We start from the raw sequence: 72,089 nt of genomic DNA on the forward strand, positions 1-72,089 counted from the left end.
AAAATTGAACAAAATTTTGGGTCTTTCATTTGGTTTCTCAGAAATAAAATGATGTTTTATCGAACCTTCCCAATTTCAGATTTATGCCTTCTTATTTGTCTCTATGATTATCCCATGATGCTCCCTTGTTTTGACCGATTTACATATTTTAACTTTGACAAATAAAATTTCCTAATATGATACCAAACAAACGTAATATAAATATAATGAAATCCCTGTTCCTTTTGACTACTTTCATTATTACATTCCATGTTTTCAATTAGTTTTAATCAACTTTAGTATGTAAGGTGAAGAGCTGATATTCCTATGAAAACTTGTATTCATATTAAATTGCATATCACACCAAGTTAAGGATTTGTTTACCAGTTCCTGCAATTTTCTACAATAATGATTATCATTGCAACACCCAGTTTTTTATTTATTTATTTATTTGAAGATTTGTAAACATAAGTAAGCCTAAACATGACACAAGAAATCTTATACAGCTTGTAAACATAAGTAACAGCATATAGAATTAACACAAAATTTTCCTTCTGTATAAAAATTACAACCTTACTGAGAAGTAAATCATGGAAATCCATCATTCACAATAAACTTAAAATTTAAAAAATATCTTTGTCCTAAATCTAGCCAAGTAAAGAAAGACAAATATAATTAAAAATTATATTAAAGAAATTGATGTGGATATTAGATAACTATAAGAAACTCACATCTATTAATCAGTAAGATCAATATAGGAAAAAAAATTCCTAAATATTATTTTGATTTTCTACTTTTTCAACCGTATTAAATTTAGAAAACTCTTTTGATGCTACTTGCAGTAACGATATTACTGAAGTGAATTTTTATTGCTCAGGCCTTTCTTCTGCCATGTTCCCTTAGATTCTCCCATAAAACATCACTGATATGAAAACCAAAACATTTGTCAAAAGATACAACTCCAATGAACTTGAAAAATTATTTGGCTCCTGACCCCTACAGAAATATATATTGGCTACTGCATCCTTAACAATTTTATACACGTGTATATATAACAAGTGTGTTCCTTAGATTCAGGAGAAAGATGGAGTATATTCTAATAAATTATTATCTGTGTAATTTTATTTCTGTAAGTGAGACAGTTAATGTATAGTATTATATACAATAGCACACACGGGTCTCTGTTATTTGGTTGTTGCCATTTACTTGTCCCAGTCCTATGATGAATGAGTACAGGGTTATTTATCATTTCTATCATCTTGAATATATACTTTATCTTTAGACTACTGTTCCCTGTGTAGAACTAGATTGCTGAAGAGAAATGGGTTAATGGCTGATTATACTGTGTAATGTTTCTCCTCTTTGGTTCATATGAATGAGACGTTTGCCTGATATTTTAGCCTACTCTGGTATCGGGTTTCTATGACAACATAGTCATTTAATACTTATATAAAAGTCTCACACTTATGGAGAAATGAACCATTACTAGAACTTAAAATTAAAGTTTTCAAGACTTGTTCTGAAATCATTTACAAAATTGTACATGCAGCCATTTATGATACTTGTCCATATTCCTCATACAAAATCTTAAATCTAAGGCTCAAATCAAGTATAACCCCTCGTTCACCAAAAAAATCCTCATCAATTCGTTCTGCATAAAGAGGTTATATTTCAATGATTTTCAGAGGACTTACAATAGGATAGTCCCCAGCTCTTCCAGGCACCAAGAAAACAACAGGGACCTAAACAGCACAACACTTCTTCAGGCTGAGTCATCACATGCTATTTGTCTTCCAACTTGCCTCTGGGTCCAAAACCAGGGTTTGGGCAGAGAATAAGGAACAAAGAAATGCATTACATTGTCATGTGAGAAACCTCAGAGGGAAGACCCAGCTGTAGTTTTCCTCCTCACAAGTACAAAATGCTTAAATACTAAACAAAAAAAAAGTTCAGTTTTAATTGAATCATCCTCCTGCCTCCCCAGTGTTCATGGATAGACAATGTAGAGATGATCCTGGCTTTTCTATTGCTTACATGCTTGTTCAACATAAGAAATGGGATGAAGCATGAAGGGAGCAGCTTCCTTTCCATATAGTTCTAGGGCAGTACTGGCAGTCATTCATTTCCACAGCTGCCAGAACCACTAGAATTTATTCAATAAATGTCATTTGCATTGTTTACTCTTAAGCCTGGCTTAAGGCCATGAAGCACCATCTAACTGTGGATTATGTGGCACATATATGTTATTTATATAAATATTCCTCTATGTAAAAAAAAAAAAGTTCGTCTTTGTTCTAATCAGTCAGCCTTTATTTGTGACATTGTCATTTTTCTTTATAGCTTTTTAATTTTGATATCAATGAATATGTAATATTTGAGTATTATGTGTGTACTTAATGCTCTGTTTGCTTTTAGTACATTCACAGATATCTCTTATTTTGGGGAATCTTTTTTCAGACAAATCATAAAAAAACAGTTATTTCATTGTGTCCAATAGCCTCAGTAGACCCTAAGACTAATCTAATGTCCCTCCATTTTATTCCTGAGATTCTCTCCTCTCAGGTCTCTGCTACATTCTAGAGATTCCACTCAACTTCCAACCTCCCTAGTTTGCTTGTTTCCATTCTTTTTGCTGGTCCTCAGCCTCTCCGACCGGTTTCCAACACTGAACATATAATTACGTAGGGAAGAAACTGAAGAGGAGAATAAGCCTATAAGAAAATCTATAATCTCAACTATCATGGATACCAGAGATCTCTGAGAACCTACGTCACCAGTCAGTCAGCATATACCAGGTAATATGAGGCCCCTAGTATTTATACAGAGGAGTATTACCAGGTATGGACTCAATAGGAAAAGATGCACATAAACATTAAAAGACATGAGGCCCAAGGGTTTTGGGAGGTCTTGTGAGGTGGATATTGGGGGCATCTCACAGTTGGAGATGAGGTGCAAGGAGGAGATATTGGGTGCAGAACGTTCACAATATTGACCAGGAGGGGAACACCTGTAGCATATGCTCTAAGATCAAGAATTAATAAATCGAACCACATAAAAGTACAAAATGTATGTAAGACAAAGGACACTGTCAATAGGACAAAATGGCAACCAAATATATGGGAAAAGATCTTCACCAACCCTGCATCCTACAGAGGACTAATATCCAATATATACAAAAACTCAAGAAGTTAGACTCTGGAGAGCCAAATATCCCTACTAAAAACAGGGTACAATGATAGAAAATGAATTCTCATGTGTGGAATATCAATTGGCTGTGAAGCAATTGTAGAAATGTTGAACATCCTTAGTCATCAGGGAATGAAAATCAAAACAACATTGAGATTTCACCTCATATCACTCAGAATGTCTAAGATAAAAACTCAGGAAACAGCAGATGCTGGCAATGATTTGGAGAAAAAGGAACACACCTCCACACTGCTGGTAGAATTGCAAGCTGGTACAACTACTCTGGAACTCTGACTGGTGGGTCCTCAGAACTCTGAGCATCATCCCTCCTCTTCTTGAACAGGTATTATTACTAATATCTATCTGTCATCTGTCTGTCTTCTGTCTGCCTATATATCTTTATCTATCTATCTATCTATCTATCTATCTATCTATCTATCTATCTATCGATCTATCTATCTATCTAACTATGTATCTATCTATCTATCTAACTCTCATCTATCTAACTATCTATCTTTCCTTCCATCCATAAATCCACCCACTCTTTCTTCCTTCCTTCCCTCCCTCCTTCCTTCCTTCCTTCCTTCCTTCCTTCCTTCCTTCCTTCTGTCCTTCCTTCCTTCCTTCTTTTCTTCCTCCATACCTACCTACATATCTATCTACTATATCTCTCTCTCTCTCTCTCTCTCTATCTATCTATCTATCTATCTATCTATCTATCTATCTATCCAACTATCTATCTACCTACCTATCTACCTCCCTATCTACCAATCTATCATGTCACAAATATTTTTATGAAAATGTTTAATTAAATAAAAATACCTACTGATATCGATCTGTCTGTCTGTCTGCCTATATATCTCTCTATATCTATCTATCAATCCATTCATCTATCTATCTATCTATCTATCTATCTATCTATCTATTTATCTATCTATCTATTCATCCATCTTCCTTCCTTTTTCCTTCCCTCCTTCCTACAAACCTACATCTAACTATCTATCTATCTATCTATCTATCTATCTATCTATCTATCTATCTATCTACTATCTATCTATCTACCCACCCATCTACCAATCTAACTGTCTACATGTTTTTGTATATGACATATCTATCATGTCACACATATTTTTATGAAAATATGTAATTAAATAAAAATACCTCTGGTTGCACAATTGTTAAAGAGTACAATATTAAAGCCAAAACACTGAAGGACAAGAAATTCACTTCTCATTTTGTCAATTGCAACATGAGCATTTGAATATTGACATCACAATGACCTGTCACCATGACTGCTAAAGAATACTCAGACTTCAGTGATTGGCTTATCCACTGCAGTCTTCAGTTCAGTATTTAGTGACTAGAAGGAAAGTAATCATTTCACGTCTATTCATTAGTTCCCAATTCCAGCCTCCACTGTAAAGTTATGCATGCAATAACTAATTTGATTCTTATGATGCTCTCATAGAATTAGGAAGTCTTCTATCTTGACTCTCCAGATTTAGAAAGCTAGATTATAACTTGGCAGTGGCTTCATGGAAAGTTACTCAGTAGCAATATTCAGTACCAATTCCCTAAAGAAACAAAGTTATCAAGGAAGAAGAGCTAAGCTTTGAACTTCTAGGAGAATGCTTTCTCTAAGTCTCCCAAAAATACCTATCCTGAACATGAGAGAGGAGTATTTTCTAGACAATCTGATTGTATTGCCCACTATCAACACAAACTTTTCTTGTAAACTGGTTATTCTTCAACACAAAACCTATACATGCTTGGGTTTCAAGAAAACTGTTGCTTTTTTCCAAGTTATGCTGTTTAAAAAGTTTAAATTTTTTAATGTTCATTCAAATACAAAGGAATCACTTTCCACATATATTCCTTCACTTTTAATATTTACTATCTTGAAACTGAATTGGTTTTTTTTGTAAAATTTATTTACATTATTGTTTCAGATATGTGATGATCATCATTGGATGCTGTTTCTCCTGACTCCTCTAATCTCATGGCTCTTAAATATTTTCTACCTAAAAGCTGTCTACAAATTCTTTGTCAGATATATCATATGTATTGGACAGCATGATACTCACTTAATATATGTTTTAATATTCAAATTGCATAAACAATGTAAAGAACCACTGAAAGAGTAACTATGAATCCCTATTGATCATACATCTGTCTCTACATTCTTTATCTCACCTATATGACTTTCATTTTAGTATTCATTTGTAACATCTATACATTAGTGTTTGAAGTCTGTGATGAGAACCATTGGCCATTGTTCCTCCTCACTTTGAATCTTGTGTTCTCATTTGATGTCTACATAAATGCAGATGAGTCTACATATTCTGTGAATGATATGCCATATGCTTTGACTAGAGATATAGTCACTTAATATAATTTTAATAGTTGTATTGTGTGAGCAGTGTAGAATAAAGAAACCAATAAAAAGTAATCACTCCATTATTATACGGAAGAAGGTTATTATAGATTAGACAGAAATATTCTAAGGCATCTTAGAAATGTTTACAGCCAATTGAAGCTTGATTTTAAGAATGTCTAAGAGAGAACAGAAAATATCAAGGCAGAATATAGGAGATGCCTAAAGAACTGATAGATACTTTCCTTTCACAAAGCGAATGGGTCTTCTATTAGATTTTTGAGTTACCTTAGTGCAGAATCAGATGGAGATGTTTGTGAAGGAACAGAAATCAAAGTGAAATATGTAACAATTACTTTTACTTCTTCTTTAGGTAAAATTAACGGTCAGTGTGGCTGTTGGCAATCCTGATAGGAGGCTCAAGTCAATGGATTGTCAGTTTCTTTTTCCAGAGACAAGGGAAATGACTTTTTACTTTGAACAGGGTAATTTTTTATTAATTTTTTATAATACACTAATTTTGGTTTTGAGCTTTTTATTTGTTTGGTTCTAACCACCAGTAATCCATTTGTACTCTATCTTGAGGTGGGGCAATCTTCGCATTTTAGAATATATGAATTCTCAGAGAACTAATTGCATTTAATTTTTTGGAAAACCTGGTTATTTACTTAAACTAAACATATATTAGCTATATAAATTGTATTGAATCATTTTAAGTGACTGTCTTCTTCAATAGGCTTCAAATATTCAGGTGATTTTCCATTCATCAACTCTAAAATTCACAATGTTGATGGTCTACAATCTGTCTTTTTCTTTTTCACTCAGGAAGGTTTAAAAAATAGGAGTTGAGATCATTTGGGAATGTATTTACATCACAATACTTTATACAAATATTTCTCCTATTGTTGCAGAAGTATTATTGTGGTTATCTATCTATCTATCTATCTATCTATCTATCTATCTATCTATCTATCTATCATTCTATCTTTTTGAAAATATGTTTTCCCTTAAAATGTTTCTAACAATTATAAAAAAATATTTTTGAAGCCACTAAATATAAGGAAGTCATGTGAGTATAACTGGGTCAGGTGACTATTAACGTCACAATTGTCTTTGCCCTTACTAATAAAAGCACCTCAGATCTCAGGACTTTGTCTACAAATTGTACTCAGTATTTGGGGTTCAGACAGAGGAAGGCAAAATAAAATTTCCTTTCCATTGTAGGTTATCCCTTCCTGCCTCCACAGAAATGATATTTTCATGTCTAAATCGAATCTCATATTAGACTAATCATATCAGGAATTGATTTCTCTTTATTCTGCCACAAAATTGATTTTTATATTATTTTTATAATATCTTTACATTTTTGTTTGAAGTGGGAGATGACAATTCTAGGTAGCTGTATCTCATGGACACTTTGATTCACAAGGGATCATAAATGTTTTCTAAGTAAAATATATGGTGAGTTTGTTCATTTACTTTGAGAAAACAAATATTTTTTTGGAAAAAAATATTTCCCATTAAGGAAAAATATATCTCAAATATTCCAGTTATATGAGTGTATCACAGTAAGGGAAGTAAAGGAAGTGAAGGAAGTAAAAAGAAGATTTTCCATTTTATTATTACATGGAAGAATTTCATTATGAGTTACAAAAAAACATATTTAGAGGCAGCTGGAAGAATTAAAGGAGAGAAAAACTGATTTGATATTGCCAAGACTGGGCAATAAAGAAGGAAGTATATCCAGGAGAGAAAAATGAGGATAATTTGAGTTGGAGAAACTCTGCATTGATAAAGATGACAAGTGGGTTCTATAATTAGAAGAGTACAGGAAATGGAGAGTTTTGGAAATATGCAGTAATCTAAATGTAGATTTTAAAATGGACATGTATTCTTAATTCCCACAGTCCAAACCATAGAAGAGTCACTGGCAAGCAGCAAGAGAAATGACTCCATTTCTAGACTAGACAAACTTAACAAATATTTTTTTGAAGGCTGCTGTGTTTTTTGATTGTTGGTTTTCTGATTTGACAGTCATCAAGTTAATTATAACACATTTTATAGCTCGACTGAACATCAGAATCACAAAATCTAATTAATCTAAATTCTGTCTTGAGTTTAGATTAATACACTTTATCCTTGAGAATATAAAATACCCCAGCTGCTCATTTCTATGTTTTCACCTGTCAAGGCAGTTTGAGGAAGGGACAATCACATTACAAGGAAAGTTCTGAAGACATACAGGCCAATATAGTAAAGTCCATGGAGTTAACGTGTATAAAATGGCATCTGAAAAATTTAACTCAGGTTAATTTTTTAATTTGTTACTATCTTTCTCACTAGCATATCATTTATGTTCAGAATTATAATTTTCTTTTAAGATCACATATTTATTTGTGAGATGCATTAATTATAAATGTTGCTATAATTTTAATATTCTCTTTAAACTTTATTTATTGTGTTCCCATATAATGAAAATAAAATTCAGTGTGACCATTATTCTAATCAATTGAATACTTGTTCTGTTAGGTGGTGACCTATACCAGGAGTATCATAATTTTTTTCAATATAGAAGCCCTTGTGAAGGAAGAAATGGGAGGGTTAGCTCAAAAATTGCTTGACCAAGGTCCCATGGAACTCACAAGGGGCACAAAAAAGGTGCTGGCAAGGATGTGGAGAAAGAGGAAAACTCCACTGCTGGTGGGGCTGTAAGATGGTACAACCACTTTGGAAATCAGTCTGGCTGTTCCTCTGAAAATTGGACATGAGACTTCCAGAGGACACAGCTATACCTCTCCTGGGCATATACCCAAAGTATTCCCAGGCATGCAATAAAGACACATGCTCCATTATATTCATAGCAGCCTTATTTATAATAGCCAGAAGCTGGAAAGAACCCAGATGCCCCTCAAAGAAGTAATGGATACAGAAAATGTGGTATATTTACACAGCATTATACTACTCAGCAATTAGAAACAAGGAATTCACAAAATTTTTAGGCAAATGGTTTGATCTGTAAATTATCATCTTAAGTGAGGTAACCTAATCACAAAAGAATACACATAGAAATCAATCTTTGATAAGTGGATATTAATAAGCCCAGAAGCCCTGAATACCCAAGACACAAATTTCATAACAAATGACGCCCATGAAGAAGTATGGAGAGGGTCCTGATACTGGATAGGATTGATCTAGCATTGGAAGGGAATATAAGGACAGAGAAAAAGGAGGGAGGTGATTGGAGAAGGGATGGAGAGAAGAAGGTTTATGGGACATATGGGGAGGGGGTATCAGGGAAAGGGTAAATCATTTGGAATGTAAACAAAAAATATAGAAAATAAAAATATTAAAAAAAAAAGAAAAGTTGGAAGATGTGCAAGCACATGACCGGGATTGTAGCATCTTTAAACCTGGTTTATGAATATTGATACTTCATGGGATATGTAGAATATACAGTGAGACCTGGTCTCAAAATAAAATGCTTAAAATATGAGAAGCAGTTGTCCTCCTGCTAGTTTTTTTCCATGTAGAATGTAGAAAACTGAAAGGGGAATCCCTGGTTATCATCCTTATACACAACAGGCAACATAAGTAAGTCTCTTGACTTCATTGTTTCAAAATTAGTATGAAGAATCAAGAAACAGCTATGATCCCTACTAATAGCAGTTACTAATTAGTGAAAACTACATGCACTGATTACTTGCTAGTTGGTGATTCTGCACATACTAGAGAAAAGTGTTGTGATTAAAGGAATGAGTATACAAGGTTGCACTCTATCTTATGACCATAGAGGTGTTTTCTGGGACTACATCACATATAACTTCCATTGCCCATTATCATAGCCTTCATATTATTCTAGAAGGTATGAAGTTGATACTGATATTATCAAGTTGATAATTTAAGAGATGGTCTTATTAGTTCATAAGAGGTCTGGAGAAGAGACATCAATAATACAACTTATTCAGCTTGGGAAGTAAACTTTTCGCCATCATTATATAATATTCCTGTAGATCCATTGCAAAAACTGTGAGAAAATGAGATGTTGAGATGAGAATAATTGGGGTAAATTAGGCTTTCTTTTCTCTCTCTTTGTTTCTTTGTTTCTTTGTTTCTCTGTTTTTTTCTTTCTTTCTTTCTTTCTTTATTTATTTCTTTGTTTCATTGTTCCTTTGTTTCTTTATTTGTTTGTTTCTTTCATTCTTTCTTTTTTGAAAGAAACAGAAATCGGCATTTCTTTTATTTTCTATATTCTTTGTTTACATTTCTGATGATTTTCAACTTCCTGGTTCCCACCTCCTCATAAGTCCCATAAGACCTCTTCTTTCCACCCATTACCCAATCAACCCCCTCCCACTTCGCTGTTCTGGCAATCCCCTAAAATGCTGCATCAAGCCTTTCCAGGACCAGGGCCCTCTCCTTCCTTCCTTTTTAAGAATGATTTGATATGTGAGTCATATCTAGAGTATTCAGAGCTTTGGGGCAAATATCCAATTTTCAGTGACAGCATTCCATGTGTGTTATTTTGTGAAAGAGTTACCTCACTTAGGATAATATTTTCCAGCTCAAACCTCTTGCCTAAGAATTTCATGAATGCATTGTTTTTATTTACTGAGTAGTACTCTATGGTGTAAATATACCACATTTTCTGTATCCATTCATCCGTGGAAGGACATCTTGGTTCTTTCCAGCTTCTGGCTATTATAAATAGGGGGATGGACATAGTGGGGCATGTGACCTTATTGCATGCCAGGGATACCTCTGGATATATGCCCAGAAAGTATATTGCAGGGTTCTCCAGAACTGTCATTTTCAGTTTTCTGAGTAACCACCAGACTGATGTCCAGAGTGGTAGTAACATCTTGCAATCCCACCAGCAATGGAGGAGTGTTCCTTTCTCCACTTCCTTGCCGGCACCTGCTGTCTCCTGAGTTTATGATCTTAGCCATTCTGACTGTTGTGTGGTGAAATCTCAGGATTGTTTTGATTTGCATTTCTATGATGATTATGGATGTTGAACATTTCTTAAGGTGCTTCAAAGCCATTTATTATTCCTCAGGTGAAAACTCTTTATTTGGCTCAGTACCGCATTTTTTTTTATATTTTTATTTTCTATATTCTTTGTTTACATTCCAAATGATATCCCCTTTCCTGGATGCCCCCTCCCCATATGTCCCATAAACCTTCTTCTCTCCATCCATACTCCAATCACCTCCCTCCTTTTTTTTTTTCTCTGTCCTTATAATCCCCTCCAATGCTAGTTCAATTCTTTCCAGGATCAGAACCTTCTCCATATTTCTTCATGGGAGTCATTTGTTTTTTTTTTTTTTTCTTTTTAAATTTATTGATATATTTATTTACATTTCAAATGATTTCCCCTTTTCTGGACCCCCGCTCCTGGAAAGTCCCATCAGTCCCCTTCCTTCCCCCTGTTTTCCCACCCAACCCTTCCCAATTCCCTGTTCTGATTTTGCTCTATACTGCTTCACTGAGTCTTACCAGAACAAGGGGCCACTCCTCCATTCTTCTTGTACCTCATTTGATGTGTGGATTATGTTTTGGGTATTCCATTTTTTTTTAGGTTAATATCCACTTATTAGTGAGTGCATACCATGATTCATCTTTTGAGTCTGGGTTACCTCACTTAGTACGATGTTCTCCAGCTCCATCCATTTGCCTAGGAATATCATGAATTCATTGTCTCTAATGGCTGAATAGTACTCCATTGTGTATAAATACCACATTTTTTTTTTCAGTATCGCATTTTTAAAGGGGATATATGGCTCTCTGGAATCTACCTTCTTGAGTTCTTTTTATATCTTGGATATTAGCCCTCTGTCACATGCTATGTTGGTAAAGATCTTTTTTCAATTTGTTGGTTGCCTTTTGTTCTTTTGACAATATCCTTTGCCTTACAGAAACTCTGTAGTTTTATGAGGTCCCATCTGTCAATTATTGATCTTAGAGAAAAAGTTATTGATGTTCTGTTGAGGAAGCTTTCCCCTATGCCCATCTCCTCAAGGATCTTTCCCAGTATATTTTCTATTAAATTCTGTGTCGGGTTTTATGTGGATGTTCTAGATACACTTGGACTTGAGCTTAGTACAAGGAGATAAGATGCAACGATTTGCATTTTTTTAATGCGGACCTCCAGTTGAACTAGCCCCATTTGTTGAAAAAATTATCTTTTCTACTCTGGATGGTTGTATCTCCTTTATCAAATATCAAGTGACCATAATTCTGTGGGTTCATTTCCAGTTCTTCAGTTCGAGTCAATTGATCTACTTTCCTGACACTGTAATAATACTACGTGTTTTTAACACAATTGCATTGCAGTACATCTTAAAGTCAGGGATACTGAGTCACCCAAAAGGTCTATTACTGTTAGGATAGATTTATATTTCCTGGGATTTTTGTTATTCCAGATGAATTTGGAATTGCTCTTGCTACGTCTATGAAGCATTGAGTTGGGATTTTGATGGGCATTGCATTGAATCTGTAGCTATCTTTTGGAAAGATGGCTATTTTTCTATATTAACACTGTCAATCCAAAACATGAAAGATTTTTTCTACTTCTGAGTTCTTCTTTGATTTCTTTCTTCAAAGACTTGAAGTTGCTGCCATACAGATCTTTCATTGTTTGGTTAAAATCACAACAAGATACCTTATATTGTTTGTGGCTATTGTGAAAGGTGTAATTTCCCCAATTTATTTCCCAGCCTGTATTCCATTGTGTAAATATACCACGTTTTCTGTATTCATTCCTCCACTGAGGGGCATCTGGGTTCTTTCCTGCTTCTGACTATTACAAATAAGGCTGAATATTTCTTAAGGTGCTTCTCAGCCATTCAAATTCTTCAGATGAAAAGTCTTTGTTTAGCTCTGTACTCCATTATTTTAATAGGGTTATTTAGTTCTCTGGAGTAAACTTCGTGAGAACATTGGGTATATTGGAAACTCATACTCTATCGGGTGTAGGGTTGGTGAAGATATTTTTCCAATTGGTTAGTTAACATTTTGTCCTTTTGACAGTGTCCTTTTCCTTATAGAAAATTTGCAGTTTTTTGAGGTTGATTTGACAATTCTTGATCTTAGAACTTAAGCTATTGGAGTTCTGTTCAGGAACTTTACCCATGTGCCCATGTCCTCAAGGGTATTCCCCAGTTTCTTTTCTATTTATTTTATTATGTCTAGTTTTATGTGGACGTCCTTGGACTTGGACTTAGTACAAGGAGATTAGAATGAATCAATTTTCATTCTTCTGCATGCTGACCTCCATTTTCTTTCTTTTGAATTACTTTCTCAGTCTCCTTATACATTGAATATAGAAAGTCTACTGATTTGCTTGAGTTGATTTTATAGCCAGACTTTGATGAAGATGTTTTTCAGCTGTATTAGTTCCCTGGTGGAGCTATATTGGTCACTTAAATATACTATCTTATCATCTGCAAATAGTGATAGTTTGATCTTTTCCTTTCCAATATGTATCCTTTTGACCTGTTTGTGTTGTCTAATTGCATTAGCTAGAAATTCTAGTACTATATTGAATAAATAGGGAGAGAGGTCAGCCTTTTCTAGTCCCTGATCCTCATGCTTCTCTCCAATTAGTTTGATGTTGGGTACTGGTTTCATGTATATTGATTTTATTTGTTTAGATAGGGGACTTGAATTCCTGTTCTTTCCAAGATCTTTAGCATGAAAGGATGTTAAATTTTATCAAATTCTTTTTCAGCATTTAATGAAATGAGCAAGTGTTTTTTTTTTCTTTCAGTTTGTTTATGTAGAAGTTTGCATTGATATAATTCCATATATTGACCCATCTGCGCATTCCTGGCATGAAGCCTTCTTGATCATGGTGAATGATCATTTTGATGTGTTCTTCGATTCAGGTCAGAAAGAATTTTATTGAGTATTATTGCATTGAAGTTCATAAGGAAAATTGGCCTGAAGTTCTCTTTCTTAATTTGATCTTAGTTTGGTATAGGTATTGAATTTTGGCTTCGTAGAATAAGAGAGGTAGTTTTCCTTCTGTTTCTATTTGTGTGGAAAGTTTGAAGAGTATTGGTGTTAGGGTTTCTTTGAAGGACTGAAAGAATTCTGAACGAAAATCATCTGTCCCTGTACTTTTTTGGTTGGAAAATTTTCTTTCTTTTTTTTTTTTAGATAGTTTTTTTTTATTCGATATATTTTTTATATACATTTCAAATGATTTCCCCAGTTGGAAAACTTTCTATGACCACTTCTATTTCTTTGGTGGTTATGGTACTGTTTAGATGGTATATCAGATCTTGATTAAATTTTTGTAGTTGGTAGCTGTTTATGAAACTGTACATTTCAATCAGATTTTCCAATTGTCTTGAGTATAAGCTTTTATAGTAGGATCTGATGCTTTTTTTGAATTCCATCCATTTCTATTGTTATATCCCCCTTGTCATTTCTAATTTTGTTAATTTGGGTTTTGTGTCTGTGCCCTTTGGTTATTCTGGCTATGGGTTTATCTATCTTGTTGATTTTTTCAAAGAACCATCTACAAGCTTTGTTGATTCTTTGTATGGTTCTCTTTACTTCTACTAAATTTATTTCAACACTGAGTTGATGATTTGATGATTTCCTCCCTTCTATTCCTCGTGGGTGAATTAGATTATTTTATTGCCGAGTTTTCAGATGTGCTATTAAACTGCTAGTCTATGCTCTCTCCAGTTTTATTTTGGAGGCCCTGATGTCTATCAGAATTCCTCTTATCACTGCTTATCTTGTGTCCCATAAATTTGGGTATGTTGTGTCTTCATTTTCATTAAATTCTAAAATGTCTTTGATTACTTTTCTATTTATTCCTTGATCAAGATATCATTGAATAGTGTATTGTTCAGCTTTCTTGTGTATGTGGGCTTTCTGTTGTGGTTGTTGCTAATGAAGATCACTCTTTCTCCATAATGATGTGACAGGAGGCATGGGATTAGGTCAATCTTCTTATTATTGTTGAGGACTCTGTCTTTTATTACTATGTTTTGTTTATTTGTTTTATAAAGATTTATTTATTTATTTATTCATTATTTTTATATATAAGTACACTACAACTGTCTTCACATACTTCAGAGAAGGGTGTCAGATCTCATTAGGGATGGTTGTGTACCACCATGTGCTGGCTGGGATTTGAATTCAGTACCTTATGAAGAGCAGTGCTCTTAACTACTAAGCCATCTCTCTAGACCCTGTTTGTTTTGTTTTTTGTCCTCCATACCCACACCTATGTGGCTTATTGTCAGCTTAAATAGGGAAAAACAGATTCAGATTCTTTGACCCCACTTGATTGAAGTACCCACAGATTGCAGTCAAGGCAGCTGTGGATTTTCAGAGTTAAGGACTTTCTAGAGTTCTCTGAAGTGACTGGATCATCCTCTCTATAGAAGTAAAGAGGACCGCTCCTGTACTGTCCACCAAGCTTGAGGGTCTATCTCCTTTCCAAAATGTTGGTATTTTCCTTCCTTTGGTGTTTAAGGATTTAAAAGTTATTGAGTATTTTTGCATCGATATTCATAAGGGCAATTGGCCTGAAATTCTCTGTCTCTGGGGTCATATTCATATTCCTTCTCAACACCACATGTCCTTTCATGTGTTTGCTATAGCAAATCATCCTGTCTCCTGTGTCTGCTTTAACAAAGCATTATTTTATATGTCTGTTTTAGAAAAACATCCTGTCACCTCTGCCCCCTCAAAACATCATTTGACCTTACTGACATTCCATTAGAAACTAGACGCATCCACGTCAATTTACTGGGCATCTAGAAAAGGATTCTGGAGCTCAGTGTTCAGTCTGTGTATACTGAAGTTTGATAATTATGGGAGAATGATTATTAATAAAATAAGAATTATTTTGAGGGTTATGAAAGTATTCTGAAATTTTGATAATGGTTGTAAATCACTCGGAAGGAGTTAAAATGTTTTATTATTGTGATAGTATTTAATAATTTAAAGCCTGCTTTTATTAATATTAATTGTATACAAATAAGCTACATACATATAAAATGGCCTTGAATTTATGATAGTCACATTATGAATATATATTTGTATGTATATATGCACACACATACTTATATATACATACACACACAAATATGTTTATATATATATAACTTTCTTCAATGTGCTTTTATATGAAAATCAATGTGGCCGGGTGAATAATTCCTAATTACAATGGTCTCACCACTGTGAAGCACAAACATCATGTGCTGTAAAGTATGGCTACAATAGAAAGCCAACAAACAAACAACCTAAAACATATTGTTTGACTCTAACCAAAATAATAATAATAATAATAATAATAATAATAATAATAATAATAATATCTGCATGAGAAGAACTTCAGGTTTCTAAAAAAGGAAATTGATGAAGACCTCAGAAAATGGAAAAAAAATTTCCATACTCATAGTTTGGCAGGATTAATATAGTTAAAATGGCCATCCTGACAAAAGCAATCTACAGATTCTACACAGTTCCCATCAAAATCCCAACTCAGTTCTTCATAGAGTTAGAAAAAGAAATTCTCAAATTCATCTGGAATAACAAAAAACCTAGGTTAGCTAAAACTATTCTCAACAGTAAAAGAACTTCTTGGGGCATCAGTATCCCAAACCTCAAGCAATACTACAGAGTACTAGTGTTAAAAACTGCATGGTATGGGCACAGGGACAGGCAAGTGTTCCAATGGATTAGAATTGAAGACCCAGAAATGAATCCACAATCCTATGGTCACTTGATCTTCGACAAAGGTGCAGAAAACATCCAGTGCAAAAAAGATAGCCTTTTCAACAAATGGTGCTGGTTCAATTGGAGATCAGCATGCAGAAGATTGTGAATCGATCCATCCTTATCTCCTTGTACTAAGCTCAACTCCAAGTGGATCAAGGACATACACATAAATCCAGACACACTGAAACTAATAGAAAAAAAAAAAAAAAACTGGCGAAGAACTTTGAGGAGATGGGTACTGGGGAAAAGTTCCTGAACAGAACACTAATAGCTTATGCTCTAAGATGAAGAATTGACAAATGGGATCTCATAAAATTACAAAGCTTCTGTAAGGCAAAGGGAATCATCAAAAGGACAAACAGGCAACCAAAACAATTAAAAAATCCTTCACCAAACCTACATCTGACAGAAGGATAATACCAGTATGTACAAATAACTCAAGAAGTTAGACTCCAGGGAACCAAATAATCCTATTAAAAATGGGGTACAAAGAATTTTCACCTGATGAAATTTGGATGGAAAAGAGGGACCATAAGAAATGCTCAACATCATTTGTCATTAGGGAAATACAAATCAAAACAACCCTGAGATTTCACCTCACACCATTCAGAATGACTAAGGTTAAAAATTTAGTAAACAGCATGAGTTGGCAAGGATACAGAGAAAGAGGAACACTTCTTCACTGCTGTTGGGATTGCAAGATGACAGAACCACTCTGGTAACCAGTCTTTTGGTTCCTCAGAAAACTGGACATGACACTTCCAGAATACCCTGATATACCTCTCCTGGGCATCATTTTTTGATATATTCACAATAACTAGGAAATAGTAATGCACATGCCCTAACTGATGATTGGATATATGGTCCATTTACAGTATGGAAGAGTATTCATCTGTCAAAAGATTCAGTAAGGACTTTTTTAAATACATGAATAATATTTAATAAAATGGTACGGAGTGAGTTTATGTAGACAATAAATCAGAAATGTCGAACTTTCTTTTTCCTCAGTGGCTCCTAGATCGAAATCTTTGATCTGAGTGCATAACAGGAAGAAACTTCAGAAACGATTTAGTACTTGGTACCATTGCAGGCTGTGAAGTCAGACAGCAGTAGATGGGTCAAAAGTAAGTTGCAAGTAAACAGAAGGAGGACATAGAATAGTCAGTCAGGTTCTAATGAGGAAGATGCATACATACAAAGGAGGGAAAAGGGTTAGGTGAACTCAGAGTGTCAAAAAATGTCAAAACAACTCACACTATTAAGTAGCTACATAAATACCTATACATCATGTACGTTGTAAGTAAATGAACATACATAGTACATGTTTTTTTCTTGCTTCTAATTTACATATTAAAAACCATGTATACACTTATTCTTCAAATTACATAAAATTTTCATTCTATTTTGTTTCAAATGATAGAATTATAATCACAACTAAATATTACCCAGATATATATTGTATGTTTTCATGTGTGGGCTGATTGATTCTATATCCGTCTACCTAAAAAGAAACATAGTAGGTTCTCATTTATGACAAATGGCCTCCTGATCTATGGGAATTCATCAGATTTGCACTATGAAACATAAGTACTCATCTTTGTAGTGGGCCTTGATTCCAATCTGAACACTAACTTCTACAGATTAAAGATACCTAGTTTCCTCATTTTCATCTGTTATATGTACTAAAAAGGGAAATAAACTGGAAGTCAAGTCATGTGTAAATTCTCAAAACCTGACTCCTATTAAATACTTCTTCCACTATCTTCATAATCCACTATACCTTCCCAATCATCAGACATGAATACAATAATGTATTCTAATACCTAATCCTAAAGGAGAAATTTCTCACTTAAATCATCATAAGCAGTTACTGTTGTTCCCACGTTCATGGTCCATATCCCTAAAAATATAAATTTCCATTTTCCAATAGTGAACAGAAGGAAGTGGTTAGAGTTCTTAGATCACACTGGGATTTTCTTAAGAACTCTTCCCTATATCCTGGGATTTGTCTACCTTGGTCTTGAACTGGTCTTGTGCACATAGTTATTTCTATTCTCTTTCATATGTAAAACTTCCTTTTGTCTTGAAAGCTGACTTTCTCTGGAGTCATTCACTATCTTGATTCTTAGAATCTTTCCCCTACCTCCTCCAGGATGACCTCTGATCCTTGAGAGGAGGGTGTGCTTTTGTGGTTTAAGTAATTCCACCACTAATATTGAGAATTTGAACTAGTCATCACAATTTGTTAATGCTGCTTGCAAGGCAGGGGTTTGTGTGAGGAAAAATATACCTTCACAGACAGAAACTCACAGCTAGTATCATCTCATTACTTCCAATCAGTTCTCTCTGCTTCCGGCTTACAATTCATGATATGAACACTCAGTATCCTGTACAAACATATGGACCAAAGAAGCTGCTTTATCCATGCTAATATATATATATATATATATATATATATATATATATATATATATATATATATATATATATATATATATATATATATATCAAACAAAAGTGATGTACAAGGGATAAGGAAGGACATTTCAAGAAATGATACAACAATTGGTTTTTTCTTAGAATCATAATTCTGAATGGAAATTTATCCACAACTATCCAGACTAATCAAAGAGCACAGAGACAATATCCAAATTAACAAAATTAGAAATGAAAAGGGATATATAACAACAGTAACTGAAGATATTCACAAAATAAACTCATCAGATCCTACTACAAAATTCTATATGAAACACCACTGGAAAATGTGGAGGAAATGTACAATTTCTTAGACAGATACCAAATATCAAATTTCAATCAGGATCAGTAGATCAACTAAAGAGTCCTGTAACCCTTAAAGAAATAAAAGGAGTCATAGAAAGTCTCTCAACCAAAAAAGAAAAAAGAAAAAAAAAAAAAAAAAAAAAAAAAAAAAGGACAGGACCAGATGGTTTCAGTGCAGAATTCTATCAGAACTTCAAAAAAGAACTAACACCAATACTTCTCAAATTATTCTACAAATAGAAAGAGAAGGAACACTACCCAACTCTTTCTATGAAGTCACAATTACACTGATAACAGAACCACACAAAGATCCAGTAAAGAAAGAGAGCTACACGCCAATATCCCTTATGAATATTGAGCTAAAAATTCTCAATAAATTCTTGTCAATCAAATCCAAGAACGCAGCAAAACAATTATTCACCATAATCAAGTAAGCTTCATCCCAGGGATGCAGGAATGTTTCAATATACAGAAATTTGCCAATGTGATCCACTACATAAACAAACTCAAAGAAAAGACACAAATGATCATTTCATTACATGCTAAAAAAGCCTTTGATAAAATTTAGAATCCTTTCATGCTAAAAGTCTTGAAAAGAAAATGAATTCAAGGCCCGTACCTAAACATAGTAAAAGCAATACACAGTAAACCAGCAGACAACATCAAACTAAATGGAGATAAACTGGAAGCAATCCCACTAAAATCAGGGCCTAAAGAACACAGCCCCCTCTCTTCACATTATTTTACTATAGTACTTGAAGTTCTAACTAGAGCAATTAGACAACCTAAACAGATCAAAGGGATACGAATTGGAAGGGGAAAAGTCAAACTATCACTATATGTAGATGGCAAGATAGTATACTTACACAACCTGAAAAAGTCCCCTAGAGAACTCCTACAGCAGATAAACAACTGCAGCAGAGTGGCTGGTTATAAAATCAACTCAAGCAAATCAGTAGCCTTCCTATACTGAAAGGATAAGTAGGCTGAGAAAGAATTTAGGGAAATGGCACCCTTCACAATAGCCATAAACAACATAAAGTACCTTGGTATGACTCTGACCAAGGAAGTGAAAGATCTGTAGGACAAGAACTTCAGGTCTCTGAAGAAGGAAATTTAAGAAGACCTCAGATAATGGAATAATCTTCAGTGCTCGTGGATTGGCAGGACTAATATAGTAAAAATGGTTACTTTAGCAAAAGCAATCTATAGATTCACTGCAAAACCAATCAAAATCCCAACACAGTTCTTAATAGAGTTAGAAAGAGCAATTATCAAATTGATCTGGAATGACAAAAAACCCATGATGGCTAAACTATTCTCAACAGTAAAAGAACTTCTGGGGGAATCAGTATCACGGACCTCAAGCAGTTCTTCAGAGCAATAGTGTTAAAAACTGCATGGTATTGGTACAGTTTCAGGCAGGTGGATCAATGGAATAGAATTGAAGACCCAGAAATTGCCCCACACACCTATTGTTATTTGACATTTGACAAAGGACACAAAACCATCCAGTGGAAGAAAGATAACCTTTTCAACAAATGGTGCTGGCTCAACTGGAGGTCAGCTTGCAGAAGAATGCAACTTGATCCCTTGTTAACTCCTTGTACTAAACTCAACTCCTAATCGATCAAGGACCTCCACATAAAACCAGACCCAATGAAACTAATATAAAAGAAATGGTGGAAAGCTCTTGAAGACATGGGCACAGGGGAAAAGTTCATGAATTTAACACCAAAATCTTATGTTCTAAAATCAAGAATTGACAAATGAGACCCTTTCATTCTTTCAAAACCATTAAATACTGGCAGATTCTTATATATGCCATGGCTGCCAGGGGGTCTTTCTCTGAAATACAGATGCTTTCTGATATCTGGTAACAATTCCCAGAAGATTTCACCTATGTGATGCTAGCCTTAATCACTGGCATTTCCGAGATCTAGATATGCAGCATATGTTTTACCTGGACCCGGTTCTATCCTTCATTTTAAACCTATAGGAGCATTCCAAAATCTAACAAATCCTATTGGATGCTGGAGCTGGAATTCCCCACCCCTTTGTTCAATTACAGTAATACAAGCTCCCTGTTTTCAGTGGTTTCCTCATTTTGTAAGGTTAGAAGTCATGGAACTAGCTCTGTAGTTATTGAACTTGATAGATCTTGAACACAGATATGTAGGGCTCTCACATCTGAGTGCTGGGATGAAAGTCTTATATCATTATTCCTGGACTTAAGCTTTTGTTTACCTGGAAATTATTCGGAAAAAGGATGGGCTGGAATCAGAAATCAGCATTCTACTTTCTCCTGTGAATAAGTATATGCACTACCATGCTTGTACCTAAGGATTTCATGACTAATATGCTTGTAGGACTGGATCCTAACCTGTGTCCTCCCACTAAAAGTTTTTGAATCAAAATCCTTTGTTTTCCAACCTCAACACCTGGATCCCAGGTGTGTCCTCTATTTCTGGATTGTAGTTCATTTGGGATGTAATATAGTTGAACACTGAGAGTAGCCATCCCAATCCATAGTTTTTCAATATGACACATAATCATGTCTCTTTATTTCTATTTGAAAAAAAAAACCCAGTCATAAGAATGCCTAACATATATTTCATGGTTTACTGCAAAAACATATATAGCAAGCTTATCTAAGTGGAATCTCACCCATTCTATTATCTATTTGATTCCTTCTATTATCGCCTTGTCAGGAAGTGTATAGCACCATGCAGGAAGACATGGTGTTGGAAGAGCCAAGTGTCCTACATCTTGTCTGAAATGCAGACAGGAGACTCCCTCCCACAGGCCACTCGAAGAGTTGTCAGGATCAAGCTGCCTAGACTTGAGAATTTAATGAAATCCCAAAGTCTCATCTTTATTTTGATATAACTTTATTACAATATAGCACGTTATATTTCATGTCCTAACCTTGCTTTTTCAATATTCTGATAAGTCCTGGTAATAATGCATCTTCAAACCACAACACTATGGTTTCCACTTGAAAGCTGACTTCATCTTCTACCTCATGAGTCTCATGCTTTCCCAAATCCCTCTTTCCTTTAACAAATTTCTATTAAATTTTACATCCTTAAGTATTTTCTATTCTTTTTTTTAAGTCGATATATTTTTTATTTACATTTTGAATAATTTCCTCTTTTCTAGCCCCCCACTCCCCGAAAGTCCCATAAGCCCCCTTCTCTCCCCCTGTCCTCCCACGCACCCCTTCCCACTTCCCCGTTCTGGTATACTGGTTCACCGAGTCTTTCCAGAACAAGGGGCCACTCCTCCTTTCTTGTACCTCATTTGATGTGTGGATGATGTTTTGGGTATTCCAGTTTTCTAGGTTAATATCCAATTATTAGTGAGTGCATACCATGATTCATCTTTTGAGTCTGGGTTGCCTCACTTAGTATGATGTTCTCTAGCTCCTTCCATTTGCCTAAGAATTTCATGAATTAATTGTTTCTAATGGCTGAATAGTACTCCATTGTGTAGATATACCAAATATTTTGCTTCCACTCTTCTGTGGATACCTGGGTTCTTTCCGGCATCTGGCAATTATAAATAGGGCTGCTATGAACATAGTAGAGCATGTATCCTTATTACATGGTGGGGAATCATCTGGGTATATGCCCAGGAGTGGTATAGCAGGATCTTCTGGAAGTGAGGAGCCCAGTTTTCGGAGGAACCGCCAGACTGATTTCCAGAGTGGTTGTACCAATTTGCAACCCCACCAGCAGTGAAGGAGTGTTCCTCTTTCTCCACATCCTCTCAAACACCTGCTGTCTCCTGAATTTTTAATCTTAGCCATTCTGACTGGTGTAAGGTGAATTTCAGGGTTGTTTTGATTTGCATTTCCCTAATTACTAATAAAGTGGAGCATTTTTTTAAGATGCTTCTCCGCCATCCGAAGTTCTTCAGGTGAGAATTCTTTGTTTAACTCTGTACCCCATTTTTTTAATAGGGTTGTTTGGTTTTCTGGAGTCTAACTTCTTGAGTTCTTTATATATATTGGATATTAATCCTCTATCTGATGTAGGATTGGTGAAGATCTTTTCCCAATTTGTTGGTTGCCGATTTTTCCTTTTGATGGTGTCCTTTGCCATATAGAAACTTCGTAATTTTATGAGTTCCCATTTGTCAATTCTTGATCTTAGAGCATAAGCTATTGGTGTTCTGTTCAGAAACTTTCTCCCTGTACCGATGTCCTCAAGGTTCTTCCCCAGTTTCTTTTCTATTAGCTTCAGAGTGTCTGGCTTTATGTGGAGGTCCTTGATCCATTTGGATAAGTATTATCTATTCTTGAATTCCACCTTAGGCACCTTTTGTATTCTACCTCTATACTCCACCACCAGACTACATCAATCTAGTATATTATTGTCTAAAAAAGACCCTGGTTTTTTTTTTTTTTTAATTTCTTTTTTTAATTCCATTCACATTTTCTACATTTGGGTTATAGAGCTATTAAGAAACATTTTGACAAAGGCATCAGCATTACAGGACAATAAACTGGGGTTTGCTAATAGAATCAGAAGTTCAGTCCCTTATCATCAAGTGGGACACTTGACACCTTTAAAAAGACATAGTTTAGGAGGAAATGAGAGTTATAAACATTTACCCAACGACAGACAGAAGACTGACTTCCAGGAAGATAGGAGCAAAACATATATGATCCCTGTGAATAAAAGTGTCAAGAGAGAGAACAGCATAGAGTTGTCATCACCCACTTCAAACAGTAATGTAAAGATATAATAAAAATATTACCAATTCAATTTTGTGGAGGAATAAATAGAAAACAATTCCTGAAATGTTTATTCTAATACAAGTTTCAAATTAGATATTAAGTACCTTTTCTTTGGAGCCTAGAGGGGAGAACCTTTCAGTGGAAATGAAATTTTATCTTGTGTTCCTCTGCTTGAACCTCAATCTGGTGACTACACTTGGTAGAAAAACTACTGAGGTCTGAGGCCCTTTTAATAGTGCATGACAACTGACATAAAGGCACATGCATTTCTTTCCCTTACACTTAGGGGATTTTATTTTTCTAACACCTGATAAACCATAAGTCTTTATAGGGATTCACATATTTTCACAACCATATATGAAAGCTATACAGGATTGTTAGCTACACTTTCAATGGTTCTTTACATTGCTCATGCTATTTGAATATTAAAACATACATTCTGAGAATATGATGCTGTCCAATGCATATGATATATCTGTCAAAGAATATGTAGATATACACCAGCTTTTATGTAGAAAGCATTAATAAGCCATGAGAGTAGAAGGAGCCAGGAGCATCAGTAGCCAATGACAATTATTAGAAATATCAAATAAATATTTACAGAAATTCTACAAAAATAATTCCAATTCAGTTTCATGATATTAAATATTAAATGTAAATGGACATATATGGAAAATAATTCCTTTCAATTTAAATTAACATTAACTTTTTTAAATTTTTAAAGATTGCAACATATATAGGAAAAAATGATGCTTTTCTGAAAACCCAGAAATATACAGGATTTGGGTTGAAGATCAACCATTTTACAAGAAAAGTTTGTGTTGATAGTGGGTAAAACAGACTGTCTAGAAATACTCCTCTCCCATTTCAGGATAGATAGTTTTGAAGACTAATAGAACACATTCCCTTGGAAGCTCAAAGCATAGCACTCCTTCCTATATAACTTTTTTTATTTAGGGAATTGGTACTGAATAATGCTACTGAGTAACTTTCAATGAAGCCACTGTCAAGTTAAATTTTACTTTTCGAGATCTGGAGAGTCGAGATAGAACACTTCCTGATACCATTAGAGTATCATAACAATCAAATTAGTTATTAAATACATTCCTTTATTGTGTAGCCTGTAATTGAGAACCAATCAAGGGAAGTGAAATAATCACTTTCCTTCAAGGCACTAAATACCACAGTAAAGACTGTAGTTGATAAGTCAACCACTGAAGCCTTAGTATTCTTTAGTAGCCATGGTGACAGGTCATTGTGATGTCAAGATTCAAATGCTCAACCTCTAACTGGAAAAGTGACAAGTGAAAGTCTTGTCCTTCAGTCCTTTAGCTTTAAAAGTATATGCTTTAAACAACTGTTGAAGATAGGAATTTTTATTTAATGACATATTTTAATAAAAATATGTGTGACATGATACATAGATCATATCATCTGCATATATATATATATATATATATATATATATATATATATATATATATATATATATATATATATATATATATATATAAACAAATGATAGAAAGACGGATAGATAAATAGATCCTGATAGACAGATAACAGTAATAATACATGTACAAGATGAGGAGGGGTGATTCCCAGTTCTCTTAGCAACATCCAAATTGTATTCCAGAGTAGTTGTACCAGCTTGAAATCCCATGAGCAGTGGAGGAGTGTTCCTCTTTCTCTACATCTTATTCAGCATCTGCTGTCTCCTGAGTTTTTTTTTTCCTTAGCCTTTCAGAGTTGTGTGAGGTGAAATCTCAGGGTTGTTTTGATTTGCAATTCCCTGATAACTAAGCATGTTGAACATTTCTATAGGTGCATCTCAGCCATTTGATATTCCTAACATGAGAATTCTTTGTTTATCTTTATACTACATTTCTAATAGGGTTATTAGGTTGTCTGAAGTCTAACTTCATGACTTATTTGTATATTTTTTTATATTTGCCTCTGGTGGATGTATGGTTGGTGAAGATCTTTTCCAAATTTCTAGGTTGCTATTTTGTCCTAATGACAGTGTCCTTTGCCATATAGAACCTTTATGCTTTTATATGCTCCAATTTGTCAATTGTTCATCTTAAAGCATAAGCTATTGTTGTTCTGTTCAGGAAAATTTCCCTGTTGACTATGTGCTCAACGCTCTTCCCCAGTTTATTTTCTCTTAGTTTCATTGAGTCTGGTTTTATGTGGAGTTTTATGTCACATGTAGGATCTCAGACATCAATCTGATCTCCAGTGCCACATAAGAATACTTGCTTCAATGTGATTGTGGGCATGAGAATGGACCATAATATACATTCTCAAGAAGCAACACCAATCACAGACATCATCAGGATTTCCATCAGGAGAGTAATAATGGACTCCACCAGGACTTACTTATTTCATTATATTGTCTTAATGACAATGACCTTTTCAATAGACTCTTCTGTCTGAGGCATTTCAGACATCAAGAACTTCTTCAAAACCACACTGATTCTGGATCTCAATATGTCAGCATAGGAGATTTGTAAATATATTTCCTTTGTCAGTTGGGTTCTCTGATACCATCAACTGTTTCAAAGTGTCAGTAGAGTTTAGTCATAGCATGTTTGTCTGTGGTGGGAATGATCTGTGTTATAAAATGATGTCAATTGGTGGCAATATTTGGGACATGAAGATAGTTTCAGAGCAGTTAAGAATTTGTACAGAAATTGTTGTGTTAGGATTCAGTATGACATCAAAGTGGTTAATGCCTGGTGAACACTTCTCATATATTTCACTGAATCGTGGATAAATAACATCATTAAAGATTGCATAGATATTTGTCCACAGTATCAGCAGGGTGCTGGGATTTCAACATACAGCAAGTTTGAAATTTACACATATATGATTCTTTGTTGCAAAGTAGAACACTTACCTGAATATGGTTTCAGGAGGCAGTACTGACCATGGAATTCAGCAGGGTCTCAGTAGGCAACAGGGATCATGGGTATTATGAGGTCTCCATTGGGACATCAGCATGGTTGTTTGGTGGGTGTGAATAATCATCAGTTATTTTGACATAGTTTGTGTTTGCAATTCAGGTCATAGATTTCCAACTGGAGCACTCTAGAAGTACATAACACTTACTTCAACATTGTCTTCAGCAGCCAGAGAAACCAAGGTTATCAACATGTCTATCTTGTGGCAAGTTCAAGATGTCATGGTACTACATAGATGATGTCTATCAACAAGACGTCTTTAGAAAACATGGAGTATTGTTTGCCAGCATGTTTATTGATGACAGAAAAGATCATTGATATCAACATAGTTGACAGAGGCAGCAGGAATCATGTCCTTATTTCATAAAGTTTAAAACTCATGTTTCTTCAGTTTTAGGTATATTTTATAATTGATACTGACAATCAATACTTTTGAAATGATAAAATATAACAATAAAATATAACATAAACTACTAAATATAACTTTTTATTACCACAAATATAATATTAAACAATTCAATGCTTTGAAAATTTTTTCTGTCACAGAAAATTCTTTGTTTTTAGGTAATCTCCCCCCTTTAAGTGATATATCTAGATATATGTTTTCTACACTATATAGGTCGTCACAATCCACACATGAATACTTTAACTCTCATTCCATATAGGGACTACACCTTGAGGTGAATTTCTGCATTACCCATCATTTTCATTGGCTCCAGAGTGTAAACTTCATGGAGTAAATGCACAGATAACGGTATCAAAATAGAATATCATCAAATTTCAACTTATACTATTTAAACATGGTATTCATTAATGGCAATAATTAGAAAAATATACAAAATCTTTAGGAAGTCCTCTGCATGTATATTATAGCCTCCAGCTTTACATATTCATGAGATTCTTGAGTGTATGAATGAATAGGTTTCTGACTCTTATGCCTGCTCTTGGGACTCTTTGTCTTCCTCTGGCCTTCCTGGTCCAGAATTAATGTGATGATATTTCTATTTTTTATTTTATTTTGTCATATTTAGTTGATGCCTGCTAGATGTCTGTGTTTTTCTAAGGAGTGCCAGAAAAGGAGTGAATCTGTAGGGGGCTGGAGAGGTTGGAAAAGAATTGTGAAGAGTAAAGTTGTGGGACCAGTAAGCAGGATATATTATATTAGAAATTAATTTACTCATTAATTTCTTGAAAGAAAAATAATTTAAACAACGTAGATGGGCTCCAAAGACTATACATTTTCCTCTCTAATATTAGGCCATGATGGGATTTTGGTGAGTGAAGCACATAAAAATTGAGTTGTGCACATTCCATGGGTATCTGCGGAAATAGTGGTGAGGCTATTAAAATTTCTTGCTAATAAAATTTACATAATCATTTAAGTCAGAATTACTATTGGGAGCAGTCAGATTCTAAGTAATAATTCAGCTATGACAGCTCATCTGAGTTTGATCCATTATATGTACATGGTGGAAGTCAAGACAAAATATTGTGGCATGTACTTCTGACTTCCATATATATGCTATACACTCTGCACAATCTAATATTAGACAAATGATGGATACTGTGCAAGAGGAACAGTAAAACAATTAGAACTTATGAAATGTGGCAAAGCACTTAGACTGAGCAAAGTGGGTGTGTCTGAGAGAGGCAGAGACCAGAGCGCTAAATGTCCGGAGGACTTTATGCTGTTGTGGAGGTTTCTCTGCTGGAAACCCTCAGATCATGTCCTTCATAATCTATCAGTTGTATAAAAACTATTTGGGAGTTTCTAAACACTTCCTCAGCAATGTGATTTTGGCTCACACTGTTAGTAAAAATGAACTTATTCAAGCATTGCTCCTGGGGCAGATGAATGAATAAAATACCACCCTTGGAAAGAACTACCAACAAACATGCCTGTCTTAGTTAGGGTTTCACTGCTGTGAAAAGACACCTTGACCAATACAAGGTTTTGAAAAGACAACATTTAATTGGGGCTGGCTTACAGTCTCAGAGGTTCAGTCCATTGACATCGATGCAAAAACATGGCAGCATCCAGGCAGATATGGTACAGGAAGAGCTGAGAATTCTACATTTTTATATGAAGGCTGCTAGTAGAAGACTGACTTCCAGGCAACTAGAGTGAGGTTATGATGCCCATACCCTCAGTGACACACCTACTCTAACAAGGCCATACCTCCTAATAATAGGGTCACTTTCTGGGCCAATCATGTATAAACCATCACATTATAAGGCCAGGCACCTTTAGAATTGTTCAAACATGAGCCTATGGGTGCCATACTTATACATAGTATAATGCGAAATGCATTTAATCCAACGTAAAAAGTGCCTGTAGTCTATAGCAGTCTCAACAAGTCCAAAGTTCAAGGTCTTTTTTGAGATTATTCCAATCACTTTACTATAATCCCCCAAGCAAGACACAAAACTAGCTGGGCAAAGGTGAAACTCTACATCTCCATGTCTGATACCAAAGCAGTCTTCCGATATCCAACTCTTTTTTCATCTTTGTTAACTTCAACAAGATTCTCTCTTCCCAGGCACAGTCTACTCCCTGTTAGCAAATTTCTCTGGCAGGTGTCCTGTATCTCTGGCATCTTTAGCATCTTGGGGTCCCCAAGTCAATTCAGCTTGTTGTTTCTTGTTCCAATGTCTGAGATACACATATGATCTTCTATGCATCTCCAAAGTACTGGTGTCACTTCTCCTGCTCTGCCTTCAGTAGCACTCTAAGTCCTTCTTGATCTACTCTGCTCCCACTGCTCTTCTTGGTGGTCATCTCATGGTACTGGCATCTCCGAAATGCTAGGGTCTTCCACTGCAACTATGCTTTACAAAAGCCTCTCATAGGCTCTCTTCATGGTACCAAGCCTCAAGTCCTTTGTATGACCCCTTCAGTCCTAGGCTGACTCTTACAACAGAGCATGCACTTTCACCAGTGGCCTTCCATGGCCTCTCACAGTGCCAAACCTCAGCTGTTCTTCATGATGCCTTCATGCCTTCAAAACTAGTACAACCTGGATGATTCTTACACAATACCAAGTATAACTGTTGCATGAGGGACAATCTTAGCTATCTCTGAAACACAGTTTCGTTGTGCTCTCAGAAAACACTTCCTGGAAGAATTCACTGTGGGAGTCCAAACTGTTGGAAACCAGACTGTCAAGAGCTCTCACCTAGAGAATCCACTGACCTTTCATTTATAAGCCGAACCATGCTCTCCTTCACACAAGGATGATCATGAAAATCAACTGATCCTTATCTTGGCTGAACACCTGGGGTTGTGTAGGCAGAACCAGCATTCCAGGAAAAAAAAAAAAAAAACAAATACTGATAGATGTTTCAAGCCGAAGTCAGCATTCATCTCAGATGCCCTTTCCTCTTTCTGTTCCTTTAGCATTCCCCCTCAACCCCTTCCTATTTCCTCCCTCTGTGTTCATAACCAGATATTCAATCTTTCATTAAACAGACTGCATGTAGAAGATTGACTTCCAGGCAACTAGGGTGAGGGTTCTAAGCCCAGACACACAGTGACACACCTACTCCAACAAGGACACACCTCCTAATAGGGTCACTTTCTGGGCCTATCATAATCAATCCATCACAATGCCTTTCTTGTAAAAGCAGGGCTAGTGATCATGTGATGATTAATTCCTTGTACACACATTCCCCCTCAATTTTATGATATGATTTATTTAAAACATGGTTAATAAATAGAAGTGCTCCCCGGTTATTTGAGATACAAAGAGCTGATTGTTTAGATATATAAATGGTTAGGTCTGTGAATTTTAAAGATTATTATGAGATTACTTTTTGAGACAAATAATAAATTGATCCTTATTTATAACTGCAAAGTGTGCCATGCCAGTAATAAAAACTGCAGACAAAACTAAATTCCTTGCTTACCTCTTGCTAGACTATATTTATTTGTCTAGTTGGGAATATGTGTGGGTTCTCCAGAAATTTTTGGGATTGTTTTTTCATCAGTAATTCATAAGTGATCTTGGGAAAATATTGGGAGAAATGCTTTTTCTACAAATACTCATAATTCTTTACAAGAACAAAAAATGTATAAAAATGCATTGTAAGCTTTGTACAGAAGGCTCGGAGTCCCAATTATATATACTTAGTAAATCCATTCACAGGGCCATATTTAAAGCTCTGAGATCCTTTTGCATATGGGTGTACTGCAGCTCTCTATTAGAACAAACAGGTATGAGATTATATTGGTAAGAAGAGAAATCATTGTGGTATAAAATTACATTTATGGAGAGGGAATAGTCCAAAATCCAACTCAGTAAAAGAGGATATACAGATTTTTTAGGGAGGTGTAGACATATCCAATATCCCAGTTGGCAGAAGAGGAATTTTTTCTGTGACTCTGGCAGACGTGATAGATAAAAGAGGCTCTAAAAAAGAAGGACAAGACACGAGCGCACCATGATTGTATGGAATCGATGTTACCTTTCTTCATCATACGTCTGCAGCTCTATTGAGTAAATGTTGAAGATTTATTGATACCTTGAGAATTATAAGACCTTCCAGGCGCTCACTCCTGTATCAGTTCCAAACATAAAATAAAAATTTAGAATACACATCATTTGCTTGTCCAATGTACACATGACAGAAATTTAATAAACTCTTTCATGAGGTTGCAAAGAAGTAGTCTCGAGTTAATGTCTTCCTCAAATATATGTCCATCCACACATTCCTCTGCATGGAGGACATGTTGTCTCTGTCTATGAAATCACAAGGATAGTATTCTGGTTTACCTTTGCCTTGATACTCTTCAGTTTGGGTCCTCAGAGTACTTAGAGTTCTTTTAATCAGAACAGTGCTTTCAAGGCCACAAAAATTAGAAGTTATAGGTAGCAGATGCACTGGGAAATGGGGAATTGTGGGATTTTCTCAATCTCCCAGGCCAGATCTGGAGCACACTCTGTTAAGAATATCTAAATCATGTAAGATGGGGGGGGGGGGAGCTTAGGCCGCTTTGCACAGAAGTACTTTCATTCCGTTCATCAGTAACGTAATGAACCAGACTTCAAGGGAATAAGGAAGTTGAAGAACACTTGTCATTAGCAGGATATCTAAGAAAGTCTATGAAAAGGTGAATTTCTATACCTATTTGTCAGAGGAATAAAATCTCTGCCTATTTTCAATAAAATGGGAAAGACAATTTCACATTGGAGAAACTGTAACTACCTTGTGGAGCAGAGGAATTCTAGTATTTCATGATCAGTTTCCATTTTTTTTTCTGTATTAAGAATGTCCAAATTTAGTGTGCTGTGTGAAAATCCAGGCAGCAATGGTTTCAGTTTTTGGATGGTTATCACTAGGCAATAAAGCCTTTGGTTAGATGAGATAAGGCCAAGGCCCCTTTCTTCAGTGGAGGAATGTCTCAGAATATTTGTAGCAGGGATAAGTTTGGAAGTAATCCTCGAAATTCAGGATACAGCAGAAAAAAAAGGCAATAGAAAAAGATCAGTTGACACCTTACAGGTGCGCTTAGGCATGAGCACCCCTTGGCCAACAGGAAAGATTTCAGGTCAATATAAGCATTAGTAGAGGGCTTTCTTTTCCACTAGACAGAGGGGAAAGAGGAAATATTTAAGTATAGGTATGGCGTGTCTGAGCCTCCCATAGGCAGAGAGAGAGACAGTGAAGCCCTCCTATGAAAGAAACACATTTACAAATCTCTTGGACAGAGGGTATGAATTTGAGGACCATCGCAATGCATAAACCATTCTGATGTCCCTTCCCAATGAGGAGTTGAATGTGAGACACAGTTAAGAGGAATATGTTGTCATGACATGCAGGAGAGTCAATCATATCACTGAACCACAGAGGAGAGGATGTTACAAGAGAGAAGCACCATAGAGTCAACAAGACCGTATTCTGATCAAGCTGTTAATTTTTATTACTTACATAATGCAATACAATGGGAAGCAACCAAGGTGTAAGGAGTAAATGGGGTAATCATTGTTTCTGGTGATCAATATTACGGTGCTACTATAGTTTCTCTTAAAGTTTCTGAGAATTGTCTCTCTCAGGGAAAGTTTTACGGAAAATCTGGCTATTACTGCAGGACATTGTAACAATAAATTTATCACAAGGAGGTGAAGCAGAAAGGAGTTGCTATGGTAACCTAAGAACAGTTGAGCTCTATTTTTTCTAGCCCACTCAGGTGAGCTCTGCATGTTCTATCCATCTGGATACGTGGCTAATCTTGAAAGCTAGTATTTTCCCTTCAAAAAGAAGGCTTGAAATGGCTGAAAAGAGTGGGTTTTGAGATCTATGTGAGAATGGCTCCTGGCAATATTTGTGCTATCCTTTATCAAGAAGAGAAGAGAGTGATTTTGAATCCGTGGTCAGAGAGGATATCTTTTAATGGAAGTGGTGTTTTTGTGTGGAGTCAGGTAGAGAAGATCTCAGAATATGTCAGTCTTCCAAGATAGATATTGGATCCTCTGAGATACAGAGGGAGCATTTGATATATAATGAACAAAAAGTGGTAGTCTATGTATTGATATTTATGAGTAGACAATTAAAGCAGTATTAAATTTGGCTTAAAATTCCAAATCTCTTTAAGGACAATAGAGTGTACTAGCCTACTTGAACAGGGAATAGTACTGGGTCACAATTTAGAAGATTCCCATCTTCAGTTACTCCCTGGTAGACCTGGCAGCACTCTATAAATTATTCATCAGTCAAGATTGTTAGTCTATAAGCCTTCTTGAAGCTTACCACCAGTTATATGGGTGTGTACAGAAAGAATGGTATGAAAACAGATCATCTAGTTTCCTGGATCTGTTGACCCAGAGTAGAATTAAGTAAAGTCCCTTTTCTCACACTTGTATTTTCTTAGTAGTCATGGTTAGAGAAAATGATCTAAAGCTCTCTATTAGATGGCTACATTTGAGGCTCATTTATAGTTAGGGAATACCCTTAGGACTCTTAATACTTGGTCCACTTGGGCAAAGCGAAAATTCAGAAATCTGAATAGGAAACTCCATACATTCTTATAGTATAATATGAAAGGAAGAGGAAGGTTTGGGATATTATTTTTAAGAGCAGAAAGGACTGATGATCCTTCATTCAAATGGTATGAGATTACAGTAAAGGTATGAGAGGACAGTAAATTATGACCAGTTTGAGAAACCTGTTTTCAGAAGTGCAACTTCTGGGGCCTTCCTGAATTGCTTTGCTTAGAAAGAAAGAGCCCGGCCATGTTTATCCAAATAGCAAGATTCAGTCTCCACACAATGTAAAAGTTAATTAAAAACCTACGAAATCTTTGGTAGTGGGAGAAGATAATGGTACTTGATCATTTGTTTACAACTGGTATTCACACTTCCACTATCTATCCATTGTATATACTATAGGGAAGAGTACAAGAAACAACCAGCATGCTCTTCCAACTGGAAGAGTTGTTGTCTGATCACTGAGTCTCCCTGAAGTTTGTCTTGGTCTGTACCCATCCATAACTGAGAGATGGGAACACTGCATTTCGGACAACCACGTCTTGGAAGATTGCAGTTTTACCTTTCTATTCTCTGTCTTCTGTCCCACACTCAGACATTTGTGAGGTCCACCTTTGAGCTAGCAAGTGTGTCTGTCTGAAAATCATGATCACAGTGATTGTCACAAAGGGAATATGAGTTTAAAGTCAACTGTAGCTTGTTGTTTGAATGAAACAACATTCTAGAACATTCTTTAGCAAGGAGGTACATCTGAAGTTCCAATGACTATAGATTCAAAGATGAGCCATAGGTGGCCATAGGAGTCAGAGGTCGCTGGAATCATTGTTCCAGGGGACGTATACTCTTGACCAGTAACTGGATGTTTATAGCCTTTGTGTTTGAAGGAGGAAATCATAGCCTCTTTTCTACTACAGTTAATGCCATTTAACTGGATTTTCTTCTATAGAGGGAATGACATAAGCCTTACATTTAGCCTCTAAAGACAGAAGATGAATGACTTAGTCCCACTTCCCCAAAACCAAAAGTTTGTGGGTCTTTCCACTAAAAGTGTGATTTAATCCACCTTGGGCAAATGGGAATGGTCGGCAGTTGGCTTAGTTTTAGGATGGACATCTGACATTCTCTTTAGTGAAGTAAAAGGACTGAGGTAACTTAGAGGAATAGGAACTACTGGCCCACATGAAAAAGACAAAACGCTGGATCTGGTTGTGCAAAGATATGGGTTAGTAAAAGCTTGGAGTGGGGATGAGTGGGGATGCAACATTCTGGTAAACATGAATGTCCCTGTTACCTTGTTCAGTCAAGGAAGGACCCATCACTGCTCTTCGGCTTCCAACTCTTTCTTAGTTGTAAGCAGTTTCACATCTTGTATTCAGCCTGAGAGAATTCAGGCAACAACCTGAGCATGTTTCAAACATCCTGAATGGCTATCCCTGGCTAGGTTGCCTCCTTAATTTGTCTTAATATATCTATATATGGTCAAGAACAATGTGATTAGATTGAAGAGCATAACCAAGGATCCAGTCAATAATTCTTTACATAGAAATTAGGACCTCAAACCAGAGTGGAATAATATATTTCCCTTGTCACCGTGATAAAATATTTGATTCTTCCTTATTTAGAGAATATACATTGAAGGTAGTTCAAAAGCATAAAAGAATGTTTGATTATACATCGACAATACACTATTATTTAGAAGAGCATATCTAATGCCACCTTTGTAGTAAAGGAATGTGAGATCTTCCTTTCTCAAAAACAGGAGCTCACATTCCCCCTTGAACTTAGGGACAAAATCCAAGGCCACATTGATGGAAAAGGGAAGGAGTAATATTCAGCTTCACCCAGGATATGTCTCTTGGGCTCTTCAAAAATCAAGGAGTGTATGAAGAAATATCATGGGAACAGGGAGTGCTCAGATTGGGAAATTGTAAGTCCAACTTCAATGCAGGAGAAATCCTGAATGTCTTGGATCATATGGTAGAAGTCCCTGGTCTTATTTTGCACAAAATATATATCCAGGTCACCCATAGTCTGCAGGGGAAGTTTCTAAGCTACAATGTATAGTGGAGGGAAGGTGAGACTCTTCTCAATACCTTCCAAGTATTTTAGCCATCTGCATACCATGTGTGTAATCTTTGAGAGTACAGGCAATGTCACTATAAACTTCAAAGAAGATAATTAGTTATGCAAGCATTGATATTTCTTCAAGGATGTGTTAAGCTGCACACATATTGGAATAAAAAATAGTAATGGTGCATTTTGAAGACCAACTTTGAGGTTCAGAGAATTAGAGCCAATTTGAGGTTTCTATATTCTGTTCTATGGTTTAAAAGGGGAGATATGTGAGATACCATTGGTTGCAAATGATATCTTAATCAGAGAGATGTCTTTAAATCAAAGTTAGTTAATAGGGGTATTTGTGAGGCACAGCATGAAGCAAAGCTTTGGTGGGTCATTAGTTGAACAGGTAAACCTGAAGACAATAGTGTAGACCGTGGAGGTCTCAAATACCTCCATTTGTGCAGGAATTAGTTTTGAAAGTCCTTTCAATACACTTTAAATTCCCAGAGCACCTTGAGCAGAAAATGAATGTCCAAAACCCACTTTGTGAATCAAAGCAGAAAATAGTTCCACAATATTATTGGGAAGGTAGGAAATATTAGATGATATTTGTGTAGAATTCGTGGTATAAATCTTTGTAATAGACGTAAATCACGTGTTAAAATAGGAACATATAAGGCAAAATACAAGTTTTAGGTCCCTTTTGCAAATGAGCGCTAGGGCTATGTTAGTCCTAGGAGAGTTGTGACATTGTGCTCAATATAGTATGAAGGAGTAAGTTAACACTGGGAAATGTGAGTCCTATGTAATATGAAAACTCTGAGGTCCTATTTGAAAATTAGGCTAGAATTAACTTCAGGCAGAGAGAGGGAGCCATGTAAACATCTGTCAAAGTTAAAGGTCCCTTGTAACTTATATAGTGAAGAAAGAATTCAACAATGACTATAAGCCTTCAATTCCTATGCAGAGTTTTGTATATTTGCAGTTTGTGTTCATTCTTGGGGATTTGAGGCACTAACTTATTTTCCTAGATGTTTGCCTGATTGTCGCTGGCTATATTTCTTTTTATAGTTTGTTCAGCTGTTCAGATCTAAGCAGAAATGTTGAAGTTTGTACATTTCTATTCACTTTCTAGAAAGCAGATGCACTGTTTCTATGCTCTGATTCTAAACTTGTACAAGGGGATCTCAAGAAATTGAGGCATATTACAATATCCCTTGGGTAGAATTGATAAGTCTAGAGTGTTCGTGGGAAAATTGAAGTGTCTTGTGCATTTTTCATAAGAAGTATGGGATGTTACCAGGTGCACAAAGGGACAGTCCTGAAAACTCAGTTGAAAAGGAAGTAACCTCAGTGTCTTGGATAGAGTTATAGGTTTAGAGGGCCTGGGCTACTTGAGAAAGTTCTTGAGATTCCTGGGGAGATAATGGTGTTCTCTGGATCACTTGTTCAGATACTAAACAATCCAATGAACATTAATTACGTTTCAAAAGTCCCAGAGCTCCTGGTACAGATGGGAAAGTTTCTAAAATCTCAGTCTCAGAATCTGAAATTTTAAAAATGGTTTATTTACATGGCAGATGTTCTTCTGCCTCTGGATTAATTGATGAAAATGTGAAGTTTGAGAGAACATTTGGTTTTCTAGAAAGTCAATGTCTGGTGATGACTTTGGTAGAGGCGGCATGTCTAGTATTTCCTGCCAGATAAGGCATGGATCTAGCTTGTGTTGGTATTGGGGAGATCAAGCCAGTCCTCTAGGGGTGCTTCTTGACTTGACTATGGTTTTATTTGTGTTTGGGGGTACTTGTGTCCTGTAGAATGCCTCTCTGCAATGTACAGGAGATTAGACAGAAGTTATAAAGGAGAAGGCCTTAAATAACTTTAACAGAAGGGGACTCTCAGAAGGAAAACCTATATCTTCCCCTTTGTCAATATGCTATACATATTAATGATGTTCAAAAAGAAAGGAGAGGAAGAAGAGGACCCTTGTATTCATGCATTAAGAAAAGTGAATTCATGATATTTTCATGCAAATTACCTGCACTAGGAAAAACATAAACTATTTCCTATCATGGTGGATCCCAATGAGTCAGTCCGTAGTTTTAAAACATTTATCGTCATGGCAGAAACTGGATGAGTAAAACAATGCTTCCCTTTTAAGTGTGAACATGAGCCCTTAAGGTCTTTAGCTAACTCATTAAAATGGAGATTTGACTTTAGCCTATGAGACAATAATTAACATTTTTTTCATATGGATGTATTTTGGGCATTGCCCTTACATGTAGATGGCCACAAATCTAAGGTAGGCTGTGGCTAATGACAGGGGCTTTGTGCATTTACATTTATTTTCCATAATATGACAGTGGTCACTTTTGGTGGTATAAAATCAATAATAAATTCAAACAATGGTAGGTTGGTATTCTATGTGGGTATATTTTGTTGTATTTTAGGACACATTGATGTAGTAATATGAGTAGTCAGAATGTGAGACTTATGATTATACCCTGGGGAAGCACTTTGAAAGACAAATGTCAGTGCCTGATTATTAAGAATAAATAGGTGTGCTTCAAAAGCACACCTTTATCATTGGCATGTAGAGGAATATGATCCTGCAGATCACCAACAATTATATGGTACCTTTGAGTTACTGTGGCAGGACAGAAATCACATTCTGAAGAAAGTTGGGATGAGCATTGAAAGAGGGAAGGATATATACACCATTTACAAGAATCTCAGTAATACAGGAGATAGGAGTATTTCAGGCACTGAAGCATAGCTCTATAATACCTTTCTGAAGTTGTTGTCATAGCTTATGAGAAAGCTTAAGTCGGCCCCATTAATTGGTCATTAGTGGGCAGAAAATAGGACTCATCCCACCCAACATCACCAGGAAGTAAGATTTGGATTTAAAATCACAGGTCATGATGCTATTTGAGGGTATCATTGAGGGCTTCAAGAAGGACATAAATAACTCCCTTAAAGAAATACAAGAGAACACACATAATCAGGAAGATGCTCTTGAAGAACTAATGGATAATACAACAAAACAAGTGAATGATATAAACAAAGTCATCAGGAGCTAAAGGAGATAGAAACAATATTGAAAATTACAAAGGGAGACATCTTGGGACATAGAAAACTTAGGAAAGAAGTCAGGAATCATGGATCCAAGCATCAACAACAGAACAAAAGAGATGGAAGATAAAGAGAGAATCTCAGATATAGAAGACACCATAGAAAGAATTAATGCAAAAGTCAAAAAAAGGAAAAATATAAACCTATATCTTCCCCTTTGTCAATATGCTATACATATTAATGATGTTCAAGAAGAAAGGAGAGGAAGAGGAGGACCCTTGTATTCATGCATTAAGAAAAGTGAATTCATGATATTTTCATGCAAATGACCTGCACTAGGAAAAACATAAACTATTTCCTATCATGGTGGATCCCAATGAGTCAGTCCGTGGTTTTAAAGCATTTATTGTCATGGCAGAAACTGGATGAGTAAAACAATACATCCCTTTTTTCCATTAATACTAGATGGCTAGATGTGTGGAGAGAAGCCTGCAAGACACATCCCGTACTTTACCCTCTGACAATGGACCATCCCTTTCCCAGTCTCCAGTGGCCGGGACTCCCTTCAGTGTCCCCCAAAAGAATACTGGCACCCGACCCCAATTGAGGAAGGACTTGCTGGGTTCCCAGCCTCCCTGGCCTTGGACTCCCTGCAGTATTCCCCAACCAGATTATAAGACCCTTCTTCAATGGCAGAAGCATATGACCAGCAGAGACCCATGGGACTTTGTATCTCTAGGGCTTCTTAGACAAAATAATCACAAGTTCAGGAGCTCAAAGCCCTATGAGGACCACGGACTCAAAAAACGTGATGCTCATGTTACAGAAGAGCTACAGAAACTCAAAGTTCTTATACAAGGTTCAGCCGATCAGAGGACTCTGGACCCTCTGTGGGATTGGAAACAGAACAAAAAATGGTCAGTTTCACTTCCTTTGATGGTTCCTGTGGGAATAGCAACCTACTGTCCAGGGACACAAGATCATCTACTTTACAGCCAGCCACAAGCAAAAGAGAGACCTCATCTTCTCTGCACATTCCTGGGAAGGTGAAAAGAGGCAAGTCGATATCTACTAGGTTTGAAGTGTCTATGGGTTTTCGCCAGATGAATGCCATAGTGCCTCCAACATATACAAAGAACAGTATTAGAGATGCCATTGGAAAATTCAAACAAAATCATACAGTACCTGGGCCATCTTTTGCTGATTCTTCTGCTGGCCAACATGGACAGTTAATTCCCCCACATTTTCAAGATTCTTTACTCCCTTCCCTATCTAACCAAGGGGATCTGGGATGTTCCACTTCTATGCAAGATTCTCAGGAACTGCCCCTAACCACCCATGTTATTCTTGACCTCACCAAAACATTTCAAGGGTTGGTGGAACATTCTATATCTGCCGAGGCATTGCAAAGACCTCCCACTACTGCTGAAAAGAAAATCCTTCATGTTTCCTCTTCTGGAAGGTGTTTCAAAATTTTATCCCCTACCCTACATGTCTCAAATCTTTCCTATTCTTCTCCAAAGCATATTGGACAAGTACCCTCCATTCAGGGGGACCTACAACAGGCCCCATTAGACAAAGAGGAATCCAAACCTTCTTCTCCCAAACGTTAGTTCAGTGATTTCTCATTTTCCCAAAATTTATCAAGTCCTACCCTTACTCGCAATGTGAGTTTAAATGGTTTGAGAGCTGTCAAAGTACAGAAGAGATCCAAGTCCACTCACAAACACAGCCAAACTTGTTCCCTCTCTCTCCCAAAATGCACTATGCAATCTATTTCCAGTAAAGTGAGTTTGAGACCTGACCCTGCTGACCATGGGGATTTCAGAATTTCGCCAATCAACAAGAATGCTTTCCAAGTACTCTACCTTTAAAAAATGTTCACAGATCCTTTCCTTCAGTCCAAAGAGTAGTAAATGAAACCACAAACCCTCAAGTGAGCCTCACAGTGCTCATACCTGACCTAGCAGAAAGAAAAATTTCCACCTCCACACCAGAAGTTCAAGGAACTAAATGGACTCTTGAGAGTTCCACTCATATGCAAGATGTAGTAGAGACTCATGAGTCGATGCATGGGTCTCTCGTGCCTTCTACACATACACAAATTGAACTAGCACTCTCATCTTGCACCACTGGGCCTCTAATATGTTCGCAATCTGTCATAGAGGCACTAGGATTGTCCCACCCTACAGAAGAGACTCAAAGACAAGTTCTCAAAAGTGATATCCCACAGAAAGTGAGATTAAGCCATTCTCTTGCAATGAAAAATGAATCTGAAGATGTCCATTCAAACAGAAGAAGAATGAAATGTACTCTCTCTAAACGAGTCTTCAAAAAGTTCAAAAAGGACCAAGATTTATTCAAATATCCCCTATGAGCCAAAAGGGCCCTCTTGACTTGTCACCAGACCCAAAATAGCCGAGGTTGTGCCCAATCATTCCCAGTGAGCTATGCAAGCTCTGTACAGTACTCTGAAATGATACACCATTCCTTGCATCCCAAAGGGACGCTAGGACATTTTGAAACCCTGGGAGAGCATGTAAAAATTCCGACATGTACATCACAGATGATAGAATTTCCAAAATCTTCATCTGTTTCCCTATTTCATAAAGAGACTGTAGAACAGTATTCTTCTACAAAAGTAATTGTAGCCACATCTTTAGAAAAGACTCATAGATCTGAAACATCTTCAGTACGTGATCTAGGACATATTCCAACGCTTCCAATGATTCTAGCTCCAAAAGTATATGAGCAAAAGGCTAAGACACTTGACATATACACACAAGAGTCTGTAGCATCCTGTACAGCTAATAAGGGGGATTTCTTGCATTCTCCCTGTACACAAGAATACTTAATACCTCCTCAAACTTCACAGGAGGCTATGGGAACTTCCCTATTTCCTAAAGGGAATCAACTGCCTACACTATCTACAGAAGATGCTACAAACCCTTTTGGATCTATGCGTAGGGCTGTTGGTCATTCCCAAGACTCACAAATATCTCCAGGACATCTTCCAAATACACCAAAGGCTCTGAATTCTACCTCATATTCTGAAGGGGCCCTGGAAAATGTTTTACCCATCAAGCTGGCTATGAAACCTGATACTTCTGTACAAAAGGTGTTATCACCTTCTCCTAGAGAAAGTTTTCCTGGAACATCCACAAGTAAATAAGGAGGCCTAGAAACTTCCCTAAATTCTCATGAGGCTGTTAGACCTCTCACTTATGCCCGTAGTTCTCAAGGAGTGACCACAACAACACAGGTAGGTTTACTACCTCCCTTCCAAATGAAAAAAAGTACAACATTTGTACAGGTACATTAAACACATTAAGATCTTCCCCTTCAGACCAAGAGGCCATAGGATATACCATATTTGAACATGGTACTTTACAGTTATCTTCATCTACCCAACGGATTTGTTTACATGCTTACTCCTGGGGGAAAAAGTAGACATTTCACATCTACCAAAGACATCCCCAGGCATTCAGTTTCTAGAAAACACAAGTTAAGTGTTTATCCTTCTGATAAAGAAGACTTTGGAACTTCTGCAAAAGTGGGGCTTGTATCATCTCCTGCTGCCAAGGAACCATCAAAAGTTACATCTACTCCTCAGGTGAGTCCTACACCTTCTATATCTGTACAAAATACCTTGGAATATTTTACAAATGACCAAAGTACTATGGAAAGTTGTCAAACTACCAAAGGACATGCTAGACATTCCATTACTTTCCAAAAGTCTCAAGGGCTTTTTGTCTCTACTGATAAATCACTAGAATGTTCACCATCTCCCCCAGAAGTTGTGGGACTTTCTTCATGTCTCTCAAGTGCTCCAGAATATTTTACCTGAGCTCAAGGAGAATTGATACTTTGCAAATCAAACCTCAGGACTACACAACCTCTTCTATATTACAAAGGGACTAAGGGAAAGTCCACATCTAAAAAATATCATCTAGAAGTATTCCTATTATCCCAAACACATATGAAAACTTTCATTTCATTTAAAGAATCTAAAAGTCTTTCTACCTCCAGCACTCTTGCTGGAGAACATTTCCTATTTACACTAAGATCTCTTTCACCATCAAAATGTAGGCAGTGATACCTAGAAACTTTACCAACTCCCCAAATGTCTTTAGGAGATTCTGTGTCTTCCCTGGAGTTCTGTGTGCCCAGGGACAAAAGAAACTTTGCTGTATGGTAAAGATGTTCAGAAATATTTTCCATCGCATTAAGTTTTAAAGGATATTTTCCCCACATCGCAGGAGATCTGAAATATTCCTCACCAGCACAAAGGGTTTTAGGACATGTCACTCTAGCTCAGATGCCTATGGAAACTTCTTTATCCTCACCTTGGTTTACAAGAAATTTGATGTCTTTGCCAAGGACTCTGGATCTTTCCCCCAAAACCCAGAGTAATACTGCTGCTTCACCAATGACCCAAGGAACTCTTGCACCCCTGTTTTCTCTCCCAACTAAATTGGGAACCTACCAATCTACACAAAAGTTCCTCAAACCTATTACACCTAGTCCAGAACATATGTTAATTTCCATTTCTGCCACCATGATTCCTGGATTCACACCAGTGGCCCCAAGGCCTCTAAGCCTTTTTCCATCTTCTCATGAGACACTATCAAATGTGACACCTACTCCAGGAGGTCTAGATTTATCTGAGTACGGTTCGGGGGACCCCCTAAATGAAATGCCATGTACCCAGTGGCAACTGGGAACTCACTCATCCTCAGAAGGAAGTGTAGCAGTTTTGTCCTATTACCAAGTGGTTCTGAGACATTCCCTATCTGCACAACAACCTCTTGAAAAATCCACATCTGCACAGGGAACTATAAGATACACTCTGCCTTGTCTAGGTCATATGGCACATCCCCTGGCTTCTCAGGGAACTAAAGGACCATTGAAATCTGAGGGTGAGTATATGGGGACATATTCACATGCTCAGGGATCTCTAGAACATTCGAAAATTGTCTCAATTTTCCAAGACATAAGCACTCTGGTCCTGATCCTGTGAGAATTTCTATACCTGATCTTGCTTCAGAGGCATTTGTATCTTCATCTTCTTCTTGCCAAGGATCTCAAGAGTCTTTTTTATGCAAAAAGGAGGATGTAAAAGACTCACTCTCTGCACCAAATGCAGAGAGACATCCTTTTACTACTAAGGTCTTAGAAACTTTGGTAAATACCCAAGGGCCACTAAACCTTTAGACACCTTCTATTCCGAATGTGCATATTTTGCAATCTACACTTGGGGATTTTTCTTTGCAAATGACGCTTGATATATCACCACAGCTACAAGGGAATCTAGAGCCTTTGGTATCTGCCCAAGGGAAAGGTACAAAAAATAAATCTGAAAAAGAAAAATTTATCAGCTGTAGGAGCTCTCTAGTGGAGTTTTTTGGGTCACTTATATAGACTATCATGTCGTCTGCAAATAAAGATAGTTTAACTTCCTCCTTTCCAATTTGTATCCCTTTGACCTCCTTATGTTGTCGAATTGCCCGAGCTAGTACCTCAAGTACAATATTGAAAAGATAAGGAGAAAGGGGGCAGCCTTGTCTGGTCCCTGATTTCAGTGGGATTGCTTCAAGTTTCTCTCCATTTAGTTTGATGCTGGCTACCGGTTTGCTGTATATTGCTTTTACTATGTTTAGGTATGGGCCTTGAATTCCTGTTCTCTACAAGACTTTAAGGATGAAAGGATGCTGAATTTTGTCAAATGCCTTTTCAGCATCCAATGAAATGACCATGTGGTTTTGTTCTTTGAGTTTGTTTATGTAGTGGATTGTATTGATGGATTTCCGTATATTGAACCAACCCTGCATTCCTGGGATAAAGCCTACTTGATCATGGTGGATGATCGTTTTGATGTGTTCTTGGATTCGGTTGGCAAGAATTTTATTGAGTATTTTTGCATCGATGTTCATAAGGGAAATTGGTCTGAAGTTCTCTTTCTTTGTTGGATCTTTGTGTGGCTTTGGTATCAGCGTAATTGTGGCTTCGTAGAAGGAATTGGGTAGTGTTCCTTATGTTTCTATTTTTTGGAATAGTTTGAAGAGTATTGGTGTTAACTCTTCTTTGAAGGTCTGATAGAATTCTGCACTGAAACCATCTTGTTCTGTGCTTTTTTTGGTTGGAAGACTTTCTATGACTCCTTCTATTTCTTTAGGCTTTATGGGACTGTTTAGATGGTCTAGTTGGTCCTGATTTAATTTTGGTATTTGGTATCTGTCAAGGAAATTGTCCATTTCCTCCAGATTCTCCAGTTGTGTTGAGTACAGGCTCTTGTAGTAGGATCTGATGATTTTTTGGATTTCCTCAGTTTCCGTTGTTATATCTTCCTTTTCATTTCTAAGTTTGTTAATTTGGATACTTTCTCTGTGCCCTTTGGTCAGTCTGGCTAAGGGTTTATCTATCTTGTTGATTTTCTCAAAGAACCAGCTCCTGGTTTTGTTGATTTTTTGTATGGTTCTCTTTGTTTCTACTTGATTGATTTTGGCCCTGAGTTTGATGATTTCCTGACTTCTACTCCTCCTGGGTGAAATAGCTTCTTTTAGTTCTAGGGCTTTCAGGTGTGTCATTAAGCTGGTAATGTATGCTTTCTCCATTTTCTTTTTGGAGGCACCCAGGGCTATGAGTTTTCCTCTTAGCACTGCTTTCATTGTGTCCCATAGATTTGGGTAAGTTGTGTTTTCCTTTTCATTGTGTTCTAAAAAGTCTTTAATTTCTTTATTTCTTCCTTGACCAAGGTATCATTGAGTAGTGTATTGTTCAAATTCCACGTGTATGTGGGTTTTCTATTGTTTCTGTTGCTATTGAAGACCACTTTTACTCCATAGTGATCAGATAGGAGGCATGGGATTAGTGTGGCAGGTTATAAAATCAACTCAACCAATTCAGTGGCCTTTCTATACTCAAAGGATAAGCAGGCTGAGAAAGAAATTAGGGAAATGACCCCCTTCACAATAGCCACAAACAGTATAAAGTATCTTGGGGTGACTCTTACCAAACATGTGAAAGATCTGTATGACAAGAACTTCAAGACTCTGAAGAAGGAAATGGAAGAAGACCTCAAAAAATGGGAAAACCTCCCATGCTCATGGATCGGTAGAATCAATATAGTTAAAATGGCCATTTTGCCAAAAGCAATATACAGATTCAATGAAATACCCATCAAAATCCCAACTCAATTCTTCACAGAGTTTGAAAGAACAATTATCAAATTCATCTGGAACAACAAAAAACCCAGGATAGCTAAAACTATTCTCAGCAACAAAAGAAAATCTGGGGGAATCAATATGCCTGATCTCAAGCAATACTACAGAGCAATAGTGTTAAAAACTGCATGGTATTGGTACAGTGACAGGCAGGAGGATCAATGAAACAGGATTGAAGATCCAGAAATGAACCCACACACCTATGGCCACTTGATCCTCGACAAAGTGGCTGAAAACATCCAATGGAAAAAAGATAGCCTTTAAAACAAATGGTGCTGGTTCAACTGGAGGTCAGCATGGAGAAGAATGCGAATTGATTCATCCTTGTCTCCTTGTACTAAGCTCAAATCCAAATGGATCAAGGACCTCCGCATAAAGCCAGACATGGCTTTCTCCCTGTACCGATGTACTCAAGGGTCTTCCCCAGCTTTCTGAAGATAATAGAAAAGAAACTGGGGAAGACCCTTGAAGACATCGGTACAGGGAGATAGATTCTGAACAGAACACCAATAGCGTATGCTCTAAGAGCAAGACTTGACAAATGGGACCTCATAAGGTTACAGAGTTTCTGTAAGGCAAAGGACACCATCAAGAGGACAGATCGGCAACCAACAAATTGGGAAAAGAGCTTCACCAATCCTACATCAGATGGAGGGCTAATATCCAATATATATAAAGAACTCAAGAAGTTTGACTCGAGAAAACCAAACAACCCTATTTAAAAATGGGGTACAGAGTTAAACAAAGAATTCTCACCTGAAGAACTTCGGATGGCGGAGAAGCATCTTAAAAAATGCTCAACTTCATTAGTCATTAGGGAAATGCAAATCAAAACAACCCTAAGATTTCATCTTACACCAGTCAGAATGGCTAAGATTAAAAATTCAGGAGACATCAGGTGTTGGAGAGGGTGTGGAGAAAGTGGAACACTCCTCCACTGCTGGTGAGGTTGCAAATTGGTACAACCACTCTGGAAATCAGTCTGGCGGTTCCTCCGAAAACTGGGCACCTCACTTCCTGAAGATCCTGCTGTACCACTCCTGGGCATATACCTAGAGGATTCCCCACCATGTAATAGGATACATGTTCTACTATGTTCATAGCAGCGCTATTTATAATTGCCTGATGCTGGAAAGAACCCAGGTATCCCTCAACAGAAGAGTGGATGCAAAAAATGTGGTATATCTACACAATGGAGTACTATTCAGCCATTAGAAACAATGAATTCATGAAATTCTTAGGCAAATGGATGGAGCTAGAGAACATCATACTAAGTGAGGTAACCCAGACTCAAAAGGTGAATCATGGTATGCACTCACTAATAAGTGGTTATTAACCTAGAAAACTGGAATACCCAAAACATAATCCACACATCAAATGAGATTCAAGAAGAAAGGATGAGTGGTCCCTGGTTCTGGAAAGACTCAGTGAAACAGTATTCGGCAAAACCAGAAAGGGGACCTTGGAAGGGGTGGGAGGGAGGACAGGGGAAGAGAAGGGGGCTTTCGGGACTTTCGGGGAGTGGGGAGGGTAGAAAAGGGGAAATCATTTGAAATGTAAATAAATTATATCGAATAAAAAAATTTAAAAAAAGAAAGAAAAAGAAAATTTGATACAGTCTCTATCAATACAAGACCTGTTGAATCATCTCTACATAATACAGGTGTTTTAGGTTCTTCCCAACATGTTCATAGAAAGGCCCAAATATTTCCATCTGAACAAGAGGCTGAGAAACGTGCTCTATCTCATCAAGCTTCTACGAGCCTTCACAAATATGAAACTTGGACTCCAGAAAATTTACTACTTGAACAAGGATCTTCTTCATCTATGCAGGAAACTGAACAAACCTTATCTCCCCGAGTGTCAAACCTTCATCTGTACCACATGCTAATAAAATTCCCCAAATTACATTAGGGAATCTAACAACTGTAAGGTGTAAGAAAAGGCCTTTTGAATACTCTATGTCTGTCGCGGATACTGTGGATTCTTTGGCATCTACCACACGGTTTCGAGGGCATTCAACATATTTCCAAAGTAAATTAGGGAAATCTTCATACATGATAGAATCTCAGGATACCTTCTCCTTCTCTCCAAGGGACTAAAGGTCATTTGTCTTCTAAAGGGAGTATGATAATGCATAAATCTAAAACTAAGACTTTAGAAAATTTGTCATTTGAACCTGCTATTTCTTCATCTACCAAAGAAAGTAAAAAAAAAAAAAAAATGTGTCAACTTGTCAAGGGAGTATGAAACCTACATCATCTGTACCACATGACCATAAAACTCTACAAACTACTTCAGGGACACTGAAAACTGTGAGATGTAATCAAAGGCCTATAAATCATTCCAGGTCTATCCAGAATACTGTGGGTACTTCACCATCTACAACATGGTTTCAAGAGCATTCAGCATCTTTCCAAAATAAAGTAGGGCACTCATCACAGAGGGCAGAATCTCAGGATACTTCTCTGTCAGTCCAAGAGACTGCAGACACTTTTCCAACTCCCACCGGGCATACAGGATATTCACACTATTACAGTGGATCTCAGGAAACTTCTTGTGAAATCGCAAAGGATTTAGCATATTTGCTATCTACCAAACTTTGCATATCTGCCAGAACAACTCTAAGTCTTTCACCATGCACACAAGAGTCTCTCCAGCCATAATCTGCACTGAAGAATCAGAGTACCTCTGAGTCTGCGCAGTGTAGTCATATGCATTCATCATCTTTTTCAGGTTCTTTGGTAATACCTCCATGTGTGTCGAGGACTACATTGTCACTTGACCCTAAGATGCATTGCCTAACCTCACCAACGTACCCAAAACCTCCACCTACTTTGCAGAAAGCTGTGACAAGTATGCCCTATTCACAAGCAACCATTGAACGGAATGCGTCAGCAAAAATTTCTGCATTGCCCTCACCATGTATTCAGGTTCGGGGACAAGCTACCCTTTGTGCACAAACCAATATGGGGCAGCTTACAGCTGCACATGGAGTTGAAGAATGTTTGCTTCCTAGCTCAGAGACTCTAGGTAATGAAGAAAGTGAGAAGCAGGAACTAGAACTTTTTACATCTCCCCATGTTTTTCTGGGACTCTCTTTGGCTGCAGAACTTACTTTAGAATCTTTGACATCTGCACAAGGTGTTCTGGGACCTTCCCTATCTGTCCAAGGGTCACAGAATCCAATCAGGGACCATCAGGATCTGTGTCTCTTATTTCAAAGACTGTTAAACATCCAACTCATTCCCAGAGGTTTCTCAATTTTTCTCCATCTGCTCAGCAAACTGTACCATGCTCGTCATTTTCACCAGAGACTACTAGACATTTCCTATATAGCCAGGAAAATCTGGGACAAAATGTTTCTTCACCAAGGTATCCAGAATACTCCCCAGCAACACAACGTGGTCAGGCACAACCATTATCTACTCCAGCGGCTGAAGGACCTTTGCTGCTTTCAAAAGTGCACAAGAAAAACTTCACAGCTCAAAAAAAAAAAAAAAAAAAAAAAAAAAAAAAAAAAAAAAAAAAAAAAAAAAACATTGTCTTTTCAAAGTTCTTTGTCATTCATCCAAAGAAATGAAGAACTTTTACTACATTCCACTGGGGATTCGGGACTAAATACACACACCCAGAGTTCCTGGGAACATTTGCCATTTGTGGGGGAAGATGTGCAGTCTTCTCAATCTGATTTAAGATCTCCAGAAGCTTTAATATCATCACATCCAAATGAATGTCTGTGTATTTCTTCACAACAAGAGATCACATCCTCTGAACACAGTAGTGTGGCACCTTGCATATCAGCAAAAGGATCTCTGAATGAGACTAAATGTAAGCATCTAACTCTAGGATTGTCACCATCTGGGCTGGGAACTGGGCAGCATTCATTATTTGAACAAGTCACAGTAGATCCATCCAAATATTCAAAGCAGACTTTGGGTATTTTTCCAACAATTACAGGATCTCTGGGTTCTACCCAAAATTATCAGGTGCTCCCAGAATCTTTGCCATTTGATCAAGGGCCTCTGGAAATTTCTTTATCTGCACAAGGGACTCAAGGCTATTCTTCATCTTCCCAAGAGGTTTTTGGACATTCCCATTCTGCCCAAGGGTCTCTAAAACTGTCCAATTCTAAACAAGGGGCTGTACATACTGTGACATCTGCTCAAAAGAGATTTAAACCTTCAACTTCTTGCCAGGAAACTAGGAGATACTTTTTTACATCTTCTCAGCATGCTTCACAAAGATCCCTATCTTCCTTAAGGGACACTGGGCCCTTCGTACATTGCCAGAAATCTGCAAAACCCATTTCTTATTCATCAGAAGACCTAACTAACTCACCAAGTGTAGCAGGTGATGACCAGCAATTTGTACCTACTTCATGGGTTCTAGGAGCTTTGCTACCATCTTCTCAAAAGCCCAAAGAAATTTACAGGGCCAAAGAGGGAACTTTGCCTGTGCAAACTTCTTTTTTCCACAACCAATCAATTGTATAAAATTTAGCAAATGCCACGTGAATATCAGGACAATACAAAGAATCACAGAGTACTTTACACAATTTGACAGAAGTGAGGGAGGATGTAGCATCTTCTCAATATGATTCAGTGACTCTAGAATCTTTGCCACCATCACCTCCAAAACCTACTAGAAAGCCATCTTCTATCCCAGGAGATGCAGAAGCTTTTAAATCTAGCAAAGGGTATCTAGCACCTTTGCAGTCAGACCAGGAGATTATGAAACATTTTACCTCATCTCAGGCAACAATGAAAACATCACAGTGTTCCGAATGTTCTCATAGTCATCTGTGTCATTCCTCCTCAGAACAATGGTCTCAAGAATCTTCTGATTCTGCTCATGGATCTGTGAATGTCTATCTGCACAGGAAACTTTAGGTTTGTCTTCATGTACACAATGGTCAAATAGACATTGTACACCTGCCCAAAGGCCATCAAGTCCTTCCTTACATTCACAAGGTATAGGAACACAATCCACCTCTAAACACTGCATAGTACCAGACTCACCATCTACTGTGTGTCAGGGATTTACTCACAGTGCTCAAAACATGGAAAGAATTTTGAAATCTGACCAAAGATATCTGAGAATTGTAGCAACTGCACAAGGCTCCATAGAACCTCTGTCATCTCCCCAGGGGACCCTAGGATATCTATCCTCTGCACCCAGATATTTCCTTGCCATATCAAGAGAATCCAGGTCTCTGGAAAAAGAGGCTTTAGAAAATACAACCTCTCATCCAGAATATCACGGACTTTCTGAATATGTCCAGGGCATATTAGAAACCTTGCCATATATGCAAAAGAGTGCAAAAGTGCCACCAGTCACCCAAGACTTTCAGTTGTAAAGGATTCTCTCAGACTTCCACCACTTTCATCACTTAATCCAGAGGCAGAAGAACATCAGCCATGTACCCAGACCATTTTTAAAATTTCACATTCTAGTCTTGGACCTCCCAATCTTTGCTATATAGTCCAGTGCCACACCAACTCCAGTGTCGTCTGTGTGACATGACAGTACATCATTAAGGCAGACGGGAGAAAAGTGCCCCTCGGGGCTAGGCTCCCTGGAGGTCCCTGGCAGTGTGCCCACCTTTGGCCTAAAAAAATACCTTGATGATCTCTAAGGATATTGCGCTTCCTGGGTTATGGGTTTTGCACTTTGTCTTTCTTCTTCCTACTCTTAATTATTTATATAGTTCGATCCCAGCCTACAAGCTGGTTAATTGATAAAGGAGAACTTGGTATTCCAGTGGAAGGAAAAAGAGGATGTGTCGATTACGCCTACCGCTTCCTGTCCTAAACTCAATGAACTCATGTTGAACCTTAGTGAAAGAAAGTCTTGGAATGCTCTTTTAACAGGGTCCGTCTTTATTATTAGCCTTAGTAAAGGTAATGATAAATAGTTTGTAACAAGAAGAAAAACAATATGAAATAGGAATACTGATGAGTTATTCCTTTATGCAGGTAGTTATGATAAGAAGGTAATAGATGGATAAAAACTTTGATTGTTAGAAGGTCCTATAATTTTCTTGAGATTATGTATATAGATTAGCTTGAGCCAGACCACCGTGGTGTTTGCTGTCCAAGGCATTAGAGAAGGCTCTTGTAATGTATGTGTGTTCTTTTTTAAAGCATTTGACTTTTGATGACAGAAGAAGGCTTTCAGCATACAAATTGGTCTGAAGGCCCAAGTTCTCTTGTTGATTATTAACACAACTTTAATAAGTAACCACAAGTTAGAATCGAACACTATATGTCTGAGGTTCATGATCATAGTTTGCTTTTGATTACAGTTCACAGAGTAAGAGTTCTTGTGGGCATCATGTCATGTCTACATGCTGTTCTAATTAAGATGGAAATGTACCTTGTTTAGTAATTGTTTGAGTGTTTCTGGAGGTGTGCCAACCTCGATCTGTTCCTCAATGTATTATAAATATGCCTGAATAAAAAAGTAAAGTTGCAGCAGATTCAAACTGCTCTCTGTTGTGTCTGTCTGTCATCTCGCCAAACCTGTGCCTTCCTGAATCCAAAGACCTGATTTTCCCTTAGTCGTGACTCCACCGGCTGGGTCAGTCCGTGGCATTCAAGGAGCTCTGGTGCTTTTGAAACATAATGAAGGAGTGCTGGGATATTTAGTATGTGAAGAAGAGTCAGGCAACACCAACATCTCACCAGGAATCTCTAGAACATTCCCAAGCAGCCCAGTGCCTCCTATCCAACACACTCTGGGTAGATCTTTTTCAACTGAGTTTTTGGGACTGTCCCTATGTGCACAAGGTGACATTATCCCCATGCCTTCTCATTACGAATACCCAAAACACTCCGCTTTTCCCAACAAAAGCTCTAGGCATTTCAATTCTACCCAAGGGATTTTAAAATATGCCCCATTTTCTGAAGGGGATATCATGTTTTCCCTTCAGAACATGAGACCTCATAATCTATCTCTTCTGCCTTAAGTAGCATCACTTCTTCAAATACACTGAAAAGGACTCAGTCACCATTCCTGATTCTGACAAAGGAGCCTATGGATCCTCAGAATTTCCCCAACTTATTATGTCATCCACAGACTGTCCGAATCCACTGACCCCTCATCAGAAAATGCCCTTTCAAACCTAAGGGATACTCAGGATTTCCATTCAGAACATGACAGTGACAAAACATTCTCTTTATCAAAAAAGTGGCACAGATATTCATCCCATAGAACTGGCATTTCAAATACAGTGGCATGTTCTTCTGTAACTAGGCAGCATTTTTACCAAGAGTCTCTTGTAAGCTATCATCAAGGTCCCAAGCATCAGCTTCATTTAAAAAAAAACCCTTCAGTCTGGAATCTTCACTTGCCCTTGAGGCTGTGCTTTCTTCACTAATACTTACTGGTCTCCCACACTGGCAAGACTCAATGGCTATTCATTATCCTTTTAGTCTTTCAAATCCATAACCACCTGGCAGGTTCTTACCTATTACCTGGTACCCTGCAGGAGGTCTTACTCTGGAATTCAGCTTCTTTGTGATTTCTGGTAACACTTCCCAGAAAATTTCTCCACAGTGATGCTATGAATCATTATCTGAACTCTTGCTAAGCAGCATATGTTGTACCAGTACCCTGTTCAATTCTTCATTCTAAACCCATAGGTACATTCTAAAATTTAACAAATTTTTCTGGATGCTGGATCTGTAAATTTTCTCCCATGATCAATTACATTTACACAAGGTTTCTGTTTTCAGTGATTTCATGTTCTAAGGTTAGATGTCATGAACCTAGCTCTGTAATTCTAGAACGTGATAGTTCTTGAACTCAGATCTGTATGGCTCTCACATCTGAGTAATGAGATGAAAGTCTTATATCACTATGATTGGACCTAAGCTTTTGTATACCTGGAAATTATTCTGTAACAGGATGGACTGGAACTCAGAAATCTGCATTCAATGCTCTCATGTGATTAAGGATATGCACCTTACCTGTCCCCCAAGCTTTTCAGGGCTAATATGCTACTAGGGCTGGATCTATACCTGTGTCCTCCCGCTTCTTGATTTTATATCAAAATCCTTGGTTTCCAGCCTCAAGGCCTGGATCATAGGTATGCCCTCCATTTCTGGATTGTAGTTAATTTAGGTGTAATGAAGGTAAACACTGAGAGTAACCATCCCAATCCATAGTTTTTCAATTTGACACACAATTTTATATCTCTTTATATTCACATGAAAAAAGTAACCCAGTCATAATAATGTCTAACATGATATATCTCAGGATTCACTGCTAAAATATAAATAACACGCTTATCCATGTGGGATCTTACCCCTTCTTTTATCTATTTGATTCCTTCTGTTACCACCTGCTCAGGAAGTGTATAGCTCCTTGCAGGATGTCATGATGCTGGAAGAGCGAACCTACATCATGAGTCATGTGCAGACAGGAGATACATTCCCTCAAATCACGGGAAATATCATCAGTATCACCCTGCCTAGAATTGAGAATTTCATGAAATCTCAAAGCCTAACCTTTACTGTGATTCACCATGATATATTTCATCTCCTAATCCTAATTTGTCAAAGTTCTGATAAGTCCTGATAATTATGCATCTTCAAACCACTACACTATGGTTTCTACTTGAAAGTTGACTTCACCTATCAGATCACTATGGAGAAACGATGGTTTTCAATACCACAAAAACAACAGAATGCCCACATACACATGGAGGCTGAGGAATACTCTACTAATTGACACCTTGGCCAACGAACAAATAAAGAAAGAAATCAGAGACATTTTAGAATTTAATGAAAATGAAGGCATAACATAAGCAAATCTTTGGGACACAATGAAAGCAGTGCTAAGAGGAAAACTCATAGCCCTGTGTTCCTCCAAAAATAAAACTGAGAGAGCATACACTAACACCTTAAGGACAACCTGAAAGCACTGAAAGAAAAAGAAGCCAATTCACCCAGGAGGAGTAGAAGACAGGAAATCATCAAATTCAGGGCTGAAACCAATCAAATTGAAACAAAGAGAACCATACAAAGAATAAACGAATTCAGGAGCAGATTATTTGAGAAAATCAACAAGATAGATAAGCCCTTAGCCAGACTTATGAAAGGGCACAGAGAAAGTATCCAAAATTAGATATGAAATAGAAAAAAATTAGAAATGAAAACGGAATATAACCACAGAAACTGAGGAAATCCAAAAAAATCATCATATCCTACTTCAAAAGTCTATACTCAACACAACTGGAGAATCTGGAGGAAATGCACAATTTCCTAGACAGATACCAAATATCAAAATGAATCAGGACCAAATAGGTCATCTAAACAGTTCCATAACCCCTAAAGAAATAGAAAGTGTCGTGGAAAGCCTTCCAAACAAACAAAAAAAAAAAAAAATCACAGCAGCAGATGGTTTCAGTGCAGAATTCTATCAGGCTTTCAAAGAAGACATAACACCAATACTCTTTAAACTATGCCACAAAATAGAAACAGAAGCCTTCTGCGAAATCACAATTATGCTTATACCAAAACCACACAAACATCCAACAAAGAAAGAAAACTTCAGAACAATTTCCCTTATGTATATTGATGCAAAAATTCTTACCAACCGAATCCAAGAATACGTAAAAATGATCATCAATGCAATCCACTACATAAACAAGCTCAATGAAAAAAACCACATGGTAATTTTATTGCATTCAGAAAAAAGCATTTGACAATATTCAGCATCCTTTCATAATTAAAGTCTTGGAAAGAACAGGAAATCAAGGCCCATACCTTAACATAGTAAAAGCAATATACAGCAAACCGGTAGACCCCATCAAAGTAAATGGATAGCAACTTGAAGCAATCCCACTAAAATCAAGGACTAGACACTCCCTGTGAAAGGGCTGCACTTTTTCTCCTTATCTTTTCAATATTGTACTTGAATTACTAGCTAAGGTAATTTGAAAACATAAGTTCAAAGATATACTAATTGCAATGAAAGAAGTCAAACTATCATTATTTGCAGATGATATGATAGTCTACATAAGTGACCCAAAAACTCCACGAGAGAACTCCTGCTGCTGAAACCAACTTCGGCAAGGGGCAGTTTATAAAATCAACTCAATCAAATCAGTAGCCTTGCTATACTCAAAGAATAAGCAGGCTGAGAAAGAAATTAGGGAAATGATCCCCTTCACAATAGCCACAAACAGTATAAAATATCTTGGGGTGACTCTTACCAAACATGTTAAAGATCTGTATGACAAGAATTTCAAGACTCTGAAGAAGGAAATGGAATAAGACCTCAAAAAATGGAAAAAAAAAACTACAATGCTCATGGATCAGCAGGATTAATATAGTTAAAATGGCCATTTTGCCAAAAGCAATATACAGACTCAACGCAATACCCTTCAAAATCCCAACTCAATTCTTTATAGAGTTAGAAAGAGTAATTCTCAAATACATCTAGAATAACAAAAAAAAAAAAAAAAAAAAAAAAAAAAAAAAAAAAAAAAAACTAGGCCTAAAACTATTCTCAACAACAAAAGAAATTCTGGGGGAATAAGTATCCCTAACCTCAAGCAATACTACAGAGCAATAGTGTTAAAAACTGCATGATATTGGAACAGTGACAGGCAGATGGATCAATGGAACAGGATTGAAGATCCAGAAATGAACCCTCACACATATGGCCAGTTGATCATTGACAAGGGGGCTTAAAACATCTAAAGGAAAAAAGGATAGCCTTTTCAGCAAATGGTGCTGATTTACCTGGAGGTCAGCATGCAGAAGAATGCAAATTGATCCATTCTCGTCTCCTTGTACTAAGCTCAACTACAAATGGATCAAGAGCTTCCACATAAAGCCAGACACTCTGAAGCTAATAGAGAAGAGACTGGAGGAAACCCTTGAGGACATCGGTATAGGGAGAAAGTTTCTGAACAGATTACCAATTGTTTATACTATAAATTCAAGAATTGACAAATGGGACCTCATAAAATTACAAAGTTTTAGTAAGGCAAAGGACACCATCAATAGAACAAATTGGCAACCAACAAATAGGGAAAAGATCTTCACCAACTCCACATCAGATAGAAGGCTAATATCCAATATATACAAAGAAATCAAAAAGTTAGATCCCAGAAAACCAAATAACCCTATTATAAAATGGGGTAAAGAGTTATACAAAGAATTTTTACCTGAGGAACTTCAGATGGCAGAGAAGCATATTACAATATACTCAACTTCATGAGTCATCAGGGAAATGCAAATCAAAAGATCCCTGAGATTTCACCTTACACCAGTAAGAATAGCTAAGATTAAAAACTCAGGAGACAGCAGGTATTGGCTAGGATGTGGAGAAAGAGGAACACTCCTCCACTGCTGGTAGGGATGCAAATTGGTACAACCAGTCTGAAATCAGTCTGGCAGTTCCTCAGAAACCTGAGTACTTCATTTCCAAAAGATCCTGCTATACCACTCCTGGGCATATACCCAGAGGATTTCCGCAGCAGGGTAACCCAGATATCCCTCAACTAAAGAATAGACGTAAAAAATGCGATATATATATACACAATGGAGTACTATTCAGCCATTAGAAACAATGAATTCATGAAATTCTTAGGCAAATGGATTGAGCTTTAGAATATCATACTATGTGAGGTAACCCAGTCCTAAAACATCAATCATGGCATGCACTCACCAATAAATGGATATTAGCCTAGAAAACTGGAATACCCAAAACATAATCCACACATAAAATCAGGTACAAGAAGAACAGAGGAATAACCCCTTGTTCTGGAAAGACTCAGTGTAGCGTATAGGGCAAAAGCAGAACAGGGAAGTCGGAAAGGGTGGGTGGTAGAACAGGGGGAGAAGAAGGGAGTTATGAGCCTTTTAGGGAATTGGCAGCCAGAAAAGGAGAAATCATTTGAAATGTAAATAAAAAATATATCGAATAAAAAAAGAAAAATGCAAATTTTATCAAAAAAAAAGAAAAGAAAAGAAAAGGAAGTTGACTTCATCTTTTATCCCGTGATTCTCTTCCTTAACTAAATCCCTCTTTCCTTTTACAAATTTCTAATAATTAAATATCATTAAGTATTTTCTATTCATGAATCCCACCTTAGGAACCTTTTGTATTTAGTGATAAAGTCCACCAGACTACAACAATCTAGCATATCATTGTCTCAAAAGTGCCCATTTTTTCTAACATCTTTTGTTAATTCCATCCACAGTGTCTTCATTTTGGTTTTAGAGCTATGAAGAGACATCTTGACAAAGGCAACACAAATACAGGACAGTTAACTGGCCTGGTTTACAGAGTCAGAAGTACAGTCCCTTATTATCAACCTGTGCACTTGACACCTTTCAGGAAGTCATAGTTCAGGAGGAGCTGAGAATTCTATATATATACTGAAAGGCAGATAGAAGACTGACTTGCAGGAAGCTAAGAGGAATGTCTCAAACCCACTTACACAGTAACACACTCCATCCAACAAGACCATATATATTCAAACAAGGGCACACCTCCTAATAATGCAAGTCTCTAGACCAAGCACATTCTATCCATGTGTTACCCAAGCATACACACACACACACACACACACACACACGTGTATATATATAAACAATGCTTTACCCCAGAGTTTTGTCTGATTTAAAATATATAACATGAATGAATATTCGACATCATTAGCATTTCCTGGTCAAATTTATTTTATGGATATATTCGTATTAAGCTTATATTTTTCCTTTGTTTTCAGTGTTTTTAATGTATTTCATTATACATTCAGGCTATCCTTCATCTTGTTGAAAAACAGTATTTTGTCACAAATTCATTGATGATGATTCCAATTTTTCTACTTGCATATGATCAATATTCAAACATTACTCGATCCTCAACTGGAAACAACTAGATGAATGATCATGGCATCATAAGATATTTCAGATTTTAGCACATGATGCAAATCCTAATGATTTTCAATTGATTGATATAATTAAACTCATAAAAATATGAAATAATATCCTTTATCCAGCATAATTGGCAGCACTTAGTGTTAGAATAACTTCTATATCAGAAAATTTCCAATTTTCAGAAATTGATACTATATTTGAAAGTCTAAATTCCAATTTCTTTTGTTAATAATGAGCTCTTGATAACTCTTCTCTTATTAGTGTCACTCACATTTCTCAGTTTCTTTCTACCTTTGAAATATTTATATTTCAGTACATCTCATGTTCTATCATTGATATATTCTTTACAGATACATAGTTATGTTTCTGCTCTGTAGAAGTCAAGAAGGAGCTTTGAGAAGGATACATTTAAGTCAATAGGTATAGAGAATTCTAGGAAAAATGTGAATATTGAGGTTTGGAAATTTAAAATGCTTATGCAGTTAGGAACAAGGGCATGTGAACTACACTGGATGTTAGGGGGAGTAAATTGGAGAAAGTATCATTGAAAATGATATCAAAGCCTTCAATCCCATGAAACAACTAAAATATAATTGAATGAAGAGTAAAATTCATGCAATATGAAAGTAAAGAGATGATAACAGCCAAAAACCCTTTAACTGAATTCCATCTCAAAATGACTAGAAAACTATCTCCTTTCTGGCTAGCTTTTATACTGTCTGAATATGCTATTAAGGGTGCTTGGGGAGATAAAAGTGAGCCATGGTCTTACCCACTAATGGAAACAGAATTCTATAACACTGTAATATTCTTCACACTGTTGCTATGTTTGCACAACTATTATGAGGTAATCATGTATGTTTACAGGTTTTGAGACATGATCCACATTAGGGACTGCAATGCTTAATAATGAAATTGTAGTTAAAGGCTCATAGGTCATAGGATAGTACCTAATATAATTTTGCTCATGGTGATTTGTAAAATTGCCTTCCATGTTTATGTTTACACATATAGACTGGTAGCAATCTTAGTCAAAAAATTTCTTTTGAATTGGACAACAGTCATTGGAAAGACCAACATCATTCCAGTGCTCAGGGAATAAGTGACAGTGGAAACAAAACCCTAAATGATACCACCATGCCACATTTTTTTTGATTATTTTTTGTTTTGTTTTTTGTTTAAAATGTCTTTTTTTTTAATTGATGTATTTTTTATTTACATTTCAAATGATTTCCCCTTTCTGGGTCTCCACTCCCTGCAAGTCCCATAAGCCGTCTTCCCTCCCCCTGTTCCTCCATTTACCCCTTCCCACTTCCCTGTTCTGGAATTCCTCTATACTCCTGCACTGAGTATTTCCAGAACCAGGGGCCACTCCTTCATTCTTTTTGGACATCATTTAATTTATGGAATATGTCTTGGGTATTCAAAGTTTTTTTTTTTAATTGATATATTTTTATTTACATTTCAAATGGTTTCCACTTTTCTAGACCCCCACTTCCCCAAGTCCTATCAGCCCCCTTCCCTCCTCCTGTTTTGCCACCCAACCCTTCCCACTTCCATGTTCTGGTTTTGTCCTATACTGATTCACTGAGTCTTTGTCATACCCTTAATGTAAGGTGCAATTACAATTTCAGTAAATAAGCCCAAGGCCCACTTCAAAAGATAATCCAACTGTTTGACAGCCCCATTGAAGTTATGGATTTGTTTAATTCTGACTTGATTTCATTATTAACTTGACTCATAAGTTGTTCAGGTTCTTGAAGGATGCATCTGAGTTCCCACTGTGACGTCATCAATGCTCTTGCATGCTGATAGTAAAAGGGCTATATTTGTGGCCTTCTTAAAATATTGAGATCTGAAGTCCTTTGTTTATTATGATATATGTGTCAGGGCCTCTTCAGATTTGATGACCTATGTAACACATATGTTCTGAAGTGGTAACTCTGAGAGCTCTTTAAAAAAATAAAAAATATCTGAGGGTTCAAGTTCTCAATGCAATTATATGTTAATGCTGCCTTCTACACTGGGGATTTCCTGATATATTTGATGTTGAAGGCATACATCTGAAATAACCATGAGTTTTTGATAAAAGTAATGAGACATATTGTTTCTATTTCATGTATGTGTGTATTCTGCCCAAGTCTTTGGACACACAAGAAGTTGGCATTAGTTGACCATTAATGATAGTCTTGCTGGGAATTGATGTTAGCACTCCATGCTATTAACTGCTGAAACATATTTCCAGCCTTGGTACATTGGTGGCACATTGGGCAGAAGAAAAGTTCACTATAGTTCCTTCTGAGAAAGAGGGAGTTCTCTGCTGCCATTGGGTAAGTGGAATTGCATTAGGGGGAGGTGGAGCCATACTGAGAAAAATCTAGTCTTCTAGGAAAGTGCAGAATACTTGATGTGGTCTCCTGAAAGTCACTGGTAAGTGTCTGAGAGCCACAGTGGCTGAATGATACATTACCAGAGCTTCTGGTCTAAGTGACAAAGGTGCTAGTATCTTTTGTGCAGAATGGTAGTTTCCCATTTTAGATGGGATAGATAGCAAGTGTGCAACATTTTCTAGGGTAGTTGAAGTAGCAGCAGTACTCTGGATGTTTGTTGAAAGATCCATTGCCCTTTTAAAAGACATGAAAAGTCCTCTAAACCCAGGAGAGGATGAAGAAATCCCCATAGGATTCTGAGCTGAGGGGACATGTTCTCAAATCCCTTGTGCTGGTAGGACTAAATTACATCTCCTGGGAGGTAGGACAAATGTTGTGTAAATTTTAATAAAGATGAAAAACTTATCTGAACACCCTGAGGAGATGACAAAATTTCTTTTCCTTGGGCACACAGAACTCCAGGAGAAAATGCGACATTACCTAAAGACATTTGGAAAGTTCATAGAGTCTAAATATCCCTGCTTAGACTTTGATGATACTAGTAATTCTATGCTAGATGGTAAATGATCTTCTGTAAGAGTGCTGGAGGAAGAAGGACTTTTAGATGATTTAGAAGAAATGGAATTTTTCAGATGAGGTTGGGCTAATTGTAATATGTCTAGAATATGTATTTTTAGGCTTGGACTTTTTCTTAGATACTTTGTAATATGAAAAAGTTGGGCGACAGTGCAGCAGTGGCTGGTCCAGCTGAAGGGCAATCAGCAGTGGAACCAAGGTGACACAGGGTCCAGTTTGGCCCTGCGTCCATGACCACTGACCTTCGCTGACCAGCCGGGCTATAAGCAGCTGCGGTTTTGCAGCGCCTCTTGCTGCACAGAAGCCACTTCAGATTGGCCTCCCGCCAGTCAGGAGAGGCTCACCTCCATCTTGGTTTCTGACTCCAGACAGATCGGTCACACTGAGGTACACAAACATAATCCGAGGCCAAGACCATGGGTGTCTGAGTCCGACTGGCGTTGGCCTGCACCCAGGCCCTGGGCTGTTCGGGGGGACATCGGGGTGCCAACCCAGCCAGGAGGTTTTTTTGCCCTGGCCGGTGCGCATGCTGCCATTTTGCCTACAGGACCCAGAGTGCTCGGGAGGGCAGAGATGGCTAACAAGCATAACCTGAGGCTAACAAAGTGGTGGTCTGGACCCCAATAGGCCCTGGACTGACCACAAGAACTGGGCGGCTTGGTGGGCCATCTGTGTGTCAACGCGCCCAGGAGGTTGTTAGCACAGCAGACTCTCCAGGTGCTTTCGGGGAGCACGCACATGCACGCCCGCCATCCTGGTCACCTGGCAGACCCAATTAACAGTCATAGCCCTAGGGGAACTTTGCTCAGACCTAGGCCTCCCAGGCTTTTGCCTGGACTCAGGGCCTGGGCGGCTAGGCTAACCTTGTGTGCGCCAGCCCGGTTGGGGGATCGGCTGCCCAGTGGAGTGATCAGAACACAGGGGAGGTCCCAGCAGCATGCACCATCTGCACTCCCTAGGGGTGCACACAGGCTCCATCTGGTCCACAGACACAATCTGGGGCAAGGCCTCAGGCAGGAGCCCTCAGCTCAACTCTCTCCTCTTCCAGATACAGATCAGCCTGGGCAGCGGCACCACATTCCCAGGTCCTGCAAGAGGCTAGAGAGGCTTCCGCGCGGCCAGGTAGGAGAAGTCGGTGTGCTCCAGTGAATCCAGTGGGCCCCAGCTGGAGCCTTCGGGTGCCTGCTTCGGGATCTGAACAGCATGGGCAGCAGCACCCTGTCTACAGGCCGTACAGGAGGTAAGCTGTGCACCAGAGGCCAACTGGGAAGAGTCAGCATTCACTGGTGAGTCCAGCACTGACAAGACAAACTACCACCAGTGAGAACTAGAAGGCAAAAGGCAAACGCAGGAACGTCACTAACAGAAATCAAGGCAATATGGCAACATCTGAACCCAATTCTCCTCTACCAACATGTCCTGGATACCACATCACACCAGTAAAACAAGATTTGGATTTAAAATCACTGATCATGATGCTGGTACAGGAACACATGAAGGACATACTTAAAGAAATTCAGGAGAAAATGGATCAAAAGTTAGAAGCCCTGGAAAGGGAAACACAAAAATCACTGAAAGAAATCCAGGAGAATACAAAAGCCAACAATGAGGAAATGCAAAAAACAGTTAAAGAAATACAGGAGAACTTTGGTCAACAGGCTGAGGTCATGAAAGAGGAAAACAAAAAGCTCTTAAAGAATTACAGGAAAGCACAAACAAGCAAGTGAAGGAGCTAATCAAAACCATCCAGGATCTAAAATCAGAAGTAGAAACAACTAAGAAAACACAAAGTGAGACAACATTGGAGATAGAAAGCCTTGGGAAGAAATCAGGGGACAGAGATGCAAATATCAACAACAGAATACAAGAGATAGAAGAAAGAATCTCAGATGCTGAAGATTCCATAGAAACCATGGACTCAACAGTTAAAGAAAATACAAAATGCAAAAAGCTTGTAACCCAAAATATCCAGGAAATCCAGGACACAAAGAAAAGACCAAACCTAAGGATTATAGGCATAGATGAGAGTAAAGATTTACAACTTTAAGGGCCAGCAAATATCTTCAATAAAATTATGGAAGAATACTTCCCTAACCTAAAGAGAGAGATGCCCATGAATATACAAGAAGCCTACAGAACTCCAAACAGATTGGACCAGAACAGAAATACCTCCCTTCACATAATAATCAAAACACCAAATGTTCTAAAAAAAGAAAGAATATTAAAGGCAGTAAGAGAAAATGGCCAAGTAACATATAAAGGAAGATCTATCAGAATCACAGGAGGCTTTTCACCTGAGACTATGAAGGCTAGAAGGTCCTAGGCAGATCTCATGCAGACTCTAAGAGAACACAAATTCCAACCAAAACTACTATATCCAGCAAAACTCTCAATCACCGTAGATGGAGAAACTAAGATATTTCATGACAAATCCAAGTTTACCCAATATCTATCCACAAACCCAGCCCTACAAAGGATAGTAGGAGGAAAAAACCAATACAAGGAGGGAAACTTCACCCTGGAAAAAGCAAAATATTAAACTTTCATCAAACCCAAAATTAGTTAAGCAATCAAATTTAAAAAATAACGCCAAAAATGATAGGAAGTAACAATCACTATTCCTTAATATATCTTAACATCAATGGAATTAATGCCCCAATAAAAAGACACAGACTAACTGACTGAATACATAAACAGGACCTTACATATTGCTGCTTACAGGAAACACACCTCAGGGTCAATGACAAACACTACCTTAGAATAAAAGGCTGGAAGACAATTTTACAAGCAAATGGTCTCAGGAAACAAGCTGGAGTAGCCATTTTAATATCAGATAAAATTGACTTTCAACCCAAAGTCATCAAAAGAGACTCTGAGGGACACTTCTTGCAGGTCAAAGGAAAAATACAACAAGAAGAACTCCCAATCCTGAACATCTATGCTCCAAATGCTAGGGCACCCTCTTTCGTAAAAGAAACTTTATTAAAACTCAAAGCACACATTGCACCTAACACAATAATTGTGGGTGACTTCAACACTGCAGTTTCCTCAATGGACCGATCAGGAAAACAGAAACTAAACAAGGACACAATGAAACTAATTGAAGCTTTGGACCATTTAGATTTAATATATATATATATATATATTAAATCTATACATATACATATATAGAACATTCTGTTCTAAAACAAAAGAATATATGTTTTTCTCAGCACCTCATGGCACCTTCTCCAAAATCGACCATATAATTGGTCACAAGACAGACCTCAACAAATATAAGAAGTTTGAACTAGTCCCATGCCTCCTTTCAGATCACTATGGAGTAAAAGTGGTCTTAAATAGCAACAAAAACAACACAAAACCCACATACACATGGAAACTGAACAATATTCTACTCACTGATACATTGGTCAAGGACGAAATAAAGAAAGAAATTAAAGACTTTTTAGAACACAATGAAAATGAAAACACAGCATACCCAAATCTATGGGACACAATGAAAGCAGTGCTAAGAGGAAAACACATAGCCCTGAGTGCCTCCAAAAAGAAAATGGAGAGAGCATACACTAACAGCTTAATGGCACACCTGAAAGCCCTGGAACAAAAAGAAGGTATTTCACCCAGGAGGAGTAGAAGGCAGGAAGTCATCAAACTCAGGGCAGAAATCAATCAAGTAGAGACAAAGAGAACCATACAAAGAATCAACAAAACCAGGAGCTGGTTCTTTGAGAAAATCAACAAGATAGATAAACTTTTAGCCAGACTGACCAAAGGGCACAGAGAAAGTATCCAAATTAACAAACTTAGAAATGAAAAGGGAGATATGACAACGGAAACTGAGGAAATCAAAAAAATCATCAGATCCTTCTACAAGAGACTGTACTCAACACAACTGTAGAATCTGGAGGAAATGGACAATTTCCTTGACAGATACCAAATACCAAAATTAAATCAGGACCAACTAGACCATCTAAACAGTCCCATAATGCCTAAAGAAATGGAAAGAGTCATAGAAAGTCTTCCAACCAAAAAAAGCACAGGACCAGATGGTTTCAGTGCAGAATTCTATCAGACCTTCAAAGAAGAGTTAACTGTCTCCTCCCCCCCCCACCCCCCCCAACCCCCCCCCCCCCCCCCGCAACTAAGCTGGCTGGCGAGTCACTCAACTCTTCCGATAGCTACCTCCGGCCTTTGTTCTGTGAACAATAGGCTCCGCACCTCGGCTATTGACACCGCCCCCAAGCCGGTGTTTACCTGAGTCGCCAGCCGACCTGCTGAGACACCGCCCCCAATCCCGTGTTTACCTGAGTCGCCGGCCCGAAGGCAGACGACCCCCTGAGAACTGGAGCCAGAGAATTCACAAGACCGCCTCTGAAGCCACAGACTTGTGGGGGGTTGGTCGATCCCCCAAAAGACTATTTAACCTGTCTTAAAATTATTAAAACCAGTCTTGACCGGAATCCTCGCCTTGACTCAAATCTCTTTTCGTCTCCTCTGTCCCTGTTACCCCAAAATTCTCTCAACAGGTAACCCGGTTTACATGTGGCTGCTGGCAGCTACATAATTGGTGCCTGAACGTGGGAAAACCTGGTACGGGAGAATTTCCTGAGGTAACCCTATCCAGCAAAGCTTCGCAAGAAAGGTGATAAGAAATGGTATCCACACGGTAAGCAACATAGAGGTCAAATCTAGCGCTAGTGAAAGTTGTGTCTATCGTTGTGAGTGCAGAAGGGATACGGTTTTTCAAGCAAACTGTGTAGGCCCGGCACAGTGGCCGCTTGGGTTGAAAAGATAGAGAAAATGGGACAGGAAAGTTCGCGCGAGAATTGCGCACGCAACATTCAAGAGTTGCTTCAGGCGAAAGGGATAGGGTTTGAAGAAGAAAGATTGGAGGATTTCTTGGACCAGATATATTCCTGTTGTCCTTGGTTCCAAGAAAAACGAACGTTAAATGAGAAAACTTGGCTGAGAATTGGTAATTCGCTAAAGGCAGCCAAGGCAGACAATATCACTCTCTGCCTCTGGACTCTGATTAAGGACATCATAGATGAAGGAGGTTTGGAAGAATTAGGTGTTATTCAAGAAAGTGAGGATTTTCAAGTAAAAGGCCTTGTAGAGAGGATCCCTGTAATAGAAGATTCTCCACAATCTAAGTATCGTAAACACAGAGACAGTTCTGATGAGCATATTGTAAGAAAATAAATAGCTCATCCCGAGAAAGGAGCGACCGAAGTTCATGGAGAAACTTGGCCCCCCGAGTAGCGCCATCTGCTCTGCCTGTGACTTTGATGGCAGAGGCCGAGATCCAGAAGGACATGCAATTACAAAAGTTAGAGTTTGAAATTAAATTGCAGAAATTGACTAATGAATTACAGGAGCTAAAAAGGGTCTCTAATACTAGAGAGAACAATAACTCGGAGACCAGCCAGTCGCCATTAGAAAGAGTTATAAACCAGGCCCGCGGGGAGGGGCAGGATACGTCAGAAATCTTAACTTTTCCAGTCCTTGAGATAGAAGACCAGGACAATGTGATTAGACAATATCAGACCTTAGAATTTAAGGTGATAAAAGAATTAAAGCTAGCCGTAGCCCAGTACGGCCCAACAGCTCCCTTTACACAGGCGTTATTGGATACTGTGATAGAGTCGAATCTAACTCCACAGGATTGGAAAACGCTGTGTAAAGCTACGTTGTCGGGGGGAGATTTCTTGCTTTGGAGTTCTGAATGGCGTGAGGCTAGCAAAAGAACCGCCGCCACTAACACTCAAGCAGGCCATCCAGAATGGAGTGCGGAGATGTTACTGGGGGAAGGCCTATATGAAGGAAATAATAACCAGATTGGGTTTCCCATCGCAGTGTATGCACAGATTGTGATGGCCGCCCGCCGTGCTTGGAATCTGTTACCAGCTAAGGGAGATCTTAGTGGAAATCTAACAGCTGTGAAACAGGATTTCGTAGACAGATTGCTAAAAACGGCTAATAGAATGTTTGGAAACTCTCAGGCAGAGAATCCGCTGGTTACTCAACTAGCCTATGAGAATGCTAATGCGGCCTGCCGGGAAGCCATTAGACCCCAGAGGGGAAAGACGGACCTAGCTGGTTACATCCGTCTTTGTTCTGAAATTGGCCCTTCCTATAATCAGGGTTTAGTTATGGCGGCAGCGCTGCAGGGAACTACAATCCAGGGAATTCTTTCGCAGAGACGAGGGAACAGAAGATGTTTTAAATGTGGTAGTCTGGGTCATTTTAAAAGTGATTGTCCTGATAATAAGCCCAGTATAAACGGGCAATAAGGTGGTCCACCAGGAACATGCCATAAGTGTAGAAAAGGAAATCATTGTGTTAAGGGATGCAAGTCAAAAAATAACTTTCAAAGTAGACCCATGTCGGGAAACGGGGGGAGGGGCCAGAACCAGGCCCGATGCATCAGACTGTCTGTGGGGCACAGCTGCTGCCGAGCCAAGGAAATCCATCTTTGACCTCGCCAGAGCTACACCAGGAAGTGCAGGACTGGACCTCTATTGCGTGTGCCATGCCGAAGGCACTTGGGGATTGCTGTTAGGACGAAGCAGCTCTACTGTAAAGGGACTGCAGATTTATCCAGGAGTCATAGACAGTGACTATGAGGGAGAAATTAAAATTATGGCTGCTTCCCCTCATGGTGTCATAACTATACCGGCTAATTAAAGAATTGCTCAGCTAGTTTTGGTTCCTTTACATCCACTGCCTTCCAAATTCATTAAAGATAAAAGAGGGGAGGAGGGCTTTGGCTCCTCCGGAGTGTTTTGGGTTCAGTCTATTACAAATAAAAGACCTAACCTTAAATTGAGTATTGAAGGAAAGAGTTTTGAAGGATTAATAGATACGGGAGCTGATGTTACAATTATTAAGGGACAGGACTGGCCGTGTAACTGGCCATTGACAGAGACCCTAACGCATCTGCAGGGTATCAGTTACGCAAACAACCCCAAACAGAGCGCAAGACTTTTAACTTGGAAAGATGCAGAGGGAAATTCAGGACAAATTCGGCCTTTTGTGATGCAGAACTTGCCGACTACTCTCTGGGGTAGAGACCTTCTATCTCAGATGAATTTAATTCTGTGTAATCCTAATGAAATCGCCTCTAAGCAAAAGACAGTGTCGGAGGAAACCGTACCTGCTCAGGGGCTTGGAAATGAAGGACAGGGCACTAGAAAGTTTAAAAACCCCCAGGCAAACCCTAACTCTAGAAGTCTGGGGCATTTTCGGTAATGGCCACTATCCTGCCTGCACCCCACGCCGATAAAATTCAATGGCTTAGTGACAATCCTGTGTGGGTCGATCAGTGGCCTTTATCTAAGGAGAAATTGGAGGCCGCCTCTCTGCTGGTGCAGGAACAGTTAGAGGCGGGACATTTAATAGACTCATTATCTCCATGGAACATGCCAATATTTGTAATTAAAAAGAAGTCCGGCAAATGGAGATTGTTACAGGATTTAAGAAAGGTAAATGAAACAATGTTGCCTATGGGAACCTTACAAGCGGGTCTTCCATCCCCCGTGGCTATCCCAAAAGGGTTTCATAAAATAGTCATAGATTTAAAAGATTGTTTCTTTACCATTCCTTTGCACCCTGAAGATTGCAAAAGGTTCGCTTTCAGTGTTCCTTCTATTAACTTTACAGAGCCTATGAAAAGGTTTGAGTGGACAGTGCTTCCCCAGGGTATGGCAAACAGCCCGGCTTTATGCCAGAAATTCGTAGCACAGGCCATTCAACCTGTGAGACAGAAATGGCCAGATATTTACTTTATCCATTTCACAGATGATTTTCTAATGGTAGGAAAAAATCCTCAGACCTTGCTTTAATGTTTTAGATATTTGCAGCAAGTCTTGGTCGCTAAAGGGCTGCAGATAGCTCCAGAAAAGGTTCAGATCCAGGAGCCATATAATTATCTGGGTTTTAAACTTACAGACCAGTCAATTTTTTTCCCAGAAGATAATTATCCGCAGGGACAATTTGAAAACTTTAAATGATTTTCAGAAGTTATTGGGTGACATTAATTGGCTTCGGCCGTATTTAAAGCTTACAACAGGAGAATTACAACCTTTATTTGATATTCTTAAAGGAGATGCTGATCCGACATCCCCTAGTGTATTAACTTCAGAAGGACTTTTTGCTTTACAGACAGTGGAGAAAGCTATTGAGAACCAATTTGTTACCTATATAGATTATTCCTTACCTCTGCATCGGCTAATTTTTAATACTACTCATTCGCCTACAGGATTGTTATGGCAAAAGGCTCCTCTGATGTGGATTCATTTGAGGGTGTCTTCTAGGCGTAATATTTTGCCATATTTTGAGGCAGTGGCCCAAGTAATTATGCTTGGTAGAAAGCAGGCGCTGACTTATTTCGGTAAGGAGCTGGACTTTATTATACAACCTTACAGTGTAAGTCAGGATGAATGGCTAAAACAGCATAGCACAGATTGGCTGCTAGCGCAGATTGGTTTTAAAAGGTGTATAGACAATCATTATCCTCAAGACAAGTTAATGAAGTTTTTAAATATGCATGAGGTTGTATTTCCTAAAATGACATCTCTACGGCCGCTGCAGAATGCACTCCTAGTTTTCACAGATAGTTCGTCAAAGGGAAAAGCCGGATATCGTGTTAACAATCAGCAGGTGGTCGTAGAAACGCCTGGGTTATCCGCTCAGTTATCAGAGCTTACAGCAGTGCTGTGTGTTTTTCAAACTGTAAATAGTACGTTTAAACTCTTTACTGACAGTGCTTATTTTGCATTTTCTATACCGCAATTAGAAACCTGTGGCACGTTTAATTTTAATACGCCAGCTGGATCTTTGTTTTCACAATTGCAAGGTATCATTCTTGCTAGAAAAAATCCTTTTTATATAGGACATATCAGATCCCACTCGGGTCTCCCTGGACCTCTGGCTCAGGGCAATGAGTGCATTGACAAGGCGCTAATTGGTCAAGCCTTGGCACTCACACCCATAGAATTGGCAAAACGTGATCATGATAAATTTCGTCTTTCGAGTCATACGTTGAGACTCCGCCATAAGATCACAAAAGAACAAGCTAGAATGATCGTAAAGCAATGCCCTAATTGTCTCACTTTAGCACCAGTGCCCCATTTAGGGGTTAACCCTCGTGGCCTTGTGCCCAATCAAATTTGGCAAATGGATGTAACTCACTATGCGGAATTTGGGAAATTAAAATTTATACATGTTTGCATTGATACGTGCTCAGGACTTATTTTTGCTTCCCTGCATACGGGAGAAGCCTCTAGAAATGTAATTGATCATTGTTTACTAGCCTTTAATACCATGGGGGTACATAAGGTCATTAAGACAGACAATGGACCAGCCTACACTGGTAAGAACTTTATTTCTTTTTGTAAGGAATTTAATATAAAACTTAAAACTGGAATTCCTTATAATCCAATGGGGCAAGGAATAGTGGAGCGTGGCCATCGCACACTTAAAAATTGGCTTATTAAAACTAAGAAGGGGAATTTATATCCTCCTCGGTCTCCAAAATCACATCTTGCCTTTGTTTTATTCATTTTAAATTTTCTCCAAACGGATGCTAAAGGCCAGTCTGCTGCAGACAGGCACTGGCATCCAGCTACTTCTAATTCCTACGCCATGGTTAGGAGGCGGGATCCTTTAAATAATTCATGGAAAGGCCCAGACCCCGTTTTAATATGGGGAAGAGGTGCGGTTTGCATTTTCTCACAGGAAGAAGAAGGAGCGCGTTGGTTGCCAGAGAGATTGGTAAGACAAGTAGATTCCACCCCAAAAACGGTTGGTAAGTATAATTAGGTCAGAAGGCTGTTTTTCAAGACGCCCCCCATTTACTTGGGGAGATATAGTTCCTTTGCCTCCCATTTACTTGGGGAGATATAGTTCCTTAGTGTTCTTGCAAATTAAGTTGCAAGCCAGGCCTCTTGCCTGAGTGGATTCCACCCCCAAAACTGTTGGTAAGTATAATTAATTCAAAGGCTGTTTTCAAGCCACCTCCCAGTTACTTGGGGAGGTATAGTTCCTTTGTGTTCTTGCAAATTAAGTTGCAAGCCAGGACTCTTGCCTGAGGCCACTGAATTTCA

Source organism: Apodemus sylvaticus, chromosome Y (genome assembly GCF_947179515.1).
Source record: "Apodemus sylvaticus chromosome Y, mApoSyl1.1, whole genome shotgun sequence".
Classification (NCBI taxonomy): Eukaryota; Metazoa; Chordata; class Mammalia; order Rodentia; family Muridae; genus Apodemus; species Apodemus sylvaticus.